This window comes from Phodopus roborovskii, unplaced genomic scaffold (genome assembly GCF_943737965.1).
Source record: "Phodopus roborovskii unplaced genomic scaffold, PHOROB, whole genome shotgun sequence".
NCBI lineage: Eukaryota > Metazoa > Chordata > Mammalia > Rodentia > Cricetidae > Phodopus > Phodopus roborovskii.
Window position 1 is genome coordinate 3781826 of NW_026126636.1, and position 71912 is coordinate 3853737.

Below are 71912 nucleotides of genomic sequence, written 5' to 3' on the forward strand. Positions count from 1 at the left end.
CGGTATTACTAACCACTTAACCAGCTCTCCCACAGCCAAATTTATCATTTTTGATACTTGGAGTCTCCTAAGACAAATTTGACTGAAACATCTTGCTAAAATACATGGATTACTCTATTGTTCTACTTGATAATGATGTCTGTTAGCATAATTTACTATTTGTACTTTAAAGGCTGCAAGTCACTATCAGAACACATAAATGTTTTTTGAGATGTGGCCTCAAAAAAAAAAAAAATAGCCCAAGCTGTGTGTGAATTTGCAATCCTCCTGCATCAGTCTCCTGAATACTAGAATTAGAGGCATAGATTACCACGGGCAGCAAATGCAGCTGATGATTAAGACATGAAATGGAGACAATGCGGATGTTTGCACTCAGAAAATGCGCACATTGGAGTCAGTTACTGATTCCTCTTCTAACTAGAGACTGTCACAAATATTTGGAGGGCTGGAGACATGACTCAGCCACGAAGAGAACCTTTCGTGGTGGTGGCTGTGTTCAATGAATGAGAAACAGCAGAGGACCGGGGTTTGCTTCTCAGCACCCACATGGTGATTCACAACCACTGTAACTCCAGGAATCTGCAACCCAGGTAGTGTGAAGACCACACAAAACACTTGTACAAGGACATGGTTAATGGTGGCCTTGATCTTCCATAAGGCAGTCTTTCCTTTAGGCTGTGATTCCCATTGCTGGTTGACATCGATTTCCTTCGACAGGTCATGAGAGTTAAGTTTGGGGGTGGCCTTGACTGGGTAAGGGCTGCTCAGATGCTAACAAAACATTATTTCTGGGCATTTTGATAGGAGGGGTTAGGAAGGAAATTAGCACTGGACCATTAAACTGAATAATGGGAGGCAGAAGCAGGTGGATCTTTGTGAGTTGGACACCAACCTAGTCTGCAGAACGAGTTCTGGGACAGCCAATGCTACCCAGCGAAACCCTGTTTCAAAACAAACAAAGCAGGAGGGTGGTGGAACCTTGGTCCCATCTTCTTCCTCCATCCTCACTTCTTCGTCATGAAGTGACTGGTATTGCTCCAGCATCCACTTGTACATGATGAGTGGGTTTGCCAGAGGCCCAGAGCAAACAGACCAATCAGTCATGGACTGAGATCTCTGAACTCGTGAGCCAAATCAAATGTCTTTGTGAGTTGATTTTCTCAGGTATTTTATGTGACATTTGTGTTGTGCTTTGGTAGATTTTTTTTTTAAATTAATGAACAGTAACCGAATAAAAGAGTGAGTTTTCTTACACATATACGTGGAGGTACACCTTTTGGTCTTGCTTTGAGATAGGGTCTCCTTCTGTAGCTAGGCTGTCCTTGCATTCGAGAGCCTTCTCCCTCAGCCTTCTCCGGGGCTCGGTTTACAGGCATGTGTTGTGTGAGACTTTCCTCAGGAGGGAGGGATACGCTCAAGAAGCTTAAGAGAGAAAGAAAAGGTCCCATAGGGAAAGGGAAAACTTTGGATCTCCTTGAAGGTCCCTGCCCAGCTTTAGGAAAGGAGCTGAGGGTGGGTCTGTCAGCTGAGGCGCAGAGAAGAACCGCTGAGGACTTAGAGCTACCTGTGAGATGTTGGGTAGGCAGCTCACGCCGGGGTGGGCTTCTCCCGCTTGGGTGGGCTTCCCAGAGATGCAGCTGCTATCCGGAATCATCCACACTCCTGTCACTAACCCTTTAACAACTCAGGTTCACCACCGCAGACTACGGTGCAACCATTCCTTTAATATGTTGTGACTTACACTTCTGGGGTAAGTAGATGTGTGTGTTGTGTCTCCCCAGGAAAAAGACCCTTTCCTGAGCACCTCACGTTCTTTCTCTTCTCCTCCACCCCTTCTCCATCTACCCCACTCCCAACCCCTGCCAATCAGGATAAGACATCCATTTTCTCCTGTCTTCAGATACCAGAGCTCCTGGTTCTCAGAACCTAATTAGATTTGATTGAAAACTTGACGCAGACTAGTCACCTCCGTTGAGAGGGATTGCATCCTTCAGATTAGCCCATGGGTATGTCTGTAGAGGGGCTGATTATTATTAGATTCAGGAGGCCCAGGCCACTGTAAGCAACACCATCCCTCAGAAAGTGTTTCTGTGTTAAAAAAAAAAAAAAAAAAAAAGGTAGCCAACTAAGCATAAACTGAGAACAAGCTAGCAGGCAGCATTTCTTCCCAGTTCCTTTCAGGTTCCGGCCCTGATTTCCCCCAATTAAATGTTTTCTTTATAAGAGTTGCCTTGGTCATGATGTCTCTTTTTTTTTAAAGATTTATTTATTATGTATACACTGTTCTGCCTGTATATCAGAAGAGGGCGCCAGTTCTCATTATAGATGGTTGTGAGCCACCATGTGGTTGCTGGGAATTGAACTCAAGACCTCTGGAAGAGTAGTCAGTTTTCTTAGCCACTAAGCCATCTTTCCAGCCCCCGGTCATGGTGTCTCTTTACAGCAATAGAAATCCTAACTAAGACACCGAATAAGCCTCCTCTATGTTATTTTCAGTCAAAGCGTTCTATCACAGAAACTAGAACAATATGCAACCCCAGTCCCCACTCCCACACTTCACCATCCTAAGGGGCAGCTTCAGGATAAATTAGACCACATGCTTCACTGGCTCTCCAGCTTTACAGACAGCAGATGGTGGGATTCCTTGGCCTCATAATCGCGTGAGCCAATTCCTATCTAAACCTCTTCTTATAAGTCTATATATATCCTATTGATGTGTTTCTCTGGAGAGTTGTCCATCACTGATACACAGATGTGCCCTGGGCTTCCCTGTCCAGGCAGCACCAGTGTGTTAGACAGAGCAGAACTGGCACTCTGGGGATTGTGCCTTAGGAGTGAGGACCTCCTTTAACGGTGTGCATTCGATGCTTTGTCCACACTCCCCTGCCCTAGCCCCCTGCTGACAAAGCATGCAGACACAGCAGCAAAAACAAATCCTTTCCAGGTCAAATGTGCCCTGGTTTTCGACATTTCATAACAAAGGGGCTGGCCGTTCACATTCCCCTGCATTGAGCTGTCACTAGATGCAGAAATCACTGTATTCTACAGTGGTACAAGCCTAGACTCCCTGCTTCACTTGCTACCACTCTCATAGAGCAGCCTTGTGGTAGCTTAACATGTACTTCTTAAAATTTCTTAGGTGTTATTCCACACACATACACACACCCCTGAATGATGGTGTAAAGTGTGCATGACTGTGGTTCTAATGCTCTAAAGACTGAGGCAGAGGGATCTCAAGTTCCAGGACAACCTCAACTTCATACTGAAATCTGGTCTCAAAAAAAAAAAAAAAAAAAAAAAAAAAAAAAAAAAAAATGACGGGAGGCTGGGCGTGGTAGCACATGCCTTTAGTTCCCACACTCTGGAGGCAGAGGCAAGTGGATTTCGCCCAGCCTGGTCTACACAGTGAGCTCCAGGACAGTCAGCCAGGGCTGCATAAAGAAAATTTAGCTCAAGAAAAAAACAAACCAAAACAGAAAAGCAAACAAACAAAAACAAGAGCTGAGGGCTGGAGAGACGGCTCAGCAATGAAGAGCACATACCTCGGGTCAAGAGGTTCAGTTCCTAGCACAAACTCTGGGCAGCCCAGAACCTCCTATCACTGCAGCTCCAGGGCTCTGGCCTCTGCAGACATGCATGCAAGTGGCACCCACAAACACGAATACACATACACACACAAATAAACAAATAGTAATAACTTTTTTAAAAAATCTAACATCCCAACAGATGTGTCGTTTTAGAGTTTTACTAGTGGAGATCTCCAGTGAATGAAGCAAAACAAGCACAGAGCCCCCAAGTGAGTCATTCAGGACCTTACTCTCACGCGTGTTCAATTTTGGTCACCAGACTTGGAGAAAAGTTTTCAACTTCGAAGACTTGCTCTAAGAAAAGCAAGCAAGCCGGCTGGTGGTGGCACACGTCTTTAATCCCAGCACTCAGGAAGCAGGGGCAGGTGGAGCTCTGTGAGTTCCAGGCCAGCCTGACTCAAAAACCAAAAGAAAAGAAAGACAAACAAAAGGTACTACCAGCAACCAGATGGCATCTTATTTCATAAAGATCATTCAAGCCCTCACAACAGGGCAGGCACCACCTTCCCATCATGTGGCCTGGACCTACTCTCAGTACAGCCAAGCCTATGGTGGGATATTTGTACACTGTGCAAACATATATTGCTCTGATTAGTTTAATAAAGTGCTGAAGAGCTAACAGCTAGGTAGGAGGTATAGGCAGGACTTCCCAGCAGAGAAAGGAAGTAGGAGGAAACAATAGAGGCCCAGGGGAGACGTCAACGCAACAAGGAGGGAATCAGACATAAAGAATGAAAGAAAGGTAAAGTGTAGATTAGTAGAAGTGGGTTATAGAACAGGCACCATCTTCCCACACATACAGCCTGGACCTCTGGCTTGCACAAAGCAAGTAAAAGTCACCAGAGAATGGTAAAGAATTTCACCCTATGGTCTTGGAAACACATCTTCAGTTACCAGTGGAAATTAATAGTGTGATTGCTCACGTAGCACATACTCTAATTCCAGCTACTGAGGTGTCTGAGGCAGAAGGTTCAAACTTGAGGCCAGCCTGGGCTACACAATAAGTTGTCTCAAAAAAAAAAAAAAAAAAAAAAAAAAAAAACTGGGCTGGGGAAAGATGATTTTTATTTATTTATTTTTGAAGACAGAGTTTCTCTGTGGAACCCTGGCTGTCCTGGAACTCAGAGATCCACCTGCCTCTGCCTCCCAAGTTCTACAATTAAAGCCATGTGCCACCTCTATCCAGCTCTGCTTTTCTTAAAGAGAATTGGAGTCTGGCTCCCAGTACGCTCCTCAGGCAGTTCACCATGCCCTGTAATTCCAGCTCCAGGAGATCCAGTGCCTCTCTGGCCTCTTTGGGCACCTGTGCACATGTGCAGGTGTGGTGAGAGATGTCATTCTATATCTATGAATACTTTGTATTGGAATGGATTTTCAGCTATTGATACAAATTTAAGGTCAATTGTTTATACCTATATTTCTCCTCTTGTTTAAGTATTGTGTTTATATAGCTCATTTAAAATGTGCTGTATAATTTAGTACAGATTATAGTTACCTATGATAGTCAAAATTTATAGTTCAGTTTGTTAGGTTTTTAAAGATATATAGAGATATGTTTCAAATAGATAGGCATTCTTCAAACCTTTCAAAGACCTACATAATATGGCAATTAAACTGGTTTGGGGTTTTTCTTAACAGTGAGACACAACTGCTCCTGGCAACACCACCTGCATCACAAAGGATGATGGATATCAAAGAAACTCGTTATGGAGTTTACTTCCAATATGATAAGACTAGCCATTTGGGCAAGATACTGTGCTTGTCTAGACTGTTTAACTATATGCTTCATAAAGTAGACATGCATGGCCCACAGGAAAATGACTGCTGAAACAAGATGGACATTGCTACAGGGTTTCTGCTTCATGGAAGAGTCTGCCAAACATTCTACAGGACACAGAGAAAAGTGACTGGCATACCGCCAATAATACAGGTGGACAGTTTAAAGTTCCTTGCTTTGCTGAGCAGACACACTATGGCTTATGGGCTGAAGATGTATGTGCCAATTTACAAAATAACTTTGGATGACTGTCTGGGTAGGGAGATGTCTCTGTTATTTCTAGAGTTTATATATTATCCTTCTGTGGTCTTTGATGGAGTTGAAAACAGACAATTATGGTTATAGTTTTCCTTAGTTAAAGATAAGTTACATATAAAACTTTAGACTCACAAAGATAGGATAGATGAAAAAATAATTTAATTCCTGATGTTAATGGACTAAATATTGTTAACTATAGTTTTTATTTGATAACTGTTTTGCTATATATTTTACTATGTTAAAGTTAAAATCTTTCTTTTTACTTTAGACAGAAAAGAGGAAATGACGGGAGATGTCATTCTGTATATATATTTCTCTTATTAGTTAATGAGTAAAGCACTGTTGGCCAATAGCAAGGCAAGATAGGTGGGACTAGGAGACAAGGAGAATGCTGGGAGATGTGGTGAAGAGGAGTCAAGATGTAGGATGTGATAGAAGAGGTGTGGACCCTTTCTCTAGTAAGATAAGATCATGTGGAAACACTAAGATCGATAGAAATGAATTAATATTTAAGACAGAGCTAGCCAATTAAGAAACGCTAGTAACAGGCCAACAGCTTTTTATCTAATACAGTGTCTCCCTGTGTTATTTTGGGGCTGATGCAGCTCTAGGACCAGGCTAGTGGGAAAATGCTTGTAACACAGGTGCACATACAAAAATACACATGCACGTAAATAAAATAAGTCTTGAAAAGGAAAAGGAGCCGATGATATAAGCATAGAATATATTTTATCTAGACAATAATACATACAAACAGCAGAAAGAGTTAAGCATATTTTGCCTCCATGTGAACGCAGTTAGGGGGAAGCTGGGAATGACTGGCATGTGTTATGATTGCTTCTGCATGATGTGCTGGTTTAATTTCATGCATGTATTTGGTGGTATTTCTGTTTGAAAACAAAAAAATCTTTCAAAGAAAAATGACTGCAAGTTTCTTTTTCCTTGTGTAGCATTGTTTCATTCTGGAATCTTCCAATTAAGCTTTTGGCTAAACACATAAATATGATAATGATAATTATTCAGGAACTGAGAAGTTTGTGGAAACACTGTGCTCCATTAGAGTAATCAAGCTAAGCTCTCACACATCTTGGCTTTTCAGGATAATTACCCCACACTGGAGGCCCAGACAGAGTGAATGAGAAAGCCATGGGTGTCTGTCACAGAGGAACAAGAAAACACCACACAGATCACTCAACTGGCAATTGAAATTTGCTGTTAACCTGGCACACAACAAAAAAGGAACTGGAATGCTTGGACTTGGGGACAAAACATTCTTTTCAAAAACCAAACAGAATATTCCACACAGCTCACTCTTCTCCCTTGAGTTAAGACCAATCTTTAAAGTTGGAACTAGTTCCTTTTACACAGTCTGTTTTGTATGTTTGCCACATGTGTGCCTCGTGCCTCTGAAGTCAGAAGAGGGCATTCTGGAACCGGAGTTACAGAATGTTGTTAGCCATCATGGCTGCTGTGAACTCTGCAAAACCAAACAAAACAAAACAAAAGTGCTCTTAACTGCAGCGCTACCTTCCCAGCCACCCATCCACTCATTTTACTTTTTCATTGTAGGCAGTCTCACGTGTAGCCCAGGCTAGCAAAGGCCTCAGATTCCCTACCTCCAAAAGCAGATCACAGTCATCCGTCACCATCTGCTGCTACCCCCTGCTTAGTTCAACTTCCAGCTGAGCTTCTCTTGTAATAAGCGTTTCCTCTGTGGAAAGAGAAAGGGCTGAGAAGATCCCCAAAGCTAACTAAACGTGAATCTCAGGAAGTTTCAGAAATTTACATGACTCAGGAAGCTGGGAAAGTGAGGAGATTCACAAGGCCTTTCTCCAAGGTTCTACCTACAGCAGCCAATAACTTCTGAGGGGAGAGTATTCTGAGGAGCTGCAGCAGCTCAGGTAGGGAGCTCCTGGATGCGGCTTTGAGGATTGCTGGTTTCAGTGATGTTGCTACCGCTGCCCCCTTAAGAATGAACATTTGCTCATCCGATAGACTTGGTGCAGTAATGTCTTCTGTCTGGATAAAGAATATTTGCTCATCGGCTAGACTTGGTACAGTCATGTCTTCTGTCTAGATAAGGAACATTTGCTCATCAGCTAGACTTCGTGCAGTCATGTCATCTGCCTGTGGATAACACCCTCCCCGATATGAACAAGCTTCCATTCATCTCCCCCAGGAAACGTCACTGCTTGCATACTAGTTGACTAGGAGAGCTACTTCCAGGACAGTCAGAGCTACGCAGAGAAACCCTATGTCAAAAAACAAACAAACAAATTATGTAAAGGGAGAACATGCAATTTATATGATTGCAACACTAGAATTAACAATGACTTTACATGTATTTATTATGTGTTAATAAATACAGCCTAGACAACAAGGGCAAAAAGATGTATGTTTCCAGAGGGGGGAAAATCAACTGTTCTTTTTGTTGTTGTTGTTGTTGTTTGGGTTTTTTGTTTTTTCTTGAGATAGCAGTGTCTCATTTTGTAGCCTAGGCCTGGAACTCACAATTCCCCTGCCTCAGCCCTCCCGAGTACTGGAACTACAGTTGAACAACACCATGACTAGCTAAATTTAAATAGCCTAACTACACATTCTAGATCTGAACAAGACTATACTTCCTGGGATGACTAGCTGGTTAAGATCCGGACAAGAGGGGCTGGAGAGACAGCTCAGCAGTTAAGAGCACTGGCTGCTTTTCCAGAGGACCTGGGCTCTACTGCCAGCACCACAGGGTGACACACAACAGTCCGTAACTCCAGTCCCAGGGGATCCAGCACCACAGGGTGACTCACAACAGTCCATAACTCCAGTCCCAGGGGATCTAACACCTTCTGACCGCCACAGGCACTGCACACACTTGATATACACTTATTCTGCAAGCAAAACACCCGTATACATCAATTCAAAAAGTAGAGGAACTATTTTTTAAAATATCAGCACAAGAAAGAATAAGTGAAATCAGAGGTTTGGAGATTAGCTCAGTGATACTTACCTATCATGCACATCTAAGGTCCCAGGTTTAATGTCCAACACCACACACACACACACACACACACACAGAGAGAGAGAGAGAGAGGGGGGGGGAGGGAGGGAGAGAGAGAGAGAAAGAGAGAGAGGGAGAGAGAGAGAGAAAGAGAGAGAGAGAGAGGTGCTGTGTGGCCATCCATGCTTTTAATCCCAGTGCTCAGGAGGCCCAAGCAAGTGGATCCCCTTGAGTTCAGAACCAGCTTGGTCTACACAGCAAATTCCAGCACAGCCAGAGCAACACAGAGAGACCACGTATCAAGACAACAATAACAACAAAAGATTTTGTGTGTTTCCTATTTAGGATCACTACTGCTGTGATAAAACACCATGACCAAAAAGTAACTTGTAGAGGAAAGGGTTTATTTCACTTATACTTGTAGGTACCAGTCCATCACTAAGGGGAATCAGGGAAGGAACCTGGAGGCAGGAGCTGATGCAGGGCCCATGGAGGGGTGCTGCTTGCTGGCTTGCTCCTCATGGAGTTCTCAGCCTGCTTTCTTATAGAAACCGGGACGATCAGCCTAACTAAGAAAATGCCTTACAGATAGATCATATGTAGCACAAATTCTAATTGGTATTAGTAATAAGAACTGAAGGTCAGATGTCATGGGGTGAAAACTGAAAGATAACAGAAGCAAAGTGGCCAACCACTAGAGAGTTCTTCTACTGATGCTCAGACCAAAGGAGCGATGCTGACTTCAGACTGCCTCCTCAGACTACGTTGAGTTCCTGTCTCCTCCTGCTTTATAGTCCTCTTTCCACCCAGCCATATCCCCTCCTGTCTCCACCTCCTTAGTGCTGGGATCACCTTTGTGTGAGCTCTCTCTTTTAGACTGGAACAATTTTGTGTAGCCCAGGATGGCCTTGAACTAACAGAGATCTCTCAGCCTCTGTCTCCTGAGTGCTGGGATTAAAGGTATGTATCACTGCCTGGCCTCCATGGCTGACTAGTATTGCTAGCTTTACACTCTGACCTTCAGCCAAGCTTTTTTGTTGAAGCTTAGACAAAACAAAAGATTACAACTAATATAAGGAAAACTATATACATTAAGTACAATAACTATACACAATATATACAGGTGATAAGTACATCAATATCTAGTCCATTTACATTTGACAAATTCAGAGAACTACTCCATATCCATCCTATCTTGGTGAGTCCAAAAGTTTGTAACTAATTCACTTTCTATTCTAATTTGAATTATCAAATTATCTTTTAATGTCTCTCAACCTCTTACACTTTATACTTCTTTTCTGAACCTGGTAAACAAGGAAAACTATAATTATCTACCCTTCAACTTCCTCAGAGACCTGAGAAGGAAATAATATTACCTGAGTAAGCAGGAAGTATGAGCAAGCAGCTTCCAAAAAATGTGAGAAATGACAGAAACAGCTGGCTGCCTGGACAGTCACCCAAGGCTCTTCTGCAATGTTGAAGCATCCATCTTTGGCCTAAAGGCCTAGAATATTTAACAGACTTTTCTATGAAGCAGGATTTTTGAAGGACTTTCCCACCTTATCTTGGCAAGGTTTGGCAGTCACTCTCTTTTGTGTCCTGCTTGTCCAATTTGAACAGCATACTGTCAGCAGTTGAGGTAAGGACACTTTCTTGCCCAGTGGCATACTTTTGTCACAGAAAAGTAAATTCCATGTGGAGTTTCTCAGATGCCCATCATCATCTTCTAAGTATATTGGTGCTGCCAGGAGCAGACATGTCTCATTGTCATATAAAAAAGAGCCTATTTTAATCAAAACCTCTTAAATGCCATATTCTGTGTATCTCTGAAGTGTTTGAAGATGACCAGTCTTTTTAAACTATATCTCTTTTGACCTTGAAAACATACCTGATATGACTATGTTTAATTGTAATAGGTGACTAGTTACTAACCTGCATTTCCTTATTATGCTAAATAGTTGGTAATAATAATTTTCAAGAACTAGAAATTTGCATTACATTGTTAGATGAGCTGTATAGGTGCAATACCTTGAACAAGATTAGAAAGGCATGTACAAAGTTTTTAGAAACTTTTTTAACAAAACTTTAGAAAGGTTTTAACAAAATTAATCTCAAATTTGTATCAATATACATTTATATATAATATACAAAAATCCAATCCAATGTAAAATATTTAAAACTAGTAGTTGCTTTTTAAAAGTAGATTCAATACTCAACCTCTTTATCTCATCATATCTATATCATCCCTTTTTTCTTTCTAGAGTAGATTCAATAATCTACCCTTTTATCCTATATTTTTATCCCCTTTTTTTCTTTTCAAAACAAGCACCCTGAATCTAATCTCCTTTGTTTATCTTTCTTCCTGACTGTTAAACAACCTGTAACCAACCCCCCTAAACAATGACAATATCCATAACCAAATGAAAGACGAAAAACCATCCGCTCCACCTTTTCAGGATGTTGGCATCGTATTCTTAAATTTACTTCCTGCTGTCTGGGGGTGACAGAAACTCTAGGGGATCCTGAAAAGAAAACTTTGGGTTAATTGTCAAGTCCTGGAGGAGGCAGCTGTTTCATTTTTGTCCAGTCTAAGCATACTGGAAAAGTGCAGGGCTTGACTCAAGTCCTGGCTAGAGGAGTCTGTCTGTGAGGCTAGATCATCTCAGCAGGCCACCTCAAATTCGTTCTCAGCAGTTTGTAGTCCAAAGCCAATCTTTGGTGGTGTTTGTCAGCTTAGTGGAGTTATCATAGTCCCAGAGAAATTATTGTTGTGGAGCCCCAGCCTCCCTTTGGAGACTTCAAAGGTCACTGTTAGGAATGGTTATGGTTCACTGAAGAAAACTGATAGAGACTTAAACCTTAAATCATGCACAGGAAGCTAGATGAAGCCTTTTTCTAGAATTAGTACTCTATATGACCACTAATACTGTGACAAAAAGTTAAATATATATATATATATATGTATATATGTATACATATATATATACACATACACACACACATATATATAATTTTGAGATAATATTTATACCTTAAGAAAAGCTGTTAAAGAGTTAAAATAAAACCAGAGGATTATGAGATTAGTGGCAAAATATAGTCCTGTGATTTTGGTTTTTCTTCTGTCCCATATCAGGTGGGTCTTCTGACATGAGACAGAGATTTTGAATTTTACTTTAACAAGCACACTTGGGTTTAGAGAAGGAGAGGGCCACACTCAAACTCCAAAGCCAGCTTTAATTTTTCATTGGACTGGAACTACAAAAATACCATTTGCATTAGATGTCTGTAGAGAACAGCAGAAACAAACGTTTAGGAAGATTTATGAGATTTTATCCTATTAGAAAGCATCATCATGGTCATGAGATTCAGTATTGATTGTATCTCAGATCCATTCCTCCAAGGGTGCTGATCTTTCCTTTAAAGGCCTAGTTATCCTCTTGCATTGTGCATTAGCATTTTCAAAAGCCATAGATTCAATTACTATTGCATTGTGCATTAGCATTTTCAAGAGCCATAGATTCAATTACTATTTGTTTCGCTTCTGAATTTGGCATCATTCTATTTACTGCTGATGTCACTCTTTGTAAGAAATCAGTGAAGGTTTCTTTCAGGCCCTGTATGACTTTTGTAAATGACTCAATCTTCTTTCCTACTTCTCCAATTCTGTCCCAAGCATTCAAAGCTGCTGTACACAACAGCATAAACCCAGGGTGTGGCCATCATATAGGAATTGCCTTCCTATAATAGCATAATCTCCTTCTCCAAGAATCTTGGGAGATTTCCACTCCTCTAGCCCTACTCCATTATTCAATGGTCTTAGCCTCTCCTTTCCACCAGATCCTCCATCGTAACTGTGGACCAGCCTTCAAGACTGTTGTAACCAAGTCTTTCCAGTCTTATTACAAGTTCACCATGGTTTTAACATCACAAAAGATGAATGCATGTCATATGAGACTATCACTTCCTTGAATCTCCTTAAATCTGTCATTGCCACAGGAGTCTAATCAGCTCTTACACAGCCTTAGAGATTATCATTTGGCAATTCCTGTGAGAATACCAAATATATTAAGGTTGGTTGTTTGAAAACCTATTTAAGCTTATAATGCAATATTGAAACTGGTTCTCCTTTAAATTCCTATCTGGGTTTGAATATCTCTATGATCTGTTTTATTATATTCTTCTAAGGCCTGTATCTTGGCACTCATATCAAACAGCTTTTTAACAGTTAAACCAGGAATTATCAAAATGACAACAAGGATTATCAAAATGATAATTAACAGTAGGTCAATCCCTGTTGGTTACCCCTTCGTTTAATTGTTCCATTGTTAAATCATGCATGAGTAATCATACAGAGACCTAATTTTAACGTAATTGTGTTTCCCATTTTTTCATGTGGGAAAAAGACTTTGAACTAATTCCTCCCTTTAAGAATTCCCCATTGTCTCACCAAATCTGCCACCAATGAGGATGAAGATGTGAGGCTGGTTGACTGCTGCTGTGTAAAAGCAGTAAAAGGCTGACCGGCTTTCAAGGCAGCTACCTAGTTTGGCAGCAGCCCAAGAAGGGAGTCCACGGAAGCCCACCAGGAGAGAAGAAAGGAAAACCCAGCTGGCGGGGCCGTGGCTCTGGTGGCCTGTAGCTCTGGCCTGTGCTTCTTCATAAGTTCATACCCTAGAAGTTGGGTGCCAGATGTAGCACGAATTCTAATTGGGATTAATAATAAAAGGTCAGAGTCAGCTATCGAGGGGTAAAGATCAGAGACGCAAAGCAGCCAGACACTAGAGTGTTCTTACCTCTTCCCATGCTCAGACCAAAGGAGCGATCCTGTCCTCAGACTGCATCTGTCTCTTCCAAACCTCAGGCTACACTGTCCCCCACTGTCACCTCCTGTTTTATATTCCTCTCTCAGTCCAGCCATATCCCTTCCTGTCTCCACCTCATTAGTGTTGGGATTAAAGGCACGTGATTCTGAATGCTGGGGCCACTTTTGTGTGAGCTCTGTTTCTCTTTTAGACTGGATCAATTTCCTGTAGCCCAAGGTGGCCTTGTACTAACAGAGATCCATCTGCCTTTGTCTCCCGAGTGTGTGCCATCACTGCCTGGCCTATATGGCTAACTAGTGTGGCTAGCTCTGCGCTCTGATCTTCAGCCAAGCTTTATTTGTTAGATCATAAACAAAATATCACCACGATCATATAAAATCATTTTCTCAATTAAGGCTCCCTCCTTTCTAGCTTCTGTCCAGTTGACATAAGTCAGCACAGTGTATATGCACACTATCCCCACACCACACACACACAAACACAGCAAATATTAAGACAAAGGAAAGCAGAAAAGGAACAAAAAAAAAATAGGAGGAATTGGAGACAGATGTGAAGAGATTCCAAGTCTGGTTCAGAACTTATCAACTTGAATAAAAATACAAAAGTTGGATGAGGGCGATGATTTGGTAAACTGCTTGCCACGAAAGCATGAGGACCTGAGTTCAAGTCCCTGGACTCACATCAGAAAGAAAAAAGAAATTGGTGTAAATCCCTATAGTCCTAGTGCTGGGGAGGTGGATTTAGGAACAGACACATGGGATTTGCTGGCTATCGAGTTTAGTCAAACCATCAAGTTCCAGGTTGCAGTGAGATACTCAACTTTGACCTCTGGTCTCCACATATATGCACACATGCTCACATCCATGCACATGTATCTTCAAACACAAGTGCACACATACATGAACACATACATGAAAAACAAAAAGCTTAAGTATAAGTGCCATAGTTAGGATTTCTACTGCTGTGAAGAGACACCATGACCATGCAACTCTTATAAAGAAAACATTAATTGGGGCTTGCCTACAGTTTCTGAGGCTCAGTCCATTATCATCACGATAGGGAGTATGGAGGCACGCGGGAAAATGTTGGTGCTGGAGCCGCTGAGACTCCTATATCTTGCAGGCAACAGGAAGTCAACTAACTGCTACACAGAGCAGGCTTTAGAAAAAGACCCCAAAGCCCACCCCCACAATGACACACTTCCTCCAATAAAGCCACACCTCCTAACAGTGCCACTCCTTTTGGGGACCATTTTCTTTCAAAACACCACAATAAGTTATGACAACATAATAAACCCCTAACATTGCCATAGGAAATCTGTCATCACAAGCAAAGCTGACTTCACAAAATGATCATAAAGACCATCCATAATGATGAATTATGGACTATAAACACAAAGTAGAATTAACAAGATTGATTGCTGAGTACCTAGATAAGAACCCCTGTTCTCAAGACTGTATCCCATTTCTCTCTTACGTTGGTTTTTTTTTTTTTTTTTTTGGTTTTAAGATACGGTCACCTGTATCATAGCCTGTGTTCAAACTCACTATGTGGCTGAGGCTGGCCTTGAACTCTTTTGTTTTTGTTTTGTTTTGTTTTTCAAGACAGGGTTTCTCTCTGTGTATCCCTGGCTGTCCTAGAACTCACTCTGTAGACCAGGCTGGTCTTGAACTCACAGAGACCCACCTGCCTGTGCCTCCCAAGTGCTGGAACTAAAGGCATGCACCACCACTGCCCTGCCTGGCCTTGAACTCTTGATCTGTGTTCCTCTGCCTCTAAATACTGGGATTACAGGCATGAGCCACCATACCCCATCTTTCTATTACTATAACAAATACCTGGATCTAGGTACTCTAAAAGCAAATGGGGTTTTGTTTAGCTCACTTTTGAAGACTGAAGATCCAAGATCAGTTGTTTTATGTGTTCATCTGATTGTGAGAGACAACCCCCCCAACACACAACTGAGTCACACATGACTGAGTCATAGCTAAGAGCATATAGCATGTTCAAGAGGAAGAAAGGCTATGGTGAGACAGGAAGCCAGACAGCAGGTAAAGAGAGGTCAGCCTTGCTCTTTCTGTAAAATCTTGCTCGTAAAAGAACCCATTTCTCAAGACCATCACTCATCCACCAAGTGTGAAGCCTCCAATAACTAAGACCCACCTCCCAGCTCCTGGAAGGCAGAAGCCAGCAGACCTCTGTGAATTCAAGGTCAGCCTAGTCTACAGGTCTAGAACAGCCAGGGTTAGAGAGTGAGGGCCAGCCTCAAAACAAAACAATCAACAAGTTCTATTGTTTATCAACTGGCAAAATGGCTTGAGTGGGGATGAGAACAATATGCTGCCTAGCTTGATGGCCTGAGATTGATTTCCAGGATTCACATGGTGAAGGAGAAAACTGATTTGTTCCAGTAAGCTGTTCTCCTACCTCTACTTGAGTGCTGTGGCACATGGTATCCACAAAACACACACACACACACACACTACCATTTCACAATATTGCTCCGGGTTGGGAGTAAATTTTACATGAATTATTGGGAGACACATTCAAACCATAACAGACACAAGGCATGGGGCACTGATGACCCTAGGAACCATGGATAAAGGCCGTATATTTGGGGAGGAGGGGGAAGTAGGTAAAGTAATGGGGAAGGTATCAAATTGGCAATTAAATGTCCTATGGCATTAGGGCAGGGGGTATAGCTCTGTACTGGAGCTAATATGCATGAGGCCCTGAGTTCCATTAGCAGCTAGCACCATGGAAGAAACAAAGGCAGGTGGAGGGGTGGTGTGTGGTGTGTGCTACAAGCCAGGAGATGTGCGAGATGTAAATTTAAATATGGGCTGTCCTCATATTTAACTGACAATGGGAAAGAACGTGCTCACTGTGGAAACGCGAGAAGACAACTTTGGCCTGGGACCTACAATGGGATGGAAAGTCAAACATAAGCTTTGCACGCCCTGGCATTGACTTTGTACTGAAGCAGGGACCCTCGAAGCTATTGTGCGCCAACCGCATCACAGCTCATTAATTTCTCCTGCTCCCCCCACTTGGACACCAGACAGATAATCACCATGCTTTCACTCAGCTCAACAGACATCCTGCCTGCTGCTGGAGCTCGGCTTTCATCTCAGTTGTTCATTCCTGCAGCAAAAATCCACAGAGCAGCTGTCCTGTGCCAGTTGCTACACTCGGCCCCCATGAAGCAAGCAGTGACCCAAACCAACATCCCTCAAATATTTGCATTTTAGCCGAGCAGGTAGATATACACCTATGATTAGACAAAGTAGGAGAGATGAGTGTGGTTGGGGCGGGGCGGGGGCAAGCTAAGTAGAAGGGTGTAGGGTGCAAAGTTCATGATGGTGTTGTAAACAAATCATCCCAGGGTGGCTTTGAGCAGTGTAAAAGCTCTGTGTAAAGAAAGGGCTTCGGACAGTAGGGAGTTGTGTGACCAGAAGTTAAATCTATATGCAGCCTTGTAAGAAGTCTGGCTTTCGTTTTGTGTAACATGTCATCTGTGGAGGTACTGAGTAGAGGAGAGATGCTATCTGACTTGATTTGAACAAGAGTCCACCATCTCTTCCTGCTTGAACACGATGCCCCGGCTTTTCTGCTAAGAAAAACTTAGTAGGAGTGAGAGGGGTAGGGAATTCTTAGGCTATTGCCAGTAATTCCGGCCAGGGTAACTGAGGCTTCTGCTAGAGCTGTACGGATGGAGACGATGTGGCGGTGAAGGAGAAGTCAATCCAGGATTGGGGGCCTTCGTAGCTAAGCAAATGGTCCCAGTTCCTAGCAACCCCAGAGAAGAAGCTAGAGGAACGAGCCTGGAGTAAAAGCGAGCACAGCTACGGCTTTGGACACCAAGTCCTAAGGTGCCAATCTGGCATCCGAACGGAGGAGGTGATCGTTGTTCAGGAACTGGAGTTGACCTAAGAAATCAAAGCTGCAGAGAGGAGACACTTGGGGCTTGATAAGTGTCCAGTGGCATCCTGAACGCTAGGAGCGCGGCTCAGGCCGCTTGGACAGAGCTGGACCCAGCAGGAAGGACAAACAAGTTTCTGGGACAGAGTGCCAGCGTTTGGGGGGGGGGGGTGTGACACTCGGTAGACAGGCGATGATGGCTGCTCCGGCATGACAGTGAGAGCGAGCTCGGTGACCCGCGGATGGCCGCCAGCTGGCCATGAGCTTAGGAGGCGGCCGCGTACAAAGACACTGGGCTCGTGACCTAGTACAGCCCGCCTAGAAATGGCGGAGGCCGCAGTCAGCGTCCCCAGGCGTGATGAGAGCTCGCCCCGCCGCGGCTAGGTGCCGTGGGGAAAAGAAAACACACACACACACACACACAAAAAAAAAAAAAAAAAAAAAAAACTTCCGTCCCTCCGAAACGCCACCGGAGCGACAGCCTGCAAGCGGCCCGAGCCGCGGCGGACGGAGCCAGGACCCGTCTGCGCGTGGCTCGCCGAGTCTCGCGAGAGAGCACGCGGCCTCGCCCTCCCAGCATGCCTCGCGCCGCCGCCACCGCCGCCGCCGCCGCCGCCGCCGCGCCGCGGTTTGAGGGCGGGAGGCTGGGGGAGGGTAGCGGAGCGGGCGCGGCCGCCATGTTGGTTCTGAGGCGGCTGCTGTGAGGTGCCGAGCGAGCGGGCGGGCGGGCGTGCGGAGCGGCGAGCGCAGCGCGGGATCTGCCTGAGTGCGAGCGGCGGGAGCGACGGCGGCGACGCCATGAGCGGGGGCACGCCTTACATCGGTAGCAAGATCAGCCTCATCTCCAAGGCGGAGATCCGCTACGAGGGCATCCTCTACACCATCGACACCGAGAACTCCACGGTCGCCCTCGCCAAAGGTACGGCGGGGCGGGCGGGCCTCGGGGTTGGGGAGCGCGGGCCGGGCGCCCCGCGGGCGCGCAGGGGAGGCCGCTCCCTCGCTCCCGGCCCCCCCCCCCGAGCGACGAGGGCCGGGCCGCGGCCTCTCCCGGCTCCCCGGGCTGCTTGCTTCCCCCGGAGCTCCGCGCCTTCCATCCGGGCAACTCCGGGAGCGAGTCCGCGGCGCCCGGGGCGGGGCGGGGCGCTCTGAAGTCCCGGGAAGCAGCGGAGAACACACCCAGGTTCGTGTCTTCCAAGCCCGAAATTCGGCCGTTCCGTCTTCTGAACCGCCGAACAAAGCCCGAGGGGTCCAAGAATCTTTCCGCCTGCCTTGAGTTGAACGCGGCGGTGTTGGTTGCCCGGCACCCATTTTCCTCCGGGGTCTTGGTCTCCGTGGCTTGCGACGGCGCTCGAGTGAAGTCCCAAGTAATGTGCTCAAAACTTTGGGTTTGCGCCGCAGACGTGTGTGATCGCGGAAGGCCATTGGCACGGTCGAGCCGATCGCATCCGGTCTGTCTCCTCCGTGATTGTTACCTGTTAAACCGGAATTCTTGGGCAACCTCCTCTTTAGGGTGCACGTTAAAGTGCTTGTTTGCTGTCCCCCCTCTGTTTCTGGAACCCCGGTGGAAAGGAAAGTTCAAGCTTGATGATCGGGCACTCTTGTACGCGATTCAGATCGAGCTTTACGGGGCGCTGACCGGCTCCGCTGTACGTGTTCCACGGGGAGAGCGGGAGTTGTGCTAGAGAAGGGGGACCACCCCCTGCCCCATAGCCTTTAGCGTCCGCCTAGTCTGTGGGTTTTGTTTCCGTTCACACGTGCTGGGCCTTTGCCAAGAAAACAGAAAGAAAATCAACTGGAGCTTCTGATCTTAGAGGAAGTCCTACAACGGCTTGTAATGCTCGGGAGGAGTATTTTCCCACCACACCTCGTGGAATTGTTAAGAACTGCGTAGGCTAGGTAGCAAAAGAGGTCTGGGAGGGGGGTGGAGATCGCGTCAAGTCATTAGCTGAGTGGGAGAGTCGTTCCACAGTACCAAACAAGCTTTAATGACTTTTTTAAAAAGGTATTTTAAGATATTTTGGTAGTATTTATTTGGGGACAAATTGGCCTAGGTAAGAAATTTTTTTGTCGAATACCTGATAGAGATTGTGAGTTCGGCCTGATTGACAGATCTCTCAAAGTGGGAAATCTCGATTCCATCTCCAATACCACAAAAACAACGCTTAGAGAAAGGTACACTGTAAAAGAGTAGGGTATTATTTTCCACATTTGCATTGTGGTGATACTTGTGCAACTTTTGGCAATTTACTTTTAAAGCGTCCTTGAATCAGACACTGAAATAGACCCAGCTATTCCAAAGGTTTCTTGAACTAAGCAACTTCAGGCCTGCTTAAGCAAGACAGACAGGTGGGTTATCTTAAAAGGCAGATAAATACAGGTAGTATCTCAGTTGATAGAATGCTTGCTTATCATGTATAAAACCCTGGGTTCAGTCCCCAGTGAGAAAAACTGGGTGTGGGTGGTACATGTTTGTAATTCCATGAGGGAGGTGGAGGCAGGAGGTCAGACATTCCAGATCTGCCTGGTATACATGAAACCCTCTAAGAGACAAAAACTAAAAGCCAAGGAGTGCCCCATAACTTCCTCTTTGTCTTGTAACACATTGCCTGCTAAAGAGCCTGCTTTAGTCTTTTTAGACACTCACTATACTTCAGAATATATGGGTCTCTTCAGTAATTATTAAAGACTTGACCAGTGGTGTGAAGTGGGGCATGGTGGCACAGGCCTTTGTCCCAACAGTCAAGAAGTAGTAGCAGGTGGATTTGAGTTCCAGGCCAGCCTGGTCTGTTTAGGGAGTTCCAGGCCAACAACACTACATAGTGAGAGCCTGCCTCAAAACAAGCTAGAAAGACTTGACGTGATGCTTGCTAGCTTAGTTTTGCTTGCTTTTTTAATCTGCTTCTTACTGATGGAGATTTTTGCTTCATCGGATTTATTTTAATGGTTTGCTAAAGTGTGGGGAAGGTTCTTGGTGCTCTCACCAAGTGATCTAAATACTGGTTGAGAATAATGTTTCTCATTGAAGTGGTTCTGTAGAGGTTTGGGGGTTTGTTCATTTGATAGTCTTCATGTAGCTTGGGCTGGCTTCAAACTGGATGTGTGTTTAGTCAAGGATGACTTTGAAGTATTTATTGATCTGCCAGCTTCCACTTCGAACTCCTAATCCTCTAGCCAAAACCTCGGTGCTGGGAATCTAATGCGGGTACCCTGGTGGAAGAGCAGTATTGTACTCTTTAACTGGTGAGCCAAAATGTGTTTACCATGTCTTTTTCCTGTTTCCTCTGGGTTGGTCGCTGGTTATTTGGCTCACCTGAAGTAGTCTGTCAGTCCTGTGAGTCAGGCAGTCCTTGGAGTGTCATGATCTGTTGTCTCTGCCCTCCAAACGGATGTCAGTCCCCATGGCCGCCCTTTCAGTTTTTTGGGTAAGGACTGTTGGCCTACTCTGTCTGACCTTGCCTGTGAAATTCTGCTGCTTCCATCTCACAGTCTTTTTAAGATTTTGAATGTATTAAATATTTCTGAATTGTAAACCTATCCTTTTATACCCTAACTTAAACTTGGGGGTAGGGGAGTTCAAGACAGTGTTTCTCTGTAGGTTTGAAGACCAGGCTGGCCTCAAACTCACAAAGATCTGCCTGCCTCTATCTCCCCAGTGCTGGGATTAAAGGTGTGTGCCACCACCACCCAGTTTTTAAAAAAAAAAAAAACTATTAATGGTTAAAAAGTGTCTCTTCAACAAAATATTTTATTAGAGTAAAAATATTAGGCATTTTACTAGCTTGTAATAAATTCTGATTTATAGCTATAACATTGTTATTTCGTCCATATATTGATACATTATTTTCCTTAATGTCCAGTACTTAACACCATAATTTTCTTTGTTTCTCTTTGGTTTTTCAAGACTGGGTTTCTCTGTGTAACAGTCCTGGCTGTCCTGGAACTATCTCTATATACCAGGCCTCAACTCACAGAGATCTACCTGCCTGAGCCTCCCCAAGTTCAGGGCTTAAAGGTGTGTACCACTGCCCAGCTTAACGCCTTGATTTTCAAAATGAGAAATTGGGAGCTAGGAGGTGACTGACAGCCTTAGTTGAGTTTTTTTGGACTCATGGTAGAAGGAGAGAGCCATCGCCAATAGATTGCCCTCCCACCTCCACTAATGCACACAAAATAAATTTAATATGTTTAACCTTTTATTTTATGTATATGGAAGTTTTGCTTGCATATATGTCTGTGCATTCCTGGTGACCATGGAGACCAGAAAGGGACATCAGATCCCCTGGAAGAGTAACTACATTCTTAATCCCTGAGCCATTCCCCAAAATAATTTTTAAAAATTATTAAAGAGCTGGAGAAAATGCTCAGCTGATATGAACACAACAGTTAGAACTTAGTGTAGATAGAATATTTTACTTTAGGCTTTTAACCTTCCCACAGGTTTGGATATTTGACAGTTAACAGTTTGTTTACAGCTTGGGGCTATTCAGAACAGTGCTTTTAGGAAAATTAGTGTTGAATTCACTGATGTGTTGAAATCATTGCGGGGGGGGGGGGCACAGGAAGTGTATGTCTTTCCTAAGTAATGCAAAGCAGTTTTTTTCTAGTAGGTGCTTACTAGTTTTTATTTCAATAGTAAGAATACTAGCTGTCCCATATGCCTCACCAACAATAGTACTGAGTGCCATATATTTTAATTCTTGCTAATCTGGTGGATAGGTAGTTATATGTGGTTTTCTTGTTACTAATTAGATGTATGTGTAGGAACGTATGTACACATGAGTGTAGTTGCCAGGAAGTGTGGATTCCCCCTGGAGCTAGACTTACAGGTGGTTTTGAGCCACCTAAAGTGAGAGTTGAGACTTAGACATGCTCTTAACCACTGGGCCGTCTTCATCCCTTGAAATGTGGTTTTAGGCCCTCTTTCTCTGGCTACTAATGCATTTTGAAGGTTTTTCCATATCTAGGCCATTTGATGTTTATCTTCCTCAGTTACCTTTGAACTTTATCATTGGACTTATTTGCTAGAGTTTTGAGGTCTAAATATAAATCCTTTGGTGGGTTTATATATTACAACTATCTTTTCCCAAGTAATGTTTTTTTTTTTTTTTTTTTTTTTTTTTTTTTTTTTTTTTTGTAGATCTTTCCTCACTTTAATTTTAGGGCTAGTTGGATGGTGTTTCTTTTCTTCTTTTTATCATGTTAATAATGTGCTTTTTCTTCAATACTATGTATGTTACTCCCATCTTTTTAGAACACTTCTTTTTGTTTTTGGTTTTTCGCATTTAGGTCTATTCTATCACATATAACTTAGGTATACCTGAAACTATAATTCTTTTGAAATTTGGCTAGTTAATATTTGGTACTCTAAAGAATTACAGTGACCATATCTGTGGCTGTGCCTGATATGGTCATCATTTATGCCTATTTTAATGTCATTTTTAAGAGCATTTCTCTCCTAATGTTCTAATTTGAGTAATAAGTTGTATCATCCAGCAATAATAAGCCAGGCAATGGTTACACACACCTTTAGTCCCAGCACTTGAGAGGCAGAGGCAGGTGGATCTCTATGAGTTCAAGGCCAGCCTGGTCTACAGAGCGAGTTCCAAGACAGGCTCCAAAGCTACAGAGAAACCCTGTCTCAAAAGAAAAGAAAAGAAAAGATGGAAGAAAGTGAAAGGCTGCTGGGGAGGGACTGGCTGGTAATGGTTGATTTCCTTTGTATTCTGCTAGGGATTTCATAAATTAGCTTTCTTCTAGAAGGTAAAGTCCAGTTAATAAGCTTGATGGCCTTTGATCCTAACAACCCTAGGTAAATGTCAGGAAGTCTTAAAAGGCAATCTGAAATGACCTCAACAGCTGCCTGTAAGTGTGTTTGTGGATAATCTGTGTCATGGTGGTTTTGGTGGCACCTGCACTTTGTAGTCCTCTAAGGCTCGAGAGATGGCTCAGTGGTTAGGAGCAGTGGCTGTTCTCCCACAGAACTTGGGTTCCCTTCTCAGCACTCACATGGCCATTCACAGCAGCCATCTGTAACTCCAGTCTCTGGAGATCTGACTACCTCTTCTGGCCTCCAAGGGACTGTGTGTGTTTGTGGTAAACATAACATACCTCCATGCAGGCAAAGCTTCTGTGCATATTTTTTTAAATTAATTTAAAACACCTAAATGGGAGTAATACTGGGGAATTTGCATGAGTGGGTATGTAAAAGAGGAAGTTTTATAACAAATAGACATTATCAGGGAGGTAAACTTTTACTCTGTGACTAAAGTTTTCACTTAAAAGAGTCAGGTCAAGGGGCCTGGAGAGATGGCTTAGGGGTTAAGAGCAATGGCTGCTCTTCTGAAGTCCCAAGTCCAATTCCCAGCAACCACATAGTGGTTCATAATCATCTATAATGAGATCTGGTGCCCTCTTCTGGCATGCAGGGATACGCGCAGGTAGAACACAATTCACAGTAAGTCCTTTTTTTTTTTAAAAAATCAGGCCAAGGTGTTGAATGCTGAAGAAAATTATAAGGTGACAGGCACAAATAATTTAACAAACCCAGTGTGCTCTAGGTGAGGGAAAATCCTACATAAATGAAGAAATTCTTGAATGTTTAGTTAGCTGTCCCTGGGGAATCATTTAGGACACCTTTGCAGATGGAAGATATGGAAAAAATGGCAAGTCGGTAGCTTTTAAATGAGTTGCCCTTAAACTTCAAGGAATTTGTGTCATATACAAAGGTGGTAAACTGTTAACCATCTTTCTTCATCTGCTGAGTCTTACTCATTGGCTTAGCTTGTCCCTCCTTGGTTTTGGCCACCTAGTCATAAATCACTGTCCTAGTGGAGCTAGTAGAAGCTTGACCTTTCCTTGAGATAGGCTCTTTCTATGTAGCCTGGCTGACCTGACACTCAAGCTGGCCTCAGCTTCATGAGATCTACCTGCCTCTGCTGACTCACCAGTGCTGAGACTAAAGGCGTACACTATCATGCCTGGCCACAACTTGCATGATGGAATAATCAAAATCTAACAACTCACAAAATTGCTACCTCGGACAACAAAGATGTCATGAAATTTAAAGCCCAGATTTCTTTTGTTTGTCTTATTTTGTGCAATTAAACTAAGGCTTAAAAGCAGTTTTGTTGCTGCTGCTATACAAGTCACAGAAATATAGACTTCTAAGAGTCTTAACTCAGGTGTTGTTTTTCTTGCAAGATGGGTAAGAAGAGCCATGACTTTCTGTATAATAATACTGAAAACAGTGTACACCAGAAAAAAATAGTAGAGGAGTAAAGCACCTTTATTGACTTAGGGTAGCACAAGAGCTGTATTTAACTCAGTGCTGCAGTAACAACACAGTGGGTACAGGTAGTTTAACTTGAACGTAATTCTTCTCCAGGAACACGTAGCCATTATTTTCTTTCATATTCTGTGTAGATTAGTATCAGTTGGTCAGGCTTACTCTAGTTTGTGTGTTTCTTGGAAGTGTTGACCCAACAGGTTGGAGTACAGTGTACCTGACCATGGCCAATGATTTTAGCATCTTTATCTTTTCCATGGGGGTACAATGTCTACCTTTTACCCATCCTGACAATTATGTGAAGTGTCCCATAAAGTAATCAGCTTAAAGTCCGTACTTAATGAAGTAGAAAAGCATTTTTAATTGCTTAGTAGCTAAAACCCAACTTCTGTCATCCACGCAGCTCTCTTATACTACAGTATCTTGATGTGACAGTCCTTCGATGCCCCCTCATTTCACTGTCGTTATCCTATTTAAATTCTATGAGCAGACATTACAATCAGGGTATTGTACCCTCTCCTCACTCCACACCCCCTACATCTCTCTTGTACATTCAAGCTTGCAGAAATCACAGCCCTCATTATATAACCAGCTTCACTGAATTTACTTGGATTCACTGAGCTCAGCAGTCTTAGTCACTTCCCAGAAGTCGTGCTGTATCCATCCTCTACTCTTTCCTATGAGGCTCCTGTATTCCTTCTCTTTTCTTCAGACCTTCCACACTTTCTACCCCATTTTTACCTCCAGTCTGTTAACTTGCTTCCTTTTGACTCAGCAAAAAATAGGCAAAGTGCAATAGATAACAGTAACTAATGTGCTATAAATTTCAAAAGACTAGAAGCAAGGATTTTGGAAGCTTGACAATAAAGAAATGAAGGTGAGAAGATGGGTATGTTTAACCTGACTTAAACACTACACAGTGTGGATCCATGTAACAAAACATGTCACCTCACTGATATGTACAATTTCTGTGTTCTTATGTATCAGCTTCAAAATAAACAGTAGAGCTGGTAAGGTGGGTCAGTGCTTAACTTCTTGAAAAGCCTGGTGTGAGGCCCCGAGTCAAATATGTATTGCCTGGCCCCCACAGGGTGGGGAACAGAACCACCTCTGCAGACATAACACGCCTCATAGACAAACTACCTCCACCCGTCTACTCGGGCTCTTTGATCATTTCTGCCCTCTTATTCTCTAATTGCACTTCTATTTTTCTTGGTTCTATCATTTGGGAGATTAAAATATAGTGCCAAGCACAAGAAAGAATGCCCAACTGAAAGTAGCTTACAAATACAGTATTAGGCCAGGTGTGGTGGTGCAGCCCTTTAATCCCAGCAGTCGGGAGGCAGATGTTGGTGGATCTCTGTGAGGTCAAAGGCCGGTCTGGGCTACAAAGCAAGTTCTAGAACTACATAGAGAGACTCTATCTCAAAAAACAAAACAAAACAAAAAAAAAGGTCAAGGTTAAATGTTGATCGATGGGGAAGGAGCATAGATTAGACATGCTTTGTTGTTGGTGTTGATTTTGTTTTGGTTTTGTTGTTTTTTGAGACAGGGTTTTTCTGTATTGCTTTGGAGCCTGTCCTGGAATTAACTCTGTAGACCAGGCTGGCCTCGAACTCAGAGATCTGCCTGCCTCTGCCTCCCAAATGCTGGGATTAAAGCATAGACATTTTGTTGTTGTTGTTGGTTGTTTTGCTCTTTTCTTCCTGTTGATTATTCCTATCAAAAATTCACAAGATGAAAGCTTTTGAAAGGCATACATCCAACAAAAGACCAAGTAGATTTAGAAAAGAGACACCATTAACCACATTTTGGAGATCAAACAACAAGCAATTGAGTTTATAGAACAAATTCTCAGTAGAACTGTACCTGTAAACTAAGTAGGCTGTAGGTAAAGCCGAGAAGTAATCTGATCTGTACCCTAAGCCCCTGAAAGGCTCAGAAGGCATAGGCGGGGTGGGTACAAAGGAAACTAGAATACTAGGAACTAGTTATATGTAGATAGAGCTGAAAACTGGAGGGGTTAGCTCAGAGTTTGTTCAGACAGTGTTCAGACCAACAAGTCCCTTCTTCCTTTATATGACTGGTGACTTTCTTGTTCGATGAAGATGGTAAAATAATAGTGAAACTGGCTCCACAGAAACCAAGCATTTTGAGAGTAGATGGGATGTCGTGAAGATAGGCATCCTGGATGTTGAGACAACTGTGCTCAGTGTGTTTCTCTCCTATTAAGCTGTGCATTGTGCTAGTAGGAATTGGTGGTTGTTTTGTCTTTAAGATAAAGGTCTCACCACATAGCCCTGGCTGGCTGGGAACTCTGAAGACCAGGCTGGCCTTGAATCTGCCTTGATCACTTGCTTACTTGATGCTGGGTTTATAGGTATTTATCACTACACCCAACTACCTTAAGTTGTATTAAGTGCAATTCAGCAACTGTAATTTTTCTCTTCTCTTTCTAACAGCTTTATTGAGTAGTTTATGTGCTAAAATTTACCCATCTTAAGTGTACAAGGCAGCAAAAGTCACATAGCCATCACCTCTTTCTTTAAAATAGTTTATTGGTTTACAGTTCAGGGAAAATGAGTTGGCATATGTCTCCATGGTGGCAGGAGTGTAAAGCTGGAACTCTTCCCATCTTGGTAAAATAGGAAACAGAACTAGAATCTGGTTTTGCAACAATTCCACCATCCTAAAGTTCCTTTGTGTCTGGTTATTCGTATCCACTCACTCACCTTGTATTCCCTTACAAGCCCAGGGCCTTGATTCTACCACTGAGCTAGTTCTCTTTGCTTTATATGTAAATTATACTGATTGGGTTCCTAATTCAGAACTGTATTTTAGAAAGCTATGCTTGAAACAATTGTAGTGGAATCCCCAGCTTATTGTCAGTTTTACCTGCGTGTATATATGGGCACATATGTGTGTCTGATGCTAAGGTTAGAAGGTGTTGGAACTCTGGAACTGGAGTTACAGATGGCCATGAATCCATGTGCCACGAGCCCAGGTCCTCTGCAGGAGCAACAAGTGCTTTTCACCAGTGAACTCTAAGACATGGATGAGTAAAACTCACCTTCTTCTCTGTGCCTAAGATAAAAATATTAACCTGTGTTTGCTTTTCTTTCCTGCTTCCCTTTTCATGTTTATGTAGTTTGAAAATGTACAGGGTTTCATTACATTGCATAATTATGTTCTTAGAATCCCTTAAAATCGTGGTATTAGCAATATTAATTTAGAGTAAATGTGTGTATATAAAAATGTATACATTTATCTCATGAGTCAACATGAATTTTTTTCTTTTTTTAAGGAGGGAGAGAAATCTCTGTGGAGCCTGAGTCTGCCTAAGACCTAACTATTCCTACTTGTGTGGTAGCTTGCCTTACCGGCTATCTTGTCTCTTCCTTACCCAGTGATGGGAGTAGGGTTTAGGGTATCGCACTCGTTAGGCAAGCATCACACCACCAGTGCATCTCCAAGTCCGACCTTCACCCCCACACCCTACCAGGTGTACTTTTCAAACATTGTTCTGAAGTTTTTCTGGCTGCTAATTCACATAAGAAGTTTGCTACCAAACCAGGTGGTGGCAGCACACCCTAAATCCCAGCACTCGGGAGGCAGAGGCAAGCAGATCTCTGAGTGCAAGGCCAGCCTGGTCTACAAAGTAACAAAGAGAAATCTTGTCTGAAAAGCCCCCTCCCCCCTAAAAAAAAAAAAAAGTTTGCTACCATTTCAGTGTAGAGCACATCTTATTATCTGGGTCCTCCCTGTCACTCCAGCACTGGAGAAGCAGAGGCTGAAATCGCCACTGGCTGAAGTCTAGTCAGTGGTGGACATGGTCTCAAAAAAAAAAAAAAAAAAAATCTATATTATTGGTAAGCTTTTTGGCAACTTCCTATTTGAGCTGTTGTGGGGCCTTTCTTTCAAGAGTCTATCTTGTTTGCATTGCATATCCATGTTGATCCAAGGAAGCCAGCCTTTCTTTAGCCCAGGAAAATGTTTTTCTCTTATTTGGTTGTTGCTTTTTATTGTGAATCTCTCTGCTTAAAAGATACTTAGTTTTAAATATTATTTCTCTGTGTAGTTCTAGCTAGCTGGGAACTGGATATATAATCCAGCTTCCTTGAACTCAGAGAAATCTGTCTACCTCTACTGAGTGCTGGGATTAAAGGGTGAACATGGCTTTGTAAATAAATTCTTATTTGAAGCTAGCAGACAGTGCATTAAAGCTTCTAAGAAGAGTTGGCCTTCCTGCCTTTGAGTAAACAATAAATGTAATAAAACAGCACCTAAAATCTGCCCTTTCTTGGGGGTGTGGGAGCCAGAAAGGTCAAGGACACCATGGGAAGACTCCAAATCAACTAACCTGGGTTCATAGGGGCTTGCAGAGACTGGACTGACAAGCAGGGAGCCACATGTTACTGTAGCTTGATCCTCTTGATGGGACTAGCAACAGTGGCAACAGGGGCTGTCTCTGACCAACTCTTTTACTGGCTTTTGGGATCCTACTCCTCATACTGGGTCACCTTGCCAACCTTAATACATGGGGAGGTGCTTGGTCTTACTGCAACTTGATGTGCTATGTTTTGTTGATACTCATGGGAGACCTGTTCTTTCCTGGACTGAGAGGAGGAGGGAAAGATTGGGGATGTGGGGGAGGCTACAGTCGGGATATAAAATAAATAGATGAATAAAAATAATTGCCCCTTTTCCTTAAATGTTGTGTGATAGTTTGTTTTTAAAAGAAGAAGGATTGGGGGTAGAGCACTGGCTACTCTTCCAAAGGACCCAAGTTCAATTCCCAGCACTTGGCATTTTACAGGGTATGTTTTTTAGGGACTTCTCTAACTAGGTCCTACTTGGTGCTTTTCAGATTTCCCAATAGTGCTGTCACGTTGTGACTCCATGGAGGGATTCCTCGTTGTTTAGATTGGAGCCCTCAGGATCCAGTCTCTTCCCCAGAGCCCATCAGCTGGCAGGCAAATACCCAGTACATTTCATATTCAAGCCATGACCTATTAGATGCTTTGTATGTAATTCGCTGTCACCTCTTACCTGAACCACCGTAGCCCCAGTTCTCCAGCATGTGCTATGTTAAAGCACTTAAAACCCAAATCATGTCACCCTGGGAAACAGAGTCTTACTGTGATCTTTACTCTTTTTACTCAGTACTTTGCTTGTCTTTTTCATTTTGTAACTTGAGTGCATCTCCGCCCTAGGGACTTCACCCTACCCCTGTATGACATTATCATCTTGGAATCTCAGGTCAGCTGTTACACAGTGAAAACAGCTCTTTAATCTTCATGTGATTTCTTCTAATTCTCATTTTGTCATTCTTTATAAGAGGAATAACCATTTGCAGTACAGTCTTTGTATAGAGTAGCTAATTAGCACATGTATTCCTGGTTTATTGGGGAAGGAAAGGTTCACATCCCTGGTAGTCAGTGTTCCCTGTCAAATTATTGTAAACCCATGGCTTTCCTGGGTTTCCTTCTGATAGATTTCCAAGCTCTGTTAACACTGATTTGTCCTCCTGTGTAAGGGGAGTCCACAGCTCTCTAAAGCCCAAGTTCCAGGGTACCCATTGTTCTTGGCTTCCATGGCCACATACGCCTCTGGAGTGCTATAGGAGCCATAAAAAGTATTCATCCATAATATGGCTTAGGAAGTTCATGCGGACAGCATTGTGTAAAGCCTGGTTGTCTGAGGGGAAGAAGCTGTGCTGGTGAGGTCAGCTACACTGTTTTAAGAGGATGGGGGAGAGGAAATGGAGGCTTAAACCTAGTTTTGTGCTTATCAAGCTTTATCTTTCTGTTTCACTACCAGACATCAACTATTAACTATTTGTTGATTATGTGAAAGGTACTTTTTTCAGAAAATGTTTGTCTGGTTGGGAAATGTACGATTCAAATTTGATAAGTATTTATTTAGAAGACAGTGGAATGACAATGGGGTGGTCTTTGAGGCATGGTCTTTCTACGTAACTCCCGTTGGCCTCTAATTTAGAGTCCTCTTGCCTCAGCCTTCTGAGTGCTGGGATAGCCATCACACCTAGCCTGGAGACAGTATTGGGGGATATTTTACTTTCTCGGGTGTGTTTATATCAGTTTCCTTTGTCTGTCCTGTACTCTGTAGAGTTGTGTCGGTCATGATCTCTCTTACATTAGAGCTTACCTTGTAATAAACAGACCAAGGGGCGTTATTGTTATTCTGTGACTGTAAAACCTCAAGAATGCTTTAGGTTGTAACATCTCCATGCTGATTGTCTAGAAATTTTTCTCTCTTAACAGAATCAGCTTGGTTATCTATCTACCCTACTACATTCTCTTCCATTTTTTTCTCACATACCTTCAGTATGTGTCGCCCACAACAAACAAGGAAAGGGCTGGGGTTTTGCTGTTTTGCTTTCTCTGTCTCTTTCTATTTTTATTTACTTATTTATTTTTGGTTTGTTATTTGTTTTTATAATTCACTAGATTACTTGGATACAGGTGGGGTGGTTTCATTGGGCCTTGGAAAGCCTAATTGAATGTTCTCATTTTTGTAGAAGAGCCTTGACTTATCCACTCTACTTCAGAACAAGGCAATGGGCAGCTTTGAGATTTGGACTCATTTGTAGTGATGATGAAGATAGATTGAGATTAATTTTTATCTAATTTTCTTAGTTCTGTTTTCTGTTCTTCATCCTTCTGTATAGAAAAGGCAGAACTAGGGACTGAAGAGATAGCCCAAAAGTTAAGAGTATGTACTGCTTCTGCAAGGACCCAAGTTTGGTAGCTTACAACCACCTGTAGCTCCGTCTCCAGGGCCTCTGATGCCCTCTACTCTCCACGGGTATTTGTACTCACATGCACATACTTATACATAAGCACACACAAGTACATATAATTTAAAATAAAGCAAATCTTTTTATCAAAAGGCCAAAGTATAAACCTTTTTATCTTTATTTCTTTACTTTGTGGGGGAGGACATGCACTATGGCTCCTGCTTGCTGACATCCCATTTGGCCCTGAAGAGAAGGTCGGGAGTGCTGTCCAGCTAAAGCCCTCTGTATCAGTTTCTCCTGCCTAGCATGCCTGCGTCCTTGCTTTCATCTACCCATTGAGTTTGCTAGTAAGAGTTTCTGTGGAGGAGGAATAGACAAAGGATGCTATTTGTTCTACCTTTATTCTTTCAGTTTAGACTTAGTCTGTCCCCAAATGATTGTCCTTTTTGAGACCAGATCTCATTTACTGTGTAGGTAAGGCTGCTCCCTGAATGTAGACTACAGAAATATAGAGTATGCTGCCATGGCCAGACACAGGGTCTCACTGTAATGCTGGCCAACCTGGAACTGTGTGCAATCCTTCTGCCTCAGCCTCCCAAGTGCTGGGATTACAGGCATGAGCTGGAGCTTGTTTTAGGGGTTTAGTTTGGTTGTAATTTTTTTGGTTTGGTTTGGTTTTTAAGCTTCCCTTTGACTTTCATTTCTTCACATTTTAAAGAGGATATTCTGCAAACTAATGATGATGCCGTAGTCTTTCCCAAAGTATTAGGAAGAATTTTTAGAATAAGAAAGTAGGACATTATTAAATGGAAATAACATTGGATTTCCATCTAGCTGTGTGGATCAGTTTTATGAAAAATTAACTGCTAATCCATCTCTGCCTCTACTCATTTACTCTTGCCCTGAGCAGTTTGTGATCTTTGACACTCTCTTATTTGGAACATCACATAGATACTGGTATTTTCAGTAGTCTCCTAAAACCATAATCCTGAAACTAGTATAAGAGACCCTGGGGAGTGGCTTGAAATGAGATTCTGAGCCCTCCTCTCAGGAAACACTTCACTGAAGCTCTTCATTACACCCTGCTTACATTGCATGTGAGGCACTGTTTCACTGTGATTAATTCCATCTGGCTGTTAAATAATGAGAGTTAATATATGGCAGCTATTTTAGGTGATGAGTATTTTAGTCTTGCCTGTGGAAACTCAGCTTCTGGAAGTGTTCACCAAGGAAAATATTACCTCCATTGGCTTCTCCTTGCCTCAAAACTCAAAAACTTAACAAAACTTAAAAACGTTTATTGCAGTGGTGGCGCCCAACACCCATGAGGCAGAAGCAGGTGGATCTCTGAGTTGGAGGCCAGCCTGGTCTACAGAACGAGTTCTAGGACAGCCTCCAAAGCCACAGAGAGACCCTGTCTCAAAAAACCAAAATAAAAAAGTTTGTTAACATCCTTTCCCAACCAAAAACTATGATATTAGTTATCAGATCTTTATTTTGCTGAGTGAAAACACTAAAAATAAAATAGCAATGGGGAAAAACTCTTTTACACCTTCCCACAAACAGCCACCAAAGAAAAGAGTGAATCTGAGGCTCAGGCTCACAGCACTGCTTTGAGCAAAACGTGCTCTGACTTCCTCTCTAAAAATGTTTGGCTGTGTATTAATAAATACTTTGTTATGATTGGTATTTGAGAACGATACTTGGTGTTTATAACAGAATCCTAAGGCCCTGCCTACATGTGGTGAGTAGTGAACATATATCTCATGTCCTCTTCTATTTTCTCACCAGTTCGATCCTTTGGGACAGAAGACAGACCAACAGACCGTCCAATACCACCTCGAGATGAAGTCTTTGAGTACATTATATTCCGGGGGAGTGACATCAAAGACCTCACTGTTTGTGAGCCACCAAAACCACAGTGTTCTTTGCCTCAGGACCCAGCTATTGTTCAGGTATCTGATAGTAAATTGCCTTTGGGTAGTAGCTTATTAGGTAGAAGTTACTTGGATAATGTTCTCTAGATTTCTTTTGGGACCCTAAGTTGAAACTGACATTTTTTTTTTAATACTAGGCACAGAGACATATAAAAGTTGGTCCTCATGGTGGTTTTTCAACTTGATATCCTTTTTTTTTTTTTTTTTTTTTTTTTAAGTGAGGGAATTAAAAAGAAACCCCAGTTTGAGTGGGTCCAGGTAGTAAGTCTCCAGAATCTAGGACCCGTGCCTCTGCACTATGTGGATAATGAATGGTTCATATTACAAACCAGGTTGACAATAACACTCTGGGATAAAAAACTAGGTTAAATGTGTATTATACAATGTGCATTGGCATATAAATGATACCACAAGCATAGAAGGGTTTTAACGTAAGTTCTTTAAGGTCCCAAGTTAAAAATTAGCCTTCAGCCAGGCTTTAGGGGTGCACCTTTAGTCCTAGCACTCAGGATGCAGAGGCAGGCAGATCTCTGAGTTCGAGGCCAGCCTGGTCTACAGAGCTAGTTCCAGGACAGGCTCCAAAGCCACACAAAGAAACCCTGTCACAAAAACAAAAAAAATTTAGCCTTAAGTATTCTTAGAATTGAATCTTTGCATATTTTATTAAAGGTGGATGTACCCGCTAGGCAATATTGCCCACACCTGCAGTTCCAGCACTTCAGAGGTAGCCATGACCATGGTGAGCACATCAGGAGATGGAGGATTTTCTCCACTATATATGAGCTTGAGGCCAGACTAAGCAAGCTATAGATCTTACCTAGAAGCAAAAAAATAAGCAAAGGGGAACGGACAGAGAGGAGGATTGTAGTTTTCTCAAGGTTTGTCTCTTGAATTCATTTTATTTGTAATCTTTTTTTCTATCATAAACTTGTCTTTTCAAATGTATTTGTTGGTTTTTTAATAAGTCACATGTGTGGAAGTTTTAGTTTTCCAGAAATTACTCTTAAAACATTTATCTTTCCTAAGGTTGTTCTTCTGCCTGTTAAAGGAGAATGTCTACTTAACTCATCTAAGTGAAATGAGGCAAAGAACATAGCTCAGTAGAGTGCTTGCCTGGCATATACAAAGTTCTTCCAGTCTGCAGTGCCAGGGCTGAGAGAGAGAATATGAAAGTTATGAATAAAACTGGAACGTTCCTCCTAACAAAAACTAGATCTTTGTTTCCCTTTTTAATTTTTATTTTGAGGCAACAAAGCCTGAAGTCGCCCTAAGAGAACATGAGTCTTTTTAGATTGAAAAAGAGACAGCGGTGTAGTAAATAAAGGTAGTTCCCAAAACAGCACTGCTGCTAACCTCATTATTGTCTTTTGCATACAACACTCAGTTACCAGTTACTGTGAGTAATCAGCTTTGTGGAAACAGAAAAACGAAGGTGAACATAGGTCACAATGGTATTGAATGACTTCCTCCAACCACAAGTCTTCACTTTGCTTGTTTTTATTCATTCCTCTTTCATTCTCTTAGGTTCCATCTGGATTTGAAGCCTGTTGGTGGTAGCCACAATTCAGGATGGTTTTCTTCCCTGTAAACAGTTTTCCTGTCCCGACCACCTGTTCCTGAATTCCTGGCAGCCACTTCCCAAACTACATAGAGGCTTATAATTAACTATAGTCAGCTGATAGTTCAGATTTGTTACTAACTAGTTCTTACAACTTAACTGATTTCTGTTAATCTATGTATTTGCCATGTGGCTCAAGACCTTACCTGTCCTCTAGCATGTCTTGCTTCCTGGACAGCTGGCTGGCATCTCCCTGACTCTGCCCTCCTTCCCATCGTTCTCAGTTTGGTATTCCCACGTAACTACCGGCCTAACTACTGGCCTGTCAACTTTTGATTAACCAGAGAGAGAGAGTACTGCATATTGATAGTGTAGAAAAGGATTGTTCCACAGCCCTTAATCGTTCAGCTCAGGAGAAAGCTTTCACAGTCATACCCAAAGGATGATTTACTCATCTCCTGAGTATGTCTCAGTACAGTCAAGTTGACTAGATAAACCATCACATTACAGTTTATTATAAAATGTTCAAACATAAACAACTTTAAGTAGGGTGTTTATGTTTGTGTCCCTTTCCAGTCTCAGGTAATGAAAGTAAGACAGGCCTGGAGAGATGGTCCTCTTGGTAAAGGCATTGGAACCAAGCCTAATGACCTGAGTTCAGTCCTTGGAACCTACAGAATGGAAGGAAAGAACAGCCTCTGACAAGCTATCCTCTGACCAGTACATGAATCCATAAATAACATGCACTAAACAAATGAATGGATATAAAAATAAATGAAAGAAAAATATAAATGAGAGTTCTTTTTATGTCAATATCAAACTGAAACCCATTTTTCCGAAAGTGATTTTTTTGTTTTGTTTTTGAGGTGGTGAGGGACCCAGGTCTCTCATAGCTTTGGTTTTCCTGGAATTCACTGTGTAGACTAGGCTGGCCTCAAACTCACAGAGATCCACCAGTCTCTCCTCCTGAGTGCTAGGATTAAAGGTGTGCGGGCACCACACCCAGTTACTTTATAAGCAGTTACTTTATAACTGTTTATGCATTGTTACAGTTAATACTGAACTGAAGTCACTGTTCATGTATTTCCTAAAACTAAACTCAGAAGAGGAATTTACCATAGAGAAAATATTTCTTAATAGCATTAGATGTGACTGCTACAAGTAAACATTTTGGACAGAGATAGCTCAGCAGTTAGAGCACTGACTATTCTTGTAGAGGTCCCAAGTTTGTTCCCAGCATCCACATGGTGACTCACAAATAGACAAATGTTGAATTAAGGTTGTTGACTGTTGTAATATAAGTATATACTATGTCATTGTGATCACTTTTTTGTCTAACAGCTAAACTTAGCATGTTTTTTGAGTGTGTAGGAAAATCTGAGTCTCCCATTGTATGCAAGTTGCTTAGAAACTAGAATAACCTGTGGTTTTCTTTCAGTCCTCACTAGGTTCATCTTCTTCTTCATTCCAGTCTGTGGGCTCCTATGGACCTTTTGGCAGGATGCCAGCATACAGTCAGTTCAGTCCAAGCACATTGGTTGGGCAGCAGTTTGGCGCTGTTGGTGTTGGTATGTGGTGATTTTTTTTTTTTTTTTTTTTTTTTGTCTCAATTTCTTGACCATAAAGGTATAGGAAACTTGCCAAAATATTGTTTGATCTTTGTTTTATGACTATAAGTTCTTATGTTGTAAGTTGGGTATGGTGGTTCATTCATAATCCTAGCACTTGGGAAAGGAAGTCGGGAGGATCAGAAGTTGAAGGTCATTCTCAGAAACATAGCAGGTATGAGGCTTGCCTAGAATACATGTGACCCTGTCTCAAAAAAAAGAGTATCTCAGTGTGATTGATTTATTTTCATAGACAGGGTCTCATTTATCCCAAGCTAGTCTCAAACCTTTCACATCTCGATCCCCGCCTCTGGGTTTGAGAGATAGCTCAGCAGTTACTGCTCATGCAGAGGTCCTAGGTGCCCAGCACTCACAGTCCCAGGGCGTGGTCATGATGCTATGGGCTCCTGCATATATGAGGTACGAATAAATGCACCCAGGCAGACACACAAATAAGTGAATTTAAAATTCAATAAATAAATAAATACTTAGTGATGGGAGATGCGATTCTGTATATGTTTCTTATACTGGTTAATGAATAAAGCACTGTTGGCCAATAGGAAAGGAAGATAGGAGGGGCTAGGAGACAAGGAGGAAATAGGAAGTAGTAAGGAGGAGTCAAGATGGAGAGACTGGGGAGACCAGTCTCCTGCCCCACTCCCCGGTAAGGAGACCACGTGAAAATACATAGATCAACAGAAATGGGTTAATAATTAAGACAGAACTAGCCGATAAGAAACAAGTACCTGGCCAACAACATAATATCAAATACAGAGTCTCTGTGTGTTAATTGGGGCTGGCGCAGCGGCGGGATAAGACCAGGTGGCGGGCGAAAAAACCTTACTCCTTACAACTTAGATCCTCTGCCTCCACCTCAGTGCTGGGAACACAAGTATGCATTGCCATATCCGGTTAATTGTGGTGTTAACACTCTGGCATGCTATGCAAGTACTCTATTAACTGAATTGCATCCCAAAAACATTTGCTTTGTATCTTTTTTTTTTTTTTTTTTTTTTTTTTTTTAAATAAACGAAAGTAAGAGCAATGCAACTTTCCACATGTTTATGGGACATTTATATTTTGGAAACAGAGTTTGTCTATATAGCTCTGACTGTCTTGAAACTGTCTTTGTAGATAGACTGTCCTTAAACTCATAAATGTGCCTACTGGGATTAAGGTAGATCCTACCTGGTTTGTATTTGCTTTTTAAAAGTGTATGTGAGGCACCTAGAACTGAGGAGAGGGACCAAATTGCCCATGTTCTCTGGGGACATTTGGCAATGAAGGGCTTTTAAAATGAGGACTATATTGATATGTGTTGGGTAGAGTCCAGGGTGCTGGGACAACTAATAGCAAAGCATTGTCTGACCCAGAATAGAATTGAGGTACCCCTGCTCTACTGAGAGAACCACAGAACTGCCAAGAGACTACTGCTCTATGTAAACAGCTAATCACACTTACAGATCAAGAGTCAGAACATTACAAAACATTCAAGTCAAAATCCCATCAGACCCTTTAAAAATAAAACTTTGAAGTTTATACCACCCAATTCAGGACTGTTACAAAGATAGAATAATTAGAGCTGTGGATTATTGACAAAGATAGACAAACATGAATGAGTGAAAAAGAGAGAAAGTAGAGCCGCCCAAGTACTTGTTTTTTTTCTTTCATTAAGCTCAGTGAGAGGAAAAACCAACCACTTTAACAGATACTGTTGTAGTAGCAGCTAAATGTCTCCTTAGATGATAATACAAACCTTGGTTGACCCTTTTACTGTTTTTTTGTTTCTTGTTTTTTGAGACAGGGTTTCTGTGTGAAACGGTTCTGGCTATAGTAGAACTCACTCTGTAGACCAGGCTGGCCTCGAATGCACAGCAATCCGCCTGTCTCTTCCTCCCAAGTGCTGGGGTTAAAGGTGTTCGACATCATTGCTCAGCTTGATTGGCTCTTCTTAATTAAGCCTTGCATAAAAAGTGATTTGGGAGGCAGGTACTGACTGGTTTTTGTGTGTCAACTTGACACAAGCTAGAGTCATCAGAGGAAGGAGCCTCAGCTGAGGAAATGCCTCCATGAGATCCAGCTGTAGGGCATTTTCTTATTCAGTGATCAATGGGAGAGAACCTAGACCATGGTGGTTGGTCCTGGGTTCCATAAGAAAGCAGGCTGAGCAAGCCATGGGAAGCAAGCCAGTAAGCAGCTCCCCTCCATGGTCTCTGCATCAACTCCTGCTTCCAGGATCCTGCCCCTGTTTGAGTTCCTGTCCTGACTTCTCTCAGTGATGAATAGCAATGCTGAAGTGTAATTCAAATAAACACTTTCCTCCCCAACTTGCTCTTTGGTCATAGTGTTTTGTCCCAGCAATAGAAACCCTAAGACACCCCCACCCCAATGTCTGGAAATCTGAGGCAGAGTGTCTTGGAATTTGAAGCAAGACCTTGTCACTAATAATAGTGATGATGATAGTGTTTGAGGGTTACACACATAAATCAGTGGGAGAATTTAAGTCAAGGAGCAGGGATGGGCACAGTGCGACTAGAAGGTACAGTTTGCTACCATTGAATTGGCACTCCAGCAGGCAGCAAGCAAGGTGGTCAGAGTGCACCCCTGCAGAGTAGTTTAGCCTTGCCCAAGAACACAAGCAGGGTCTTTAAAAAGGCTTGCTATGTTCCCAGAATTGTGGGGATGGTGTTTTGTCTCTTCCAGAGCTGGTCATAGCAGAAGCCTAACTGGAATGTGCCTTGGTGGGTGAGAGTACTTGATGTGTAAGACACTGCTACATTCTGATGGCCCATTTTAAGGGAATTTGAAAAGTAGAATTCATCAAATCAGGAGGAGTCTCGGAATAACACAGTATCTTAAACACCATTAGTGAAGTGGTTAGAAATGGTTAAAAGAACTGGAATCCACCCTGGAAATGAGCAGATTGCATTTTAAGAATGATTAACAAATTACACAGGTTCAAATATGATAATGTGAGGAAAGGGGCAAGTAACAAGAGTTTTATAAACTGAGGTAATAGTTGGGGGACATTGGGAACCATTAGAAGGTCCCAAATATTATAATGGTGTGATTGTATTATGTAAGAGCTTATTCTGACTACCATCATAGAGGTATACAAATGAGAGCTGAGATAGGGATTGTTGAAATGCAGGAACAGCCTTCCTGGATGCAGAATTTTAAGAATGCTATATATAAAGGCTCAACCACTCATCTTAGAGAAGATGGTGGAGCAAGTGTGGCAGAGAGCTGGGTCCTTTCTAGTGTTATTCTTAACTCCCACTCTTCTGTAATTGCTTTGGGCAAAATGCAACCCCACGGTTCCTTCAGAGTGGAAAGTGTCACAGGCAGATCCTGTTGTCTACTGCCTTACATGGGGGAAAGTTCTAGGCGGTATCTTGATGATTCACCTGTTATGCAAACATTACAATAACTGAAATTAATGTCAGTGTCCGTTGTGTTGTTTCTGTTGTTCACCATCTGATTGTGTCTTTATTTTTGCAATACGTGTTCCAAAAACTGCTTGCTTGAACGCTGTGAGACTACACAGTCCCATTTTTTTCATAAACAATCAGTAAAATACTGATATTTTTTTTGTAATCCTTTCAAGCTGGGAACTCATTGACATCCTTTGGAACAGAAGCATCGAGTAGCAGTACCTTATCCCAGAGCAGTGCAGTTGGTTCTGCCTTCACACAGGATACAAGATCAGTAAAACCACAGCTAGCCCAAGGTAAGCTCTTCTGCCTGTCAGCTACTCCATTCCAAACTTCTCTAGCATTTTCTTTCCTTGTTCTGAAGGTTTATAAACAGCATGTATCATTGGTGTTTGGCTCTTTACGTTTTGTTGTTGTTGTTTTAGACGGAGATTTTACTTCTTAGGCTAACCTAATTTACTATATTCCTGACTTTGCCTTCTGAGTGCTGAGATTACAGGTGTGTAACCAACATACTTGGCTAGTTTGGGAATCATCCCCTCTCCCCCCCAGTTACTTTGTTGCAATAAATATTTTACTGAATGGCTTCTTTTAATTTTTACTTTTTAAACTTTCTACAAATTGGAATTGATGGTGAGCATTCTGTATTTACAAGGTTTACCATATTTTACCACTAAAGGTTGAACTATATGGTAGGTGAATTTGAAAACCTGTCCAAAGAAATAAACTGTTGATATACATGCTGGTGAGTCTTGCCTAACACCTCACAGATAGATGTGGGACCTTCTGTCTCTGTGGATCACCACAAAAGAACCATCGTATAGTGCTTCTGAAAACACAAGTCTTAATTGAGAACTAGAAGATTAGAAACTCTGAAGCCTGGAGATCAACATTGTAATAAGCCTAAGGGATGCTGTTGTCATTTTGAAAAATTCTGTTCTACCAGATAGTCTCATAGTCTTTAACCACACAGTGCTGTGTGGGCTGTGTGCACTTCTACGGGCTGTGTGATGGGTCATTGCTTTACTTTCAGTAGTGCAGTGTAGGTCCCTCATAAAAGTGAAGCAGCTACAGGGCAAAGCTGATGAATATCAAAGGCAAGCCAACACTAATAAGCGTAATCCTGTATATTTTGTTGTTGTGCCTTAAAGTAATTGTAGCCAACATTGTTCATGCTGACTGACTTATTAAGTGTGGAGTTGGAGAAATGACTCCAGTTAAGAGGACTTAGTCTTGCTGAGGACCTGAGTTGGCTTTCCAGCACCCATATGGGACAGCTCAGAACTGCCCATGACTCCGGTGGGATCTAAATTGATAACCTCTAGCCTTCATGGCCACTGAAAGATACCCCCATACAAGCATAGTAAAAATAAAAATTAAGTATATAGGTATGTGTGTTAAATTTTAAACATTTTAAAGATTTTCTGTAAATAACTTAGAAATAGAAGCATAAGGTATAAAACAAAACTATAATCATACTACCCACAGATGACAATATTTATATTTTGTTATGGTTTTTCAGGCTTTCCTAACCTGCTATAAATGTATATTTGTGTCTTTGTTGTTTTGCTATATTTTATGTTAGAGCTCTTTCTTCACTGAAAAATAAAAGCGCTAATTTCCTGAATTATAAATGGGGCTTTTTCTTGTGATCACCAGATTTCCTGTAAAAATACATATATTGCAGTGTATTGCTCACAACTTTAATCCTGGCAGTGTGGAGGAGACAGACGCAGGCAGATCCCTCTGAGTTCCAGGATAGCCAGGGCTACATAGTCAACTCTGTTTTTAAAAAAGGGGTGGGAGGGGGGCTGGAGAGATAGCTCAGTGGTTAAGAGCTGCTTTTCCAGAGAACCTGGGTTAAATTCCCAGTACCCACATAGTGACTCACAACTGTCTGTAACTCCAGTTCCAGGGGACCTGATACCAATGCACATAATATAAAGTTTAATACACACACACACATATATATGAAAGAATAATAAATAGAGGGCTAGAGAGATGGCTCAGCAGTTAAAAGCACTGGGTATTCTTCCAGAGGTCCTGAGTTCAATTCCCAACAACCACATTGTGGCTCACAGCCATCTATAATGGTATCTGGTGCCCTCCTGGCCTGCAGGGGATTCATGTAGGCAGAAAACTATATACATAGTAAATAAGTAAATTTAAAATTCTTTTAAAAAAAAGAAAAGAAATAGGCATTGGAGGTGTGGCTTAGGGTTTAAGAAAACTTGCTGTCTTTTCAAAGGACCCAGGTTTGATTCTCAACACCCACATGGAGGCTCACAATCATATCTAACTCCACTCTCAGGGGATTCAACTTCCTCTTCTGGCCTGTGTGAACACTGCACATGTATGGTACACACATGTAGGCAAAACACCATATACATGAAAACAAATTGTAAAAAATAAGTGTTATAATACACCTGGACATATAGCAAAACATACTTTAAAAATAAAAGTATAATAAAATTATAAGAATAAATTTAAAGATGAATAAAATAATGTATAATACTAGTGATATAGTTTAGTGGTAAAAGACTTCCTACCTGTGTGGTAATCTGGATTTGATCCTCTACATAGGTGAATAAAATGATTAAGATTTCTAGATTAAATTATAGTATAAAAGGCTGATTATCCCTGTGACATTGGTGCCTGTTGGATTAAGAAAAGATTGGATTCCTCCCCTTATACTGAAGACTTGAAAACAGAAGTTTTATTAAATTTTGATGTGAATATTTATATAAATCCTATGGTACAGGAAGTCTAAGAATCCATTTAAATTTCACCAACTGAAATGTTTGGATTTTGGGGCTGGACAGGGGTGGCTCAGAGCTAGTGCTGCTCTGAAGAGTTTGTGAGTTAGACAACTCAGCTCCACAGGCACAGGTACATACATGGAATAAAAAAAATAAGGTTGCTCCATGGTGGCTATACCTTTAATCCCAGCACCTTGGAGGCATAGACTTGTAGAAAGCTCTGTTAGTTCAAGGCCACCCAAGGGATACGGGGGGGGGGGGGGAGGGGGACTGAATAAATAAGAGAAATTTCTGAATTTCACACAATATGTGAGATTTTCATTAAATCTATGATAAGAATATGATGGTCACTCAAGTTGTTTTGGTTTTGTTGAAATCATTTCTAGATTTATTCCTAATCTTTATTTGTAGCAAAATCGGTACCATGATTAGTAAGTTGTTAGTAAAAAGGAAATTTAATATGCAGCCAATGAGCTGGTGATTGATTCAATGTGTGCCCCATTGTGTTCATCTCTGTACTAATCCAGAGTCACAGGCTATCCTCTCAGAAAAGCAATGATAAAAGAAGCTTTATATATTTGAAAGGTCGTTTGATTATAAAATGAACTACAGCAACAGGCATTTCTTACATCTTAACCCATCAAGCTGCTTGTGATGGTATACACCTGTAATCCCAGCATATGGAAGGCTGAGGCAGTACTGTTACGGGTTCAAGGCTACCTTTATCTACTGAGCAAGGACAGTGTTCTAAAGAAGAGAAGAAAGAAAAACTTAATTATTTGAAAAGTGCATGATGGTATATGCCTGTGATCTCCGCCGGATAGGCAAACTACATTGGAAGCTGAGGCAGGAGGATCACTTGAGTCCTGGTGTTGAGTGCCAGCCTGAGCAGCCTAGCCATTCCCCATCTCAACTTCCTTTATAAGTGTACAGTGTTTCTTGTGAGTCAAAATGATATAACCATAGGCAACAAAAACTGAGTGTTTCTGTTAATGTACCTTCCAGTGTCTTACTGGTGATTAAACTTTTGACTAAGGAACTTTGCCATAAATATCTGAGAATATCGAACACATTGTAATTACATACTTGGGGAGTAGTACCAGTAAGTCATCCCTGGGATCCTGAGTACTCCACAGCCAGAGAGCAGTCAGCATCCATCCTCTTCCCCAATTGCTTGAGCCCGGATAGATGTAGACAGTAGCCTATCTGGAAATTGTTCTTATAGAATGAAGGTAATTTTTAAGCAGAATTCTCTATTTGGATACAATATCGTGGAATCTGAAAGCTTTAGAAATGTAGAGAAAATTACAGGAGCAAAAAGCATGATTAGTGCCAGGTGACAGTGGTACATGCCTTTTAATCTAGCACTCGGGAGGCAGAGGTAGAAGGATCTCTGAGAATTCAAGGCCAGCCTGGTCTACAGAGTGGAACCCAGGACAGGCTCCAAAGCTACACAGAGACCCCCTGTCTTGAAAAACAATCCCCCCCCCAAAAAAAAAACCAATAACATGATATGCCATTCTGACCTCATAGAAGGAAAGGTAGCATTTAATAAATCAAACCCATGGTAAGCAGAGACATGGCAGGAGAGCTTCTATATGACTAGGAAGGAGTGTGACTGTTCTGGAGTTCTCAGAAGAGTTTGTTTTCACTGCCTTTTTAGTCTGACATTTAATAATCCATCTACCTGCCATGATTTATTGTTCTTTACATTCTTGTGACAGAGCTCCGTGCTTTAGTCATTTACAGAAATATACATACCTGGAATCCTAGCATGTGGGTGATGGAGTCAGGAGAATCCGGAGTTTAAGGGCAGCCTGGACTATATGAGAGTCTGTCTCCAAAAAATAAAAATCTGAATGTGTCAGGATAATCTTGTGATTAGGGAAAGCCTCCATTTGACGTGCCTACAGTGTGATCTTTGTATCCCAGCACTTGGGAGGCAGAGGCAGGCAGTTTGAGGCCAATCTGGTCTACACAGTCTTGAAAAACAAACAAATAAATAATAAAGAAGAAAGAAAGAGTCATGGAGTGGTGTGTTACTTTGTACTTTGTGAGGGCTTTTGTTTGTTTGGGGGTTTTGGTTTTGTTTTTTGTTTTTCTTATTTTGTTTGTTTTCATTGCAGAATCACCAGCCCACTAAAGATAAGTAGATTTAAACACTGGGCTAATAAAATTAATTCAGTTTTATGCTGAGGATTTGAGTTAGCAGAATAAAATTCTAGGCTTCACAAAGTCTAGATGGTTTGAAATCCCAGGTTAGGGTAGTTTATTATCTTTTGGTTACATTTTAGGTCGATCAAGCCCTCAGTTAGACCCTTTGAGAAAAAGCCCAACCATGGAACAAGCAGTACAGACCGCCTCGGCCCACTTACCTGCTCCAGCACCTGTTGGGAGAAGGAGCCCTGTACCAGCCAGGCCTTTGCCATCTACCAGCCAGAAAGCAATAGACAACCAAGAGCACAGGCGAGGTAGAGCTGAGCTGTTTACTGTTCCTGCACTGACTGACCACTCTTCATCTCCTCATTTCACCAAGAGGGCTATTTTATATGAACGACCCTCGCAGGGTTAAGCTGAACTTTATTTTAATAGTGTTTACTCTTTCAAATGTGACTCAAAGCGGTGGGAGTGTATGGGCATTTACTGTGGGGGTGTTGCCATCTCCATTCTTATTTGGCAGGAATTTTTGATTATATATTCTGAATTGGTTTGTCACTTTGCATGTCTCTTTCTGTAGCTGAAGTACATAAAGTCCCAAGGCCAGAAAATGAGCAGCTCAGAAATGATAGCAAGAGGCAAGTAGGTAAGTTACCTGGGTCTAGGTGGTTCTGGTCTGGGCTTATTTGATTTGAGGGGTTTTGTGGGTGGGAGGGTGGTTGGTAGGCCGGTCATTAGGTCAGTTGGTTGGTTGTGACAGGTCCTCACTGGGTAGCCATGGCTGGCTTAGAACTCTGCTTCCCAAGTGCTGGAATTGAAGGCCATGTGCTGTAGATCCCAGTGGGGGAGAGCATTTTGAAGATATGTAGTTGCTGTGAAAAAGAAAGGTGGGGAGTGGTAACTACAGACCCAGGGACGTGGGTTATTGAGAGTCTGTGCATGCGGCGCTTGCGGCACACTGTTGCTGACCTCTACAGAAAGACACACCAGAAGACGGGTGTCAGAAGTTAGTGACATCTGCCAGTGTACAGTTACTGATGGGAAGGAAACAGGGAAATGGACTCTTATGTCCATATTTAATTTAATATAGCTTCTCTGAAGTAATATTTTCTGGAAAAGACAAGATCTACTTGATGGTACACAGTTGTGTTTGGGGGTTTATGTACATGTTCTTGTGGTTGTATGTGCATTCAGCTATACAATGCATATATGTGCACATGGGGATGGAAGCCAGAGGGGATATTAGGTGTCTTTGTTGATCACTCTCCACATTATTTTTGAGGTAAGAGTCTCTGAACCTGGAGTTTATTAACTTAACTGGGCTGGCTGGTCAGTGAACTCCAGGGATCTGCCTGTCTTCAGAGCTTGGGCCCTTGTGCTTACGTGTGCATGGGCATGTGTGTGGAGGCCAGAGGTTGACATCAGATATCCCACTCAATCACTCTTATCCTACATATTGAGGCAAGCTTTCTCACCTGAACCCTGAGCTTGCTAATGATGCTAGTTTAATTAGCCAGCTTCTTCCAGGGATCCCCCGTCTCCACCTTCTGAGAGCTGTGATCATAGGTGCATCCAGACAGCAACCCTCAAACTTGTATATAGAAGGAGACCTTTACCCTCAGGGATTTCTCCTCGGCCTTTTTAAAATTTTTTTATATGTGTATTGAGTGTTTGTCTGCATATGTGTATATATGATTACCATATGCATACTTGTTGCTCCCAGAGAGATCAGATCACTTGAAACTGGAGATACACATAGCTGTGGGCTGCCATGTGGGTGCTGGGATCTCAGGTCCATTGGAAGATCAGCTGGTACTCTTCACCTATGAGAAGTTTCCAGGCCATCCCCCAATTGTTTTTAAAAATATTTAAGGCACCAGCATGATGACTGGTTCCAGATAAAGTTGTTTGCTGCCAAATCTGATTAATGTTCAAGAAAGTATTTAAACTCTGCAATCAGAGAAGGCCTCCATCTCCTGATTGTGCCTCCCAAGTGCTGGCATTGTAGACATTTGCCACCAGATTCAGCCCAAAGATCTTTTTCTTTTTTGTTTTAAATGCATATGAGTATTTTGCCTGTATGCATGTAAGTGCACCATGTGCCTGTTAGATCCCCCGGAACTGAAATTACATGTAGTAAGCCACCTAATGTAGGTGCTGGGAACCAAACCTGGGTCATCTCTTAAAAGCAGTGAGTGCTCCAAAGTCCCTTTTTGCTTTTTTAAAGTGAAGTACTTCTATAGAACTTTTCATTTTTCTTTCATGGTTATTGATTTAATGGGGTTTTACATTTTCCTTGACACTACTTAATATTTAAAAATCATGTTTTTGTTAATTTCCAATTTATTATTGGAAAACAAAATCTAAAACTATGCCAAATTAAAACATAACTCAGATGACGATTAGAAAGTAATCTTTGTATTCATCGTTAGACACCTCAGTGTCATACACCTTTGCTTGTATGAGCACTCATTTCCCCTGCACTTGTTTGAGAGCACTCTGTGTGGCCTTGGCTGGCCTGAACCTCCTAGGCTCAAGAGATCCTCCTCCTTCACCTCCCGGGTAGTTTATTGCTTTTTGTGTGGTTTTATGTGTTTTGTGTGTTGTGGAGTACTGACTACGTTTTAAACAGCTGAAACTCTTAGAATAATTGCCATATTTTTATCATTTGACATTATATAAGGAGCTGGAGAAATGTCTCAGCAGTCAAGAGCACTCTCTGCTCTTGCAGAGAAGGATTTGGTTCCTAGCACCATAGCTGATGTCTCACAACCCGCTTCTGACTCTGCAGGCACATACACATGTATACACATAAAGACAATCTTTTAATGTTGCGTGAAATAATAAGTACATTTATCTTAGTAGTGTCCTTCAAAACTCACCACCTGTAAGTACACCTTTAACCCCAGCACTCAGGAGGCAGAAGCAGAGGAATTCCTAGGAGTTTCAAACTACCCTAGCCTACAAAGCTAGTTCAGGACAGTCTGGACTGCTACACAGAGAAACTGTTTTTGAAAACAAAAACAGAAATTCTCACCACCTGTGTTGGGAGATAACACTCAATGGTAGAATGCTTGTCTAGCATCCAGGAGGTCTTGGGTCCAGCCTCCATTATCAATAAAACAAAAGATAACGAAAAGGCTTCACTACCCTCATCCACCACTAAGGGTCACTAGCAGAACAATGAATACTCTTGCAGTTTCTTGGATTTTACACGAATAGGTAGGTATTCTTTATGCTGAACTTTAGGGTGAACCATATCCTATTTCCTGGCACGTAACTGAGTTGCCTTTAATAAATAAAATTAAATGTGTTAAAAGACCTACTTATGTAGACTTAATGGTCTGGATCTCCTACTCTGGGCTTTTATGGTTGGTTTTTCTCAAACTCAGTTTACCAATCCTTGGCTAATAATGAGCATAGCCCTGTTACCCTGAAGTTATTTCTGGTTCTTTTTGGGTTTTTTGAGACAGGTTTCTCTGTGTAACAGTCCTGGATCTCCTGAAACTCACTTTGTAGACCATTCTGGCCTCAAACTCCCAGAGATCTGTCTGTCCCTCCCTGCCTCTGTGAGTGCAGGAATTAAAGGTGTGCTCCAGCACCGCCCAGCTGTCACTTCTTGTCAGTATGTTTGTTAAAACAGTTTGTATAATTATTCAATTTGTACTTCAGTTAAATTCATCCTCCTTTATGTTCTGCATTTCTTAAAGTTAAACTCACGCCAAGTACTGGTCCATATTGTTTTTTCCTTCATCACACATGTGTTAGATATTTGGGTTCCCAAGTTTTCACTCTGAATTGTGCAGTATACTTCACATTGCTTTATCATATCTCAGATGATTGGCTGGAGCCCTGTGTTGGTTTCACAGAAAGAGGGTACATAGACCCAGGGAGGCTTGAGTAAATGGGGTTAGACTGGTGCTTCTCTTGTCTGTTGTTTATCTGAATTGGGAGAAAAACATCCTGTGGAGCTGTCTGTGCTAATTAGTGTTCACTTATCCATATTATGCATCTTGTTTCCTGTTACCCTTTCCACAGAGGACCTGACACTGTGGGTGGATAAACAGCAGAAAGGGCAGAGCTTTTAGAGCTTATGTTAATACAGTGAGGAAGGGGCTGGAGAGGTGGCTCAGAGGTTAAGAGCACTGGCTGTTCTTCCAGAGGTCCTGAGTTCAATTCCCAGCAACCACATGGTACTCACAACTATCTGTAATGAGATCTGGTGCCCTCTTCTGGCCTGCAGGCATACATGCAGGCAGAACACTGTATATTTGATAAATAAAGTCTTTAAAAAAATGCAGTGAGGAAGGCCCCATGTAGCTCTGTCAATTCTACATCTCTTTGTTGTGGTTTTCCTAGATATAACTGTATAAAAAATTACATTAAAACTTTTGTTTTATTTTTTAATATACATACTAAGTTTGGGTATCTTTTTGACATGTTTGTTTAAGTCTGTGTATGGACATGTGTGTGCTACAGAACACCTATAGAGGTCTAAAGATGACTTGCAGGAGTTGTTTCTGTTTGTTATATTTATTTGTGTATATGTGCCAATGTACAGCTGTCACAGTACAGAAGTGGAGGTCAGAGGACAACTTATGGGAGTCAGTTCTCTCTTGGCAGCACATGGGTCCCAGGGATTGTACTCATTCCCCACTGAGGACCTCCCCGGCCCCCATTTCAGGGCTTGTGTTGTAAGATTTTTTTATATGTCTCTATGTTCTTTACCTGCATGTATGTGTGTGTACAGCGTGTGTGGTTGTGCGTGAAAAGGTCAGAAGAAGGAACTGGAGTTTTGAATGGTTGTGAACAACCATGTAAATGCTGAGAATTGACCCTAGGTTCTCTGCAAGAGCAGCCAGTGTTTTTAATCATTGAACCATCTCTCCACCTCTCCCCCATTTCTTATTTATATAAAAACACATATATGCTGTACATATAGAGACCTTTCAACATTTATATTGTAGACTGTGTCATACAAAGACCACAGTACTGTTCTAAACCAGCTGCTACATACTTAATATCTATATAAATACTCTTTCTTACCATAGTTCCGGGAGTTCCTTCTGCCCCCAGGAGAGGACGTGGGGGTCATCGAGGTGGCAGGGGAAGGTTTGCTGTCCGTCGAGATGGTCCGATGAAGTTTGAGAAAGACTTTGACTTTGAAAGTGCAAATGCACAGTTTAACAAGGAGGAAATTGACAGAGAGTTCCACAGTAAACTTAAGTTAAAAGGTAAGTTTTTACTTTTCAGCTCAGAAGATCATTTGATCTGTGAGGTAAAGAGATTTTACAGCTTGGATGTTTTTCCATTAGAAGATAAACTTGAGAAACAAGAGAAACCTGTAAATGGCGAAGATAAAGGAGACTCCGGAGTTGAGACTCAGAACAGTGAAGGGAATGCTGATGAGGAAGACCCTCTTGGACCCAACTGCTATTACGACAAAACTAAATCCTTCTTCGACAATATTTCTTGTGATGATAATAGGTACTGTACGTTTGGTTTTTGTTGTTTTGTTTTGTTTCCCAGATAAGGTTTCTTTGTGCAACAGTCCTTCCTTGCTGTCCTGGAACTCACTTTGTAGACCAGGTTGGCCTCAAACTCAGAGATCCTGCCTCTGTCTCTGGAGTGCTGGGATTAAAAGCATGAATTCATCGTTATTTTATGTGTACTGTATTGTTGTTTGGCCTGCATGTGTGTCTTGTCTGTGCAGCATGTGCATGCAGTGCCCGCAGAGGCTGAAAATGGGCATCAGATGCTTTGGAATTGTTTTTAGAGAAGGTTGTGAGCTGCTATGTGGGAGCTTGGGGTTGAACTTAGGTCTTCTAGAAGAGTAGCTAGTGCTCTTAACTATTGAGCTATCCTCCAGCCCCCATAATCTTGATTTTTTTTTTTTTAATGTTTCTTTTCTTAAAAGAAACTATTGAAGTTTGTTGGTTCTGCACATTCTATAGCGTGGGTGTGATGGTCAGAGGACAACTTAGAAATAAATCAGTTCTCTCCTTCTACCATGTGGTTTTCTAGGAGAGGAACCCTGATGTCAAGCTTACTGGCAAGCACCTTTATCAGCTGAGCCATTTCCTCAACCCAAAATTTAAATGACATGCCAAGCAGGTGGTAGTGGATCTCTGAGAGTTCCAAGCCCAGCCTGGTCTACAAAGAAAGCTCCAGGATAGCCAGGGCTGTTACATAGAGAAACCCTGTCTCTTTTTTAAAAACAAAAACAAACAAAAAAAAAATGGTAAAAGCTTGAGATATAGCTCAGTGGGGGAATACTTGCCTAGCATATGCAAAGCCCTGGGTTTTATCCTAGTAACACAAAAAAGAAAAAGAACCATAGATTTCAACCTATTATCCCAGCACTTGAGTAAGGGGTGATGTCAGGAGGATCAGGGTTCAGGGTTACCCTGGGCTATATAACTAGTTCTGGGCCCACCTGTGTTATGTGAGAGAGCCTGTCTTGGGGGAGAGAGGTGCTTATACTTTTATTTAAGGATGTAGTCACATTTAGATACTAGTTAAAACAGAAGAAGCATTCGTGTGACATATAAGCCTTTCCATTGTCCTGTCTACATTGTAATTCAAATGAAAGCAGACTCAGGTGGAAAATATTTCTTCAGAATTGACCCTTATAGTACAATTATGTCATGTATAGTAAAGGCTCAGACAATGTCCAGATTGCTGGAGGGATAACCCAGCACAGTGAGCTAAGGGCTGCAGTCTGCTGCCCGTGTCACATTACCTTTTGTCCTGACTGCAGTGGTGCCACCCAGTGGCAGCTGAGCTGCAGTTTAAGCGCAGATAAGGAGGCCTGAGTGCTGCTCAGGTCCAGAGACTGGGCTAGGATACTAGGACCTTCATCTCCTAGCCTGTCTAAGCCAAGGCTTTCCTACCAGCTTTGTCCTCTTTTGGTTTGGTTTTGTTTTGTTTTGTGTGGTTTTTTTTTTTGTTTGTTTGTTTGTTTTAAAAGACTTGAATGTTTATTGTGTGTGCAGTGCTGCCTGCATATATTTCTGCAGGCCAGAAGAGGGCACCAGATCTCATTATGATGGTTGTGAGCCCCTGTGTGATTGCTGAGAATTAAACTCAGGACTTCTGGAAGAGCTACTAGTACTCTTAACCTCTCTACCCCCCCCACACACACACACTTTGTTGTTTTATGTTTGTTTGTTTGTTTTTCGAGACAGAGTTTCTCTGTGTGACTTTAGCTGTCCTGGAACTCTCTTTGTAGACCAGGCTGGCCTCGAACAGAGAGCCACCTGCCTCAGCCTCCCAAATGCTGGATCAAAGACGAGTGCCACCACCGCCTGGCTCTATTCTCTTTTCTATGGGTCAAGTAGAATCAATTGTATATCCTCTTGGCCTTAATTATCTTCATATTTAGGCTTCTATCATCTTTTTATCATGTGAAAACATCTTTATATCATGTGAAAACATGTTACAGAAATGTATAGAACTTACACATCATGAAAGCCTGGGGAGAATTTAGATTAACTGCTTGTAATTTTTTTTGTTTTGTTTTAATTATTTTGAGAAATCAACTAAAATTTATGCAGAATTGGGAAGTTAGAGCTACATAGATTTTTCCAAGAGATGCACGGTTTTGAGTTGACATGCTGTTATTCATCTGCTCCTGTATAACAGAGAAAGGAGACCAACTTGGGCTGAAGAAAGAAGGTTAAATGCTGAAACATTTGGAATCCCCCTTCGACCAAATCGTGGCCGCGGGGGCTACCGAGGCAGAGGGAGCCTTGGCTTCCGTGGTGGAAGAGGACGTGGCAGTAGCAGAGGAGGGACTTTCACTGCCCCTCGAGGATTTCGTGGTGGATTCAGAGGTGGTCGTGGGGGCAGGGAGTTTGCAGATTTTGAATATAGGGTAAGTATAGCAGCATGCTGTGGGATTGTCTTTCAGAACATTTTACTTGTCTCTATTTGGCAGAATTATTTTTCCCATCCAAGTACTAACCAGGCCTGACCCTGCTTAGCTTCCTAGATCAGACGAGATCGGGCACGTTCAGGGTGGTATGGCCGTAGACGGCAGAATTATTTTTAAAACATCAGAATAACTTCCAGTTTAACTTCTTGGAGAATATACATGATTAGAATATTTATTTTAACTTAACAGTAATGTCTTGGCTAATGAATAAAAGAGCTGGGACACGGTAGTGTGTGCTTTTAATCCCAGCACTAGGGAAGCAAAAGCAGGTGGAGCTCTTGAGTTCAAGGCTAGCCTGTTCTACATAGTGAGGCTCAAAAAAAAAAAAAAAAAAAAAAAAAAAGGAGCCAGGTGGTAATGGCACTCGCCTTTAATTCCTACGCCTTTAATTCCTACGCCTTTAATTCCTACACTCTGGAGGCAGCGGCAAGTGGATCTCTGTTCAAAGCTAGCCTGGCCTACAAAGTGAGTTCCAGGACTGTTTCACAGAGAAACCCTTTCTCGGAAAAAGGGTACAAATCTAAGTGCTTCATGGCGGCATCAGGCTAAGCAGCGTCTGTCTACAGTGCTGCCTGTAGCCTAACTACTTTTTCAGCCGAAGGAAGACCAGGAGAACTGATTTTTGCCTTTTGATTAGAGCCATGAGTTTAGATTTCATGAACCAGTAAAATCTCTTAGACACCGATACACACACACACACACACACACACACACACACACACACACACACCCACCCACCAAAGAAAGGGATAACTTTTTCTGTCCTTTTAAAGGAACACTAAAAGTACAGTTTAAAAAAAAAAAAAAAAAAAGACTGTAATATTACCTTCATTTCATGTGACTAGATTCTTACACATTAACACCAGAAGAATCTAGGAAGCAAAGCAAGCCTGTATGTCTAAAAGCCTTAGCTTTCGAATAGCAGTGAGTGACAGCGTGGTGCTGAGTGGTTCTCACATACTGACTTACACCTTACGTCAGCTCTGTGAGATGGTTCTATTATTATCTAAGTTTTACAAAGAGATAGATACAGAGATATTAAATAACGTGCCCAAGGTCACAGTACCAGAGAGGGACAACACTGAGTGTTGGGCCTAGCAGGTTGGCTCTTGAGTCACTGCTCTTAATATAGGTTTGTAGAGAACTCACTGGGCTCTTGTTTTCTTATTATAGCGTACTCTTGAGAGCCCTCTGGTATAATGGCATTCACCAACAGCTCTGTGTAGTGTACTTTTGTATGTAAGTATCTAGTGAAAGAGGCCTGTCAGTTAAGGCAGTATTGTAATTGTCTTGTTGAAGTATCTTAGTTTTTTGTTTTTTGTTTACAAGGAAAGAAATTAATAGAAGAACAAAATTATGTTGTACAGAGAGCCACTGGTAAAGATTTACTGGCTTGACTTTTGTTGTCCGGTTTTGGTAACTAGCTATTATTGAGGATCTCTGTGGAAGGAGATCAGTATTGATGGGTTTGGGATTAGGTATGTTAATTTTAATATCCTGGCTATTGTGCCAAGACTGCTCAGAATTAGCTTCAAGTCATTAGCTCGTATTACCCAGCCATGCAATTGCAAGACTCCTTTAGCTCAGGACCGCACTCTGCTCATCCATCTGGCTTCTTTTAGCTACCCCATACACAATCAATACTTTGAGCACTGGCATGAGTATTGGTTTGGGGATGACTGTAAGCAAACTTGCTTTTACAGAAACAGAAGTTACGATAGGACGATAGAGAATGAGCCAAACTAGACCCTCTCTTCCACCCCACCCAAAGTAGATGATTACCGTCTAAGAGGTCTTAGGCTTGCTGTTAGATGGAGATGCAGCTCCAGGCAGGACATATAGTGATTATATTCTGCCCTGTTTTTACTAAGAATAATATTTTACACATCAACTTGGTGTCCTTTGCTGTTTACTTTTTGGAGGAGGGGGTTGTCTGGATATGAGGTCTGGATACAGTCAGCTTTTATCCCATGCACCTATGAAGTCACAGTCACCATGGTGGATGGCTGAGTCCACAGTTTCTTCAGAGAGGGTCCTGAGACAATGAAGAATCTGAAATGGGGGCTGGAGGTGACTCAGTGGCTAGAAGTGCTTGTTAACTTCCAAGTCTGATTGCCCGCATCCATGCCAGGCAACTCAGACCTGCCTGTAACTGCAACCTCAGGCAGTCTTCTGACTGACTCTCATACTTAGTTGGGATGGGGGAGGAAGAATCTGAAATGACTCCGTCTCTTTCCTTCCCCTTTTATTTTCTCCTCCCTCCCCTTACCCCTTTCTCTCCCTCTTTTTTCGCCTGTCTTTTTTTTTAACCTTTCAGAAAACCACGGCTTTTGGACCCTAAAAGGTCTGGATTGGTCATACTGCTTTCTGAAAGGTAAAAAAAGAAAAGAAAGAAATGGGAGGTGTGAAGGTTGGTTTGGTGGGGGACAGAGGGTTCATCTTTAGTTCATTTGTTTCTGTTCCAACTTGTACCTTGCCATATGTGAGTCAGTTTATTAGTGACACTGTACAAATGGTTTGCTGTGGCACCCTCACTAGGGTACCTCAACTAGGGAGTACTTGTCCTGCCATTGGGATGGCTCACTAAAAGCTGTGGTGGCACATGCCAATAATCCTAGCACTCACGAGGCAGAGGCAGGAAGACAGAGAAAACCTTGTTTCATAAAGCCGTGTAATAAGCCTAATAATAGTAGATGTGGCCATGATTCTGTCTATAAGGGCTATTGGCTGCAAGAGCTGAATAGTTCCAGAGGCCATGGATCCTTTATAAACAACTTTGAATTTACATAGAACCCGTCCTATCCTCTTACCTGCTTGTGGGTTCTGGGGATTGAACACGGGGTTCATCATGCTTCGCATCTGCTGGACTTCACTACCAGCTCCCTGGATTTTCACTAGCTTGCAAGTTACTTCTAATACAGTCGAGCAGTGTGACTAGTATGCAAATAGTTGCTAGACTATTGTATAGGCCCTAAAGGGTAAAGAGACAAAAAGATTTTACATGTTTCATACAATGACAGACACATAAACACACATGCGTAGTTTTTATCCACTCCTGAAGACCCAAGGATACAGGGAGCGTACTGTGTGGTGGCTGCTTGTCTGAGGGGAAGCAGAAGCCCGGGCTCTGTGCTCCGTGTAAACCCTGGTTGTAGTGTTTCATGTTTGTCTTTCAAACTTATTTCAAATTTAGGATTTTTATTTATTTATTTATTTATTTATTTATTTTTAAGGCCTGGTCTTATGTGACTTAAACTGGCCTCCATCTCCATAGTGCTATGATTAGAGGCATGTGCCGCCACCACAGCTAGTATACATAGTGGTGGGGATAAAGCCAGGGGCTTCGTGTGTGGCAGGCAAAGACTCTGCTGGCCAAGGTAGTCTTAAGAGTTATGGGGGGGGGGGGCTGAACATTTAAGAGTATGCTCTGCTCTTAGAGAGCTGAGTGTGGGTTCTTGGACTCACTGGGTTTTCACAACTCTCACAGCCCCTATAGCTGCAGCTCCTGGGACCCAATGCCCTCTCCTGGCCTCTGTTTGAAACCACATGGGCTGGAGAGGTGGCTCAGTGGTTAAGAGCGCTGGCTGTTCTTCCAGAGGTCCTGAGTTCAGTTCCCAGCAACCACATGGTGGCTCACAAGCCATCTGTAATGAGATCTGGTGCCCTCTTCTGGCCTGCAGGCAAACATGCAGACAGAACACCATGTACATAATAAGTCTTAGAAAACAGGCACCCACATGTGCATATACACAGATAATAAAAGATTTTTAAATCTAGTACTGCTTTCTCTTAGTGTGCCATTTAGAGAGAAACATGGTTACCTTCTGGGTTATTGCATTGCTTAGTAAAAGATGTCAAAACTTAAGAATTTCATGAAGCTTGTTTCAAGAGTTTTCTGAGTAACTAGATGAAACTTCACGTTAACTGTTGTGTTTAAATTGTTAGGGCAATCAAAGGTAGAGTGTGGCCTGCAGGTCAGGCCAGTCACTGCTACACCGTCTGCTGACTGGAAAACACAGTGAGCAGATAGCAAAGCCAATCACTGTCAGATGTGGAACGTAAAGCAGTGATTCCCAGAAACCAGTGAGACAGATTTGTTTTTCTTCTGTGAAAATAAGAGGAAGGGTGTATTTAAGGTAACCTGAATAAACTTGAGCAAACTAAGAAAAAACTTACTAATGTGCCATGGCTTAGAACATGAACTAATATTTCCTTTTCCTTTTTAGAAAGACAACAAGGTTTCTGCATAGTCTACAAACAAGTCTTTGGAGATAGGTGACTCCTAGCTCTTCATGGTCCTGGAAAGAGGTTCAGTCAGTGTGAAGAATGAAGAAGTGAAGTTGCTGTCTGTCTGTCACCAGCACTGGGTTTTGTCTGTCTGGTTTTCTGCTTCGTTTCAAAGCTGCGCTGCAGTTGCTTTGGGGCAGGAAGGCTTGTCTTAACACACGAGCTTAGGTGTATGTGGAGTAGCAGAAGGCTGATCCTTGCTAGAGTTGAACCACAGCGAGCTGAATGGAACTGCTAGTCTTTTTTTCATCACTGAAAGGATTTTTCCTGTCACTAATTAATTGTATTCGGTGATTACTTCCAGCTGCCTGCAGATAGGCCGTGATACTGTGTTTGAGCCACAGAAGGTTTTGTGTGTGTGAGTGTGTGCACGTGCCTGTGTGTACGTGTGTGTATGTGTGTGTATCTTTTTGGAGAGCCTATAATATGAGGTAGCTTATTTCGACACTTAATTAGGGTGCTGGATGGTAGAGAATTTTGTCAGTCAACTATGTACACACAGGTAAATACTGTTTCTTAGGCAAAGGTAACTTTTTTATATAGTTGTAAAATTCCATTATATTCCATTGCCAAAGAAACATTAAGAACTTTGTATAGCTGTATAAAAAGCAACTAATTTTTTAAAGAATAAACGTTTAAAGTCAGCAAACACGTGTCCTTGCAGAAGTCGGTGTGCTGAGGAGCAGGGCTGTGGGTGGGTCCTTTGCCTTTGCTTTCCAGGCTTAAGGTTTTTGATTTCTTTTTTAATGTTTGGAACATAAATGAAGATTTGATAACTTTATTCCATTATCTAAAAAGAATAAATTATTCATGCATAGTGTATGGACATCGTTTTGTAGCAGATCGCAGGATTTGTCCAAATAACAGATATTTTCAGTGTATGAATGTAAGTAATCATAGATGAGAATGTACCTTGCTGTATTTTCAAATAAGTAACCCTCCCCCTTTTTAAAACATTAAAGCTAGGCATCCATTGACCTGTTCCTCCTGCTATGCCTGGAATTCTGTTGTGATGACACTGACTCCTGTTTTACTTCAAGAAGATGGGGTTTTCAAATCATCTGGCACCTGTACAACATCACTAACACAGCTGGGGACCTATGACCCACTGGTGACTCCATGTACACGTTTGTTGCTAACTGTAAATTACTAATAAATCTTTTTGATATTTAAGCTATAGTGAAAAAGATCTGGCCACTTTGTTTTTAACAAAGGCCATGGAATAAAGGGATCCAAAGATTTAAATATTTTTATCTATTTTGCTTTACCTTTCTCATTAAAACATCAGTAGTGATAAGGGTGTGGGGAATTGCACTGTAGGACAATTGAACTACTTATGGATGATTGATTATTTTTAAATTTTATATCTTTTGTATAGATTAACAAAGAAATGTTTTGTAATTTGATTTCATTGTTGAGATCCAGTGCTTAGCAGCCATAGTTTACTGTGTGCCTGTCTGTGAACAGCTAACCATTTTGGAGGACCCACAGATCATGATATTGAACACATTTTTAGGCACTCTGAGCATCAAAGCATGTTCTGTGCTAATAGCTCTAGGTTGAGATGTCCAAGGCCAGTTTTCCATGCTCATGCAGCATGAACTTTTTCATATTGTCCTGGGTCACTGACTGGGGTATTTATTGTCCCAGTGATAACTAGCATCAAGTGTGTCCACAGCATACCTTCCAGTAGCAAGGTTTTTATCCTAAAACAGAATAAAACTATTGGGTAAACTTGTTCTCAAAGTTCTTTCGTAAGTAAGTAATGACATTCTCTTTCCTTAGGAAGATTAATAGAAAGCATCTTGAGTACAGGATGCAGCAATGGTAATGTTTGCCCTGAAGTAACTAAGCCATGTATACTTCTAACATTTAGTTGTCATTGTAAATGATCAAGGAAAGCTAGAAATCCCTTTCTCCTATGAGCACAAGACACTAAGGTCTGTGGCAGGAGAATAGGCCTTCCACTCATAGGCCACACTGGACACTGTCCAGAGTGCACCCCTGTGGGCGGATAGGAGATGCCAAACTTGGGCTGCAGATGCAGCTCAAGGCTGTGAAGAACTCACCCAGCAGCCCTGGGTTCAGTCCTCAGCACCACGCAAGGGATGAAGAGGGCTGAGAGCGTCAGTCCAGCCCAGAGGCTCTGAGGCAGGGCTGAATTGACCTCTGTTGGATGCTAAGCAATGTGAGAAGTGTTTGGCTCTGGATGACTAGGGTGTGTCCTGGGTATTTAAGATTATAGGACTGAGCCAGGCCTTGGTGGTGCACACCTTTAATCCCAGCACTTGGGAGGCAGAGGCAGGTGGATCTCTGAGTTTGAGGACAGCTAGGGCTATACAGAGAAACCCTTCTCAAAAAAATAAGAGATTATAGAGCTATTGAGTGGGAAATAAGATTCTGGGACACAACATAGGCTGATATTTTTTATTCGGGGATAAAACACTTATACCAGGAACAGATGACTGCCATGGGTTCCCACTCCAGGGATGTCCCTGGATGCTCTCTACCTGACCAAGATGTAAGAGTGAGCTGGGGTCCAGGACCCCAGACCTAGACCCCACCTGTCAGATCCGAACCTGTCTGCATGCCCCTGAGCGTAGTCAGTGCAACAGGTGTGGGTGGGGTGGGTGTCTCACTACATAGAGCCATTAAATAGTATGTGCACCTTTAATCCTAGCATTCAGGGCAGAGGCAGGTGAAAGAAAGGAAAAGTGTATAGCTCAAGGTACCTAATACCGCAAAAAAATAATAGCTATAGGAACTGGAAATTGTAAGGACACTTGGCTATGCATACCTGGAGACCTGAGTTCAGGTCCCTGGCACTATGTAATAAAGCAGTCCATGGCTATGTATGCATGTAACCCCACCAGAGGGCCAGTTGAAACAAGCTTCTCGTCCATTGAGAGGCCCTGTCTCAAGAGAATAAAAGTGTCAAACCATTAAACACTCCTAACGTCCTCTGGTGCACGCACTACACAATAAAGAAATGATGCTTATGAAAAGACCAATTTACTTTTCCCATAACTAGAAACTATTTGCTACCTAAGTCTGTGGGCCACGGCAGCACAAGGCATACAGTAGCATCCCCCATAGCGCGGTCAGCCTTAAATGGAAGAGCTGCCATGTTCTCTGTGATCCACAAGGCACGGCTGAGAATCTGCTAATGAGTTTTCTTATCTATGCACAATGTCTGAGGCGGTCATCAAAGTCATGTCCCCTGGAACTAAAGTTACAGATGGGTGGGTGGGTGGTTGTAAGCTGCCAAGTGGGTTCTGGGAATCAAACTCAGGTCCCCAATGAGTGCTTTAACCACTGAGCCATCTCTCGAGTGCACCCCCTCCCCTTGAGTTGATTTTTGATGGGCCTGGTAGCCAGAGTTGACCTTGAACTTATTCTGCATCTCCTGAGCTAAAAATGTAGGAATCAAAGTCACGAAAATAACAGTTTCCCCCTGAACTGTGGTAAATGGGGACTTGCCACAAAGCCTTATGGTGACAACTTCCTGGAGGAGGTATCTGAGTAGATGTCAACAAAGAAGTCGGTTCTGAGTGTTCGGGTGGCCAGCTGCTAATGTGCAGCTCACCTGACCATGAGAGACAAGCTCCCATGGGAGCAGCCCTCTGAGGAGAAGCAAGCAGAGATGCTAGGCCTGTTTGCCAGCCTTAGGGAAAGGGCTTGTGCTTCTGAGGGTCCACCCCCACAGGGCCAGACCACATTGGCTTCTGTTCTCCGCTATGGACCTGTGAGCCGGCGTTCTAAAGCCCAGCTTGGCTCATAGTTAATAAAATTGACTTACTGATAAGAATACTTAGGCTATAAAGCTATCAAAACAGACCCAAATCTAACTCCAGGGCATAATGAGGTTAATTTTTTAAGGAAATGCCTTAAAATGTGCTGATACCATGTTACAGCTTAAGTCCCGGGGTTTCAGGGAAACCAGAGCGGAATGAGGTGAGGGCATGTTTCAAGTCAAGAATGAGGCTTTCTTGGAGTGACTCATAGTCACCGGCGAGAGCCACTTAGCCAGAAAGGTACCTCTCTCTAGACGCCAGCAGTCTGAAAGCAGAGTGCCAAGCCTGAAGTGGGTTGTGTGGCCCAGGCAGGGTATAATGAGTTCCAGCTGGTGGCTTTTGTAGACGTTCTAGAATCAAGGACAGGCGCGTGTTTACTGGGTGTCTGGAGGGCACCAATGTAACTGTCCCTGGAGCTCCTCTAATCCAGGTAATCCCTGGCTGCTAGTCTCCTCGGCCTGCTGGTGAAAGTGCAGATCCCAGCCGTGGTGCAGGGGTCTTCTGAAGACACTGCAAACTGCATTAGCTGGACAATGGCCCCCTTCATCCATTTCCCCTGGATTGTATAGTGAGCATGGCAGGCCATAGTTTGTGAGGTGGAATTAATAGGTAGTCTTCCCATGAAAGTATCCTGTGAAAAGGATATGCATGCTTTAGAAGGGGTGGAGATTTTGTTTTGGAGACAAGATCTCCCCATGTATCCAAGCTGGTCTCCAACATGCCATCCACCTGCCTTAGCTTGTGTACTCTAGTTAAGGCTGACACTGAACTTTTAAAATCCTTCTGCCTTGGTGGTGGTGGCTCACACCTTTAGTCCTAGTATTTGGGGGGCAGAGGCAGGCCAGCCTGGTCTACAGAGTGACTCTGAGGGCAGCTGAGGATACACAGGAAAACCCTATCTCAAAAAAACAAAAACTGTTCCTGCCGCTACCTGGTTTTGTGTTTTGACACACACAGGGTCTCACTGAGTGCTCTTGGCACTCACATAGGCTAACCTTGAACTAGCAGCAATTGCCCTTCCTCTGCTTCCCATGTTGCTGGGATTGCAAGCATGCGCCAAAACACCTAGCTAGAAGACTGGATTATGGAAAGGAGAGGAAGAGATAATTTGCAACACCATCACCTAGAGCCCTGTTAGCTGTGAGACTGCTGTTTTTGGGGGGAGAGGGAGTTGGTTTTTTGTTTTGTTGATGCAGCTGTTGGAAGCATCTGTGCCCTAATTACCTGTGGAATCCAGGTAGGAAGTCAGCACTGGCAGAATCCCAGGCTGCTCCACTCCTAGAAGCCCTCCCTCCTCTGCAAGGCTCACCCCTAACCCTTCTCATTGAAGACTGCTTCTTGCTTGTTTCTATTCATATAAATGGGGGTATGCCATAGGTTTTGGTTTTTTATGGGAATCAAACTCGGGTCATCAGGCTTGGGGACAAGTGCCTTTATCCACTGAGCCGTTTTGCCACCCTCACAGAGTGGCTGTCTGTCTCCCTCTCTACCCCCTTATCTCCCTCTCTCACTGTTCAGTCCTGGTTGGCCTAGGATTTACTATGTAGATAGGCAATAGTGACCTCAAATCTCAGGCTCACAGGGCAGCATCTGCCTCCCAAGGACTGAGGTTGAAAGTCTGGGGTTCACCTGTATTGTCACCATATGTCACCACCATAAGGCACTTGACTCTTGTTAGCGTGTATTAGACATGTAAACAGACCAGTTCATCTGCCCTGCCAGTAATGCCACACTGGGCAATTTCTAGTTTCCAGTAATGGAAATCGTATTGGCACTGTCTGTTCCTAAGCTAGAGAAGGCTAGATGGGAAGAGAAACCCTGACTTAGAGCGCCTGAGGGCTTGAGAAGTCTACCTGTGTCCGATCGGCCCACTTTAGTCATCTACTTCAGTAATTTGTTTCTAACTCGAGTTAGAACGAACACCCAGAGGACGTGAGTCCAGGATTAATTCGCTATGTCTAGCTTTATCCCATAAGAGCATCACTGCACCTGTCACTCATCCCTCTTACAGCAGTGAGCTACTGCATCTTGCCCTGTGTTTTCTTGTGCCCTCCTCTCCCGCTTCAAAAAACAAACAAAAGCCTGCGGGCTGGGCATGGTGGCACATGCCTGCCTTCAATCCCAGCACTCAGGCACTCAGGACGCAGAGGCAGGCAGATCTTTGTGACTTCCAGGCCAGCCTGGTCTGCAGCCTGGGGTACTCTGTTGAATGACAGGTGATCTTTTCACTCTTGGTCATGACTGTGCACCCAGTTACCACCCTTATCTTGTGAAATGCAGTGCTTTTATTAGTGGGTGTTTATTTTTTGAAACAGACCAGGCTGGTATTGAACTTGAGACCCATGTGTATGGAGCTCACAGGTGTGTGCCACCACACCCAGCCCTTTTCCATCTTTCTGTCCTTAGGGATGTATTTGGCCTCTGGCTGGGGAGTGGGGGGTCCACAAGATCATCCTTATGGCTGTGAAAGAATTCGAAGCATATGTGCAAAGTGCAAGAAAGCAGGCCCCAGCCTTAAAGGGGGTTTAGCAAGCAGAGCCTCTCGGGATGTGCTCAGATCTCAGGCATGAAGTGGAATAACAAGGGTGGACGGAATGTTGTCTACCGACGAGGCTTAAGACTCAGTGCCCACGGCCTTGGGGGTGGAGTGGGGTTGGATTGGCTATGGAAGCAGCCTCCCGCCTGACTTCACCCAAACTCCACACTTCCAGAAGTAACCACAAGTAAACCACACTGTTTGTGCAGACAGTTTAGGGACAGTGAGCCATTCTTAGCGGTTCTGAAACTGGGTGGGAGCGGCTGTCCTCCTGCAGGACACATTTCCAGATGCCAGGCAAGAGGCCTGTGACCGTCATAAAGTGTCAGCAGTCAGACCTGCTGTGTCTTTGCATCAAGTCGCTGCACACCGTCAATGCCCCTGACCCCCATCCAGTGTCCAGTGACCTTTTCCTCCCACACCTGGACTTTGTCCATCCATCCCAACTGCAGGAACTGAATCTAGCTCAGCATCTGATGCTTTGGTCTTAAGCTGGTTGGTGGAGTGAAGGGGAGGGGAGGGGAGGGAGGCACAGCACAATTTCCAGCCTGGAGCAGGGCTCCCGGATCTGGGATCTTTCTGACATTCACGAGGCTCCTCCTTTCTGTCCATCCCCCCCACCCTGTCTCCAGCCACCTTAGAGAGCGTAATCCATCATTTATCTTGCAAATACCCTCAAGTCCCTGGCTCCTCTTCTGAATTCCATGTGCTTTTGCCTGGCAGAAACTTCAGTTCTGGAAGGATCCACTTTTCCACAATCGCTCTCTTCACCCACAAGAAGAAAATCTCAGTTGAAGATTGAAGGGCTGGGGAGGGGGGGAGGGTGTAGCTTTTTTTTCCCCACCTTGTGTTGCTTTGGATCCTGTCTTGGAACTAGCTCTGTAGACCAGGCTAGCCCCGAACTCACAGAGATCTGTCTGCCTCTGCCTTCCGAGTGCTGGGCCCCAACGCCTGGTTTGGGGGGTGTAGCTTAATGTAGAGCACTTGCTTAATGTGCACACAGACCCAGGTTCAGTTCCCAGCAACACATGAGCAGCTGGGAATGAATACCACTGAAATGTGAGTCTTCCTCTCCTGGGCCCTGGGCGTGGCCAGCCAGGCATATTTGTGTAATCACCTCTGTAAACCACAAGTGGTCTAACCAGCTACTTCAAAGACACCTGGAAGCTGATGGACGCCACTGCCCCCACAATCTAAACCACCCTGGTCTGCTTCCAGCCCTCCCTGGGGACCCTATATAAGAAAGACCTGCCAACAATTTTGCCTGTGCTCTGTCGCGCCCTAACTCCCACCTCGCAGCCTGAAATTACATACTTACTCAGCTTCTTGTCTGAGAGCCCTTCTCCATCATTAATTACTGTGCTGGTATACCGCTTTGTGCCGTATACGTAATTATGTTGATCCTGTAGTAGATACACGGCACACTTTATGCTTTCTTGTGTGTGCCAGGGATTGAAGTCAGCCTTGCACATGCTAGGCAGGTCCTCTCCCAGGCTTTTAGAAAAGGTCCCACACTCTGTAGGCCAGGCTGGCCTCAAACTCACAGAGACCTGCCTGCCTCTGCCTCCTGAGTGCTGGGATAAAAGACCTGAACCACCCACACCTGGCCCTATTTTCCCTTATTTGTTTGTTTGTTTATTTTTAAAGGGTCTCAGGCAGGGGTGCAGCATGCCTTTAATCCTGCCTGGGAAGCAGAGGCTGAGGGACCTCTGTGGGTTTGAGGCCATCGTGGTCTACAAAGCATGTTCCTGGACAGCTGTTAAACAGAGAAACCCTGGAAAAGGAAGAAAGGAAGAATGAAAAAAAAGGAAGGAAGGAAGGAAAGAAGGACCTCAGATAGCCCAAAGCAGTCTCAGACTACTATTCATGTAGCCATGAATAGACGTGAACTCCTTATTCCTTTAGCAGCCAAGTGCTGGGGTTACCGCGTGTGTTCCCACACCAGGCAGAAAGAACTATTTTGAAGAGCCGGAGAGTTGGCTCAGCAGTTAAGAGTGCTTACTGCTTTTCTAGAGAATCTGAGTTTGTTCCCCAGTATACATGTGTGGTAGCTCACCACCCCCTGTAATACAGCTTGGGGAGGTCCAGTGCTGTCTTCTGCCCTCTGCAGGCACTCGGTCATGTGACACGAGTGTGCGTGGACACGCACAGAATAAAAAATTCGAAGATTTATTTTGTGTGTTAGTGTTTTGCCTGCATGTATGTATGTATGTATGTGTGTATGTATGTATGTATGTGTGTATGTATGTATGTGTACCACATGGTACCCACAGAGGCAGGAAGAGGGCATCAGATCCCCTGGAACTGGAGTTATAGATGGGTGCTGGGAATCAAACCTGAGCCCTCTGGAAATGCTCGGTCACCAAAATAAAATTAAATCTTAAAGCCAGGCAGTGGTGCCCGCAACTTTAATCCCAGCACGCTGAAGCCAGAAACGGGCAGATCTCCACGTGGGCGCTGAGTCTCGTGTTTGTGTTTCTTAGGCATAAGCTGCAGCAAAAGAACAATCAGTAACTCCAGTTCCAAGGGATCCAACACCTCTGGCTTCCTCGGGTACCTGCGCTTACATGCACACACCCACATGCATACACACACCTGAAAATATCTTTTTTTTCTTTTTCTTTCTTTCTTTCTTTTTTTTTTTTTTTTGAGACGAGACAGGGTTTCTTTGTGGCTTTGGAGGCTGTCCTGGAACTAGCTCTGTAGACCAGGATGGTCTTGAACTCACAGAGATCTGTCTGCCTCTGCCTCCTGAGTGCTGGGATCAAAGGCCCCGTACAAATAATGTTAAATAGTGAAAATAAATAAAAACACAAAGGGGCCAGGAATGGCAGCACACAACTTTAATCCCAGCACTCAGGAGGCAGAGGCAAGGGTCTCTGCGAGTTCAAGGCCAGCCTACATAGTGAGTGCCAGACAACCAGAGCTATATAGAGAGACATATCTCAAAAGTAGGTATCGGGGGACTTAGAGAGATGGCTCAGCAGCCTTATTTTGGCCTCTGCAGGCACCCACAGACACATGGTGTACATACATACACATAAACAAAGCATGAAACAAATTAAAATGGAGTGTGCAGAAGCCCCAGAGCACTATGCAGACCAGGATTTGCTGACTGGCCTGTCAGCTTCTTTATAAGCAGTGATGAGATCCCAGGATTCCAGAAGGTTCCATTCTGGAGCTGTAGGTACCCTACAGAAAACAGTCCTTTTGTTTGTTTCTCCTTGTCATCTGTGACCTGACTTGTCACTGTGACCACAGCAGGAGAGGGGACTTGACACTCTGTGCAGCCCTTAGATCAGGGTTGGTGGTGGTTTGGCTGTTGAGGCAGACTTCTGTAGAGGAATCCCGCCTTTAACAAAGGTCTTCCAGCCTCAGTACTGAGACGATGGGTGACACCATTCCCTGGCTGCTTTTCCTCTTTTCAAGTCCCCTCTCGCTCCCGCCAGGTATCAGGCAAGTGGCTCCTTCTGTACTTCTGCAAGCCTGGGCATAGTTCAGGCACCCATGCCCTACCTGGGCCATCATCCTTCCAAGGGCATTAGTCAGTCTAGAAAGTCTGTCGCTAAGAAGCCCTTTCTAGACTTTCCTTGCTCGATTTGACCCAGAAATGTCATTTCCTCAGTGTAGAGATGTGGTGTGTGCGTGCGCGCGCGCGTGTGTGTGTGTGTGTGTGTGTGTGTGTGTGTGTGTGTGTGTGTGTGTGTTTACTTGAGAGGATGTAATAGGAGAATCTCAAAGGCCAGCCTGGGCAAGTTCCAAGCCAGCCTGAGCTACACAGTGAGATTGTCCCCAAAACAAAAAAGAGCAAAGGTTCTGTTGGGGCAGCAGCCTTTGGGTCCTATGAATGGTGTTGATGTGTGAAAGTAGGTGGTACAGTTCTTGGCCTGGAAAACTAGTAATCCCAATGCCTGGGAGGCAGAGGCAGGTGGACTTCTGTGAGTCTAAGGCCAGCCTGGTCAAGCAGCAAGTTCCAGGAAAGCAAGGCTATATGGGGAAAACCCTTTCTTAAAGGAAATAAACAGGCAAACAAGCAAAACCAGTTCCCAGGCATGGGTTTCCCTGTGCTGGTCTGAGACTGAGTCAGGGACCTAAAAATACACCACAGGGCTGTGACCTAAGCTGCAAGGCTGCACTCCTTGGCTGTGACCTAAGCTGTATCCCCACCCTCCTCTGCGTCTGTGGCCTGGGCTGCATGGCCGCCCTCCTCTGCGTCTGTGGCCTGGGCTGCATGGCCGCCCTCCTCTGCGTCTGTGGCCTGGGCTGCATGGCCGCCCTCCTCTGCGTCTGTGGCCTGGGCTGCATGGCCGCCCTCCTCTGCGTCTGTGGCCTGGGCTGCATGGCCGCCCTCCTCTGCGTCTGTGGCCAGCCTGTGGTCAGTTGCTGGGAGCCCCGTCAGCGCTGCTCTGCCTCTTGCTCTGAGGAGTGCTTTTCATTCATTCATTTTTTAAAATTTTATTTATTTTCCTTAATTCATTGATCTATTTTATGTGTGTGAATGTTTTGCCATCACGTAACTATGTGTATCACATATGTGCTTGGTGCCCATGGAGGCCAGAAAAGGACATCCCCAACTGGGGATCTGGATACTAAGAGTCAAACACAGGTCCTATGGGAGATTCCCCAGTGATCTTAACCTCTGAACCATCTCTCTAGCCCCTTTCATTAAATCTTGAGATAAGAGTCTTACCCTGTGGCCCAGGTTGGCTTATAACTCTCTATGAAATCAAGACTGACCTGGAACTTGTAATCCTCCTGCCTCAGCCTCTGGAGTTTGGTCATTAAAGGCATGCATGACCCAAACCCAGCTCTTTTATTCATTCATTTAGTATTGGGGTAAAATCTCACTGTATAGGCCAAACTGGCCTGGAACTTAACATCCACCTGCCCCAGCCTCTCAGATGCTGGGATGACAGTTCTGCCACCACACCTGGCCTCAGTGCCTCCCTGACTGGCAGTACAAGCCTGCACCTGAGCCAACCTCTCCTTGGGTCAGAGGCCTCTCAGTGGGTCTTCCGGATTGTCACAGGACCTGTTCCACAACTTTTGTCACCCCAGACTACAATTTGTGTGAAGATCTACCCAGTGCTGCGAACAGTGGGTGGTGGCACACACCTATAACCCACAGCTGGGGGTGGGGGCGGGGCCGAGAAAGCATAAACTTGATGAGAACTTGGGCCACACATGGTGTTGCATGCTTTAATTCCAGAGCGTGGGAGGCAGAGGTAACTGGATCTCTGTAAGGTTAGGTCAGCCTGGTCTACATAGCAAATCCCAGGACTATGTGGAGAGACTTTGGAAATAGATGATAGATGATAGAGTAGATAGATGATAGATAGATAGATAGATAGATAGATAGATAGATAGATAGATAGATAGTTTTTATATGTAAAAATCTGCTGTAGACCAAAACAAATGAATCATCCAAACCATTCCTGGTGTCTAGACCAATTCACTTCCAGCTATGACCAGCTTCTGGCCTGGAAACTCTGGACGTCTCAGACCTCAGCTAAGCTGAAATGGGCCACCGTCCCCATGATGTCTTCTCCAGCACAAGGAGAAAGCTGCTGTGGTCCCAGACACACCCACTGTTCACGTCTCCCAACCTGAACTTGTCATGTGCTCACCTAACTTAAGGAAGGATGGAAAGTTAGAGGCAAATATTGATGGACACAACTAACATCTGTCACAGCCAGCTGCTGGGAAGGACAGTCAACTGGTGACCTGGCAGAACTGGCCAGGCTGTTGGGGTAAGGCAGGCGGTCCACTGGCAGTGGCAGGCATGAGCCCCAGGGTACCTTCTAGAGACCACTGACAACTCCTCACTGCCTTCTCCCGCGTACGAGCTGGCTGGAGGAGGACAGCCACTGAGACTTCCTCTTTCTGCCTGCTGCCTGTGGATAAGATGTGAGCTCTCCACACTGTTCCGACACCATGCCTGCCTATCCGCCATCATGCTGTGCACCACAATTAAATGTTTTAAAGAAAGGTAAGTAGGAAGGAAGGAAGGAACGGAGGGAGGGAGGAAGCAAGCAAGGAAGGAAGGAAGGCAAAAAAAGAAAGAAAGAGAAGCTTAGAGTCAGGTGTGGTAGCCAAGTGTGTTGTAGTCCTAGGACTTAAGAGGGTTAGGCAAGAAAACTTCAAGTCCAAGGGTAACCTGGGCTACAGAAGCCCAGTCTCAGAAACAGACAGATTAGAACAATTTGTATCATGATGAGACATAGAATTCTTTGACCTTGTGGTTGGAAACAAGCCACTCCCCATATCAACTATCACGGCTTCCATTCCATGCTGTATTGGGAACTGCCTACTGCAGCTGGGCAGGAGCATGAGACAATTTTAGAATCTTTAATACAAGAGAAAAAGAGAAAGGTGCGGGGAAGCTGGATGTGATGTCTGCCGTCCTGGCTCTTCAGAAGCGGAAGCAGGAGGACCAAGGCCAGCCTGGGCTATTTGTGCAAAGTTTGGGGAAGAATGATGACTTAGTTGAGTTGAAAGTCCAAACCTGGGGCTGAAGAGATGTTTCCATGGCTGCTTTTCCAGCTGCTGAGTTCAGCCCAGAACCACCTATAGCTCCAGCTCCAGGGGATCTGACACCCTCCACTGGCTTCCAAGGGCTAAATAGAGAAACCCTGTTTCAAAGAAAAAGAAAAAAGAACTGTATATTGAACTTCATATATATGAAAAAAGAAGCAAAATTACATATATTTTTAAAAAAAAAATAGAAGAACAAACAGCAATAGCCGGGCAATGGTGGCACATGCCTTTAATCCTAGAGAGGTAGGCAGATCTCTCTGTGAGTTCCAGGCCAGCCTAGTGTACAGAGTGAGTTCTGGGATAGCTGGGGTAGTTACAGAGAGAAACTCTGTCTCAAAAACAAACAAACAAAAAAGTAGCAATTATTGGTCCTGAATTCAGCGACTTTACATTCTCTCCATTGCTCTGCCTCTCTGATAACTTTACATTCTCTCCATTGCTCTGCCTCTCTGATAACATACAGAGTCTTCTGTGTCCCGTAACTCCCCAGGCCCCCATGTTCTCTGCACCATCTAATTCTCCATGGAATTCTTGTTTCTCTTCAAGCTGTTCTTCCCAGCCTGTCTAGCATGATGTGGTCCCAGGAGAATTCCCCAGGCCTCTCCTCACATCCTAATAGGAGCCAAATTCCTTGCTTCAGAGGCTCCGTGCGGGCAGCCCCTTCTGCCTGGAGGCCTCCTCCAACTCAGCCAATTCCTTCTCATTTTTCCAATGTCAGTTAAAATGTTGAACTTCCAACATGCCTTCCGAACTTTCCAGGCGGCATTATGGCTTCCTTGCAATAGACTTCTAGCACACAGTTTTTTTGTTGCTGTTTTTGATTTTTGTTTCATGGCATCATGTATATGGTGTGCAATCTGTTTTCTTCACCAGGAGAGTATAAATACCAGCTTTGCCAGGCATGATGGCAGCCATCTGAATCCCTGGCACTGAGGAGGCCGATGCGGAAGAATTAATAACTCAAGGCTATTCCGAGCTAAAAGCAAGCAAGAGCCTACCGGGGCATGGTAGTACATGCTCTTCATCCCTGCCCTCAGGAAGTAGAATTTGAAGCCATCTTGCCCTACAAATCAAGTTCTAAGCCATCTAGGACTACAGGACTACAACTACATAGTAAGCTTTTTCACAAAACAAAACAAAGCAAGACCTCACCTCAAAAAAAAAAAAAAAAAAAAAAAAAAAAAAAGGCAACCTTTCACCAGGTAGAGTGGCACATGCCTTTAATGCCAGCTCTTGGGAGGCAGAGGCAAGTAGTGCTCTGTGATTTCGAGGCTAGCCTGGGTTATATATCAAGTTTCAGGACAGTCAGGGATACATAGTGAGTTTCTGTCTCAAAATGAGACAAAACACCCAAAAGACAACATTTTTTTCTTTGGGAGGGGGAAGATTGTTTATTTGTTTTTGTTTTTTTGCAAGACAGGATTTCTCTGTGGAGTCCTAACTGTCCTGGAATTCACTCTGTAGACCAGGCTGGCCTCGAACTCAGAGCTCTGCCTGCCTCTGCCTCCCAAGTGCTGGGATTAAAGACATGAGTTGCCACCTCCTGATAACAACCTTTTTATTTAAAAAAGAAAAACTTTATTGTTATTGTATAAGTGCACGTGTAAGTGCACACATGCTTTCACCACAGCGCATGTGTGAAGGTCAGAGGACAGCCTTATGCAGTCAGTTCTCTCCTTCCACATTTACCTGGGTTCTGGGACTCAAACTCTGCTCATGGGACTTGCGCAGCAAGTGCCTTGACCTACTGAGTCATCTTGTCAGCCCTTACCTTTTTCTTTTCATCATTCTTTCTCCAGTACCTTACATAGTACCCGGATGCTCAGAGATGTGCTGGATGAATTCCCCAGTCCTTTGGTGAAATCTGTGGCTTGCTGGATGCAGCACTGGATACTAGAGACCCAGTGGAGTATGCAACGCGTATTACCTCTGCTCACAGGCCACATGGGGCCATACAACCAGGGTTTGGA

General features: G+C 43.2%; 1 protein-coding gene across 4 annotated transcripts; it reads left to right on the forward strand.

Annotated features, from left to right (window-relative positions):
• The first annotated feature begins 17971 nt into the window (after nt 1–17971).
• Lsm14a (LSM14A mRNA processing body assembly factor) lies at nt 17972–58058 on the forward strand. Of its 4 annotated transcripts, XM_051207288.1 has the most exons (11): nt 17979–18274; nt 33192–33355; nt 36334–36463; nt 40110–40232; nt 44990–45166; nt 45433–45498; nt 49904–50086; nt 50168–50339; nt 52497–52728; nt 55106–55162; nt 57015–58058. In XM_051207288.1, exons 1-10 carry the CDS (start codon nt 18154–18156, stop codon nt 55127–55129), a joined length of 1392 nt encoding a protein of 463 aa, XP_051063245.1. In that variant the 5' UTR covers nt 17979–18153; the 3' UTR covers nt 55130–55162; nt 57015–58058. The 4 variants fall into 4 exon arrangements, with proteins under 4 accessions (XP_051063248.1, XP_051063247.1, XP_051063246.1 ...); XM_051207290.1 differs by lacking the exon at nt 44990–45166 and having other exon boundaries at nt 17974–18274; XM_051207289.1 differs by lacking the exon at nt 55106–55162 and having other exon boundaries at nt 17978–18274.
• The last annotated feature ends 13854 nt before the right edge of the window (nt 58059–71912 follow it).

Excerpts from the sequence above, each read along its gene's own strand:
- Lsm14a (XM_051207289.1), top strand. The coding sequence starts at position 18,154 with ATGAGCGGGGGCACGCCTTACATCGGTAGCAAGATCAGCCTCATCTCC. Across the intron at positions 45,167-45,432 it reads CAACCAAGAGCACAGGCGAG|CTGAAGTACATAAAGTCCCA; the intron begins GTAGAGCTGAGC and ends CTCTTTCTGTAG. Across the intron at positions 50,087-50,167 it reads CAGTAAACTTAAGTTAAAAG|AAGATAAACTTGAGAAACAA; the intron begins GTAAGTTTTTAC and ends TTTTTCCATTAG.